This window comes from Scleropages formosus, chromosome 8, assembly GCF_900964775.1.
Source record: "Scleropages formosus chromosome 8, fSclFor1.1, whole genome shotgun sequence".
NCBI classification, from domain to species: domain Eukaryota; kingdom Metazoa; phylum Chordata; class Actinopteri; order Osteoglossiformes; family Osteoglossidae; genus Scleropages; species Scleropages formosus.
Window position 1 is genome coordinate 9,738,177 of NC_041813.1, and position 72,089 is coordinate 9,810,265.

Here is a 72,089-nt window from a genome sequence, read left to right on the forward strand (position 1 = left end):
GCTAATCACAAGACTTAAGTCACCCAGTAAATGGGGTGAAAGTGCAAGGTGTGAGTGGAATTTTGTGCACACAAAGATTGTTTTATTTCACATTAAAGGGTGGTGTGTGTGTGTGTGCGTGTGCGCAAGGTTCTGGACTTGTGTGATGGCACAGTTGTGCTATGATGTTCTCCCTGCTGAATGGATTTAATGGGAGCTTCTGTGGCAGCACAGAATAACAGGGCACTATGGCTTCCAGCGATTAGGCCTTAACTAAATATAAATACACTTCGGGAGCTGCCCGGGCTTCTCTCCACGTCAGGCTTGTGGCTGCTGTTCGCAAGTGCCACATATTTCCTCCCCCTGGAGAGGGCATTATTTCGATACGTGGAAATAATCATGGCAAAGCTAATTGCAGGTTACTTTTTAATCTTTGTCAGTCTTGTTTACACAACTTTTAGCAGCACAGTTAATGAAATAGATGCGAATGATGAACAAAGCAGTTGCTTGGTACTTTATGAGCATTGTGCTCCATGTCACAACTCAGTTGGTACCGTGTTACTAGATGAGCAGTGCGAAAATCTACGGTAGTATTTTAATCACGTAGCTGTTTTTCATACTTGGTCGTTGTGCCTTTCGCAGACCTCTCTGTCCTTCAGAGCACCACATGAAAAAGATTAAGGTTTCAACAAAATGTAATAAATGTCGTGAATCTCCACCATTTGTTTAAATTCATGGCAGCTTTCTTTCCGTGGTTTTACTTTAGTGTTTTTTTTGTCTGTTTAAACAGGTCCTTTAATAATATTCTTTGTGTCACATTTAGAAACTGTTTGATGTTTCTTTGTTGCTCGAATTTCGTAAGAAATTTCTCTAGAAATTTTACACGTGTATAATTTTAAGTATGCATGTGTGTTTTTTCTTACACCTTGTGGGGTAATTTCCGAGAAAGATGTTAAATTTTTAAAAAATTTCATTTTCAGTAAGCTTTTAAAAAAACCAAAAGCCGAAGAGCTTTTTGTTTGTTGTCAAATGTTAAATATTTTGACTGTCGTTGCTCTGGGAAAGCAAATTCGTGAGTATGCCAAGACCTTGAAGCTACTTGTCAAAAATGTTTAGTTTGGAGTGAAAAGTTTGAAAAAGTGTGAAAATATATTGGGTTTAAAAACTTGTCAGCTTTTAAAAAACCAAAAGTGGAAGAGCTTTTTGTTTGTTGTCAAATGTTGATATTTTTTTTGACTGTCATTGCTCTAGGAAAGCCAATTCGTGAGTACACCAAGTCAAGACCTTGAAGCCACTCGTGAAAAATGTTTAGTTTGGAGTGAAAAGTGTGAAAACATATTGGGTTTACCAGGTGGGACAAATCTTGGGTCATACTAGAGTCAGAGTTCTTTGTCTAGACTTGGCTCTTGTCTTGCAGGATGAGCACCACTTTCGTGACCCTGGCAGAGGTACTGGAAATGAGGGGTGGACCCTTGGAGGAAGATGAGATTTGGTCTCTCCTGATGGGGAGTCTGGAGTCGTTGGTCGACTTGTCCTGTAAAGGTATGTACATTTAGCTGTCTCTAAGCTGTCTTTGCTGTCAAACAAGACTGCTTCCTTTTTACGGTTGGCTCTTTCCTTTTATTTGTTTGCTTTCATTCTAAGGAGACAATTCAGAAAAACACGTGTAGCTGTGGAACAATAACAGCTCTGTCTTCTCTGTCGCCCACACATTTCTAGAAAGCTTATGATGCTATATGTTTGCTTAAAGTTGAATCATCATTTTTATGAAAACGAAACAAAGACGGGTTTGACATTTCACTTTCTACACCCACACAACAGGGTTAATTTGATCAATTAAATCACCCAGTTATGCAAATTTCCACTGTGAAGGGGTGAAATTATTATAGTTCATGGAAAAATCACCCATAAAATGTCCCATGAAATCAAATACCAAAATATAACATGTATTTCTGCATGACAATGATAAGACCAACATATTTTATAAAATATATAAATTAAAAGGATTTTTTGTAGGTTCTTTTTATCTTATATTTTCATACATTAATTCATTATCAATAATGACTTTTCCAGTGCAGGGTCACAGATGTTCCAAGAATATTCAGGTGGCATTGGGCAGAGTACACCCAGGACAGAGACATTGTAATAATAAACTGTAGCTCACAGATGTTTGTGGTATAAAGAAATAAAGTTCACAAAATCACTGCTTATGTCTTTCTCTCTGCAAAGCACATGGACACTGTGACATTAGAGATGCTGAATAGTGCATAGGTACTGTGCAGCATTACTAACAAATGGTTTTTCCCACTGTAGTAATAAACATAACAGCTAATTTAATAATAATAGTAGTACTATTTGTAGTGGTCAATGTGCTGCTTTTGCTCATTTCCACTCACTAACCTCTTGTGTTGGTGTGGGTCACAGCAATCTGGAGCCTATCCCAGAATCACTGGGTCCCAGGCTTGGGGGTACATCCTGGATGGGACACCAGCCCATTGCAGTTGTGATGCTGCATTTATTCTGAAACTTACCAAGATAACTGAGACCAGATGTCTGTTTGTCATATGTTTTGTTCATAAGTCCAAGGTAACTTTTACCACACCATAACCAATAAAAGGCAAATAAGACATACCTCTGTAAACTTTTTAATGGATTGGGTTCTGTAAGAAACCTCAGACACGGCTACAATAAATAAAGAAATACTCTGTAACACTTCTTCTGTTTCCCAAAAGCACAGGGTGTCAAACAGGGCATAAACCCCAGAAAAACGTGTAAGGATTTTTTTAATATTTTAGCAACACCAATCAAAATTAAAATGAAAACTTTGCAGAAAAAATGAACCTCTCGTTGGTGTTGACTGACTCATCGTATACTCATGTCAAGTCCAATATTTGTCAGCTTTGGGCCACTTTGAACTTTCTTTATATCCATACAATCAGTGAAAGCTCAATAGAACAGATATGGCCTTGATTTATTCAATTGTAAGGTTATGTACAACTCTTGAAAATAGCAACAGTGAATATAAGTACATGCTTCACATGGTACAGTCAGCAAGTTCTAACAATGATTCCTGTGTGATGCTACTATGGTTGCAAGCCATCAGTAATAAGAGCTTAGCAGTGTCACACACTGGCCAGTCTTAGAACCTATTGACTGTACCATCTATTCATCTCGAACACAGGTGAGTATCAGACTGGGGCTGTGGAATGGCCCCTATTCTGTTTCTACTCGGTATGTGTGTGTTTTGCTCTTAACTAACATCTGAATACAGAAATTCAGTTCAAAGTGACTGCACAACACATTTTTTAGAAATTTTAGAAAATAAAATGGGGAAGAAAATACAATTTAAAATAAACTGGAAAATATTTGTATCGTCACATGAGGAACAAGTCACTTTAAATCGATGGTTGTGACTTGTTGAGACTGTTGACGTGGCTGTAAGTAGAAAGTAGGAAGTATATACCGTAGTTTGTTTTTTAAGGAAGAAGCAAACTGTTTTCACATTTACATTTATTTATTTAGCAAACGCTTTCTCCAAAGCAACATACATCTCAGAAAATACAGTTTGTACATTACCTTAAGAGAAAGAGACATAGCTGCAGATGTGATTCTTAAGTACAGTTATCTTTTAATTTTATATTTTCATACATTAATTCATTATCAATAATGACTTTTCCTTCACCGTGTGCACTGGTGTTCATCACACAAGTAGCTGCATAAAAATTTACCAGAATACCTGTTGTGGAGATAAAATTGCTGCATTTTACAGTACAAAAACTCTAATAAACCTGTTGTATAAACATTTTCATTTATATTCATTCATTCAGCAGATGATTTTCTTCAAAGTGACGTACATCTCGAAGAAAAATGCAGTCCACCAACAAACAGATCTACTATATGTATGCAGCTACTCATGTGATCTGGATTGGATCATATGGTGGAAAGTAACAAACTGTACTTTAGAAATCATGCATCTGCATCTAAGTCTCTCTTTCCCTAATGTAATGTACACATTGTGTTTTCTATGAGATATACGTCACTTTGGAGAAAAGCATCTGCTAAATGAAAAAATGTAATGCAAATGTAGTGCAGGTTAATAAGTAGATTCTTTGGTTTAAATGTGCGGTATATATTTAAGGGCTTGTTTTAATGTGTGTAACTTCAGAAGGAAAGTATAAACTTCTAGGGCTGTAACCTTGAAATTTAATCTCCTTTTACGAGAGTTATTCAGTTTTTTTAAAAACAAAACTGCGTAAATACCGCATATGTCTTGTGTTTGTAGTCAGTTTACAAGAACGTGAAAGTAGGAGTCAATGTGAAATTCCCGCAATGACATCAAGACAAGTGTGCAGTTATGTTTTCAGAACATGTGTGCTGTAAAAGTGATGATTTGGTATCGGTGTATCTCATCCTTTTCTGCTGTCCGTTTATAATTGCACACAATCTTGGAGATACTGCCCTGACCTCTGAGCATCAGTGAGCATGAAATATTTTCCTTGATTTCTCTTTCTTGGTCAGGCCAAAATATCGGCAACATCACCTTAATCAGCCCCTGGTCTCTCCTGCTATCTGCCAATGGTCAGCTTGCATTTAAAAGCTGTGGGGTCTCCAGTGAAGTCTCCTCATTCACAGCTCCTGAGATGCTCCAGGGCCGCTCCGTCACCACCAGGCTGGCTATGGAGAAGGTGAACAGTCAACAATGTCTGGGTTGCACATGACGTAGTACCTTAGAGACTGGAGGAAGGCTTAAATTGCCTTGAACCGAACACACAGATTACATCAGTTTAAATGCCTGCCTGCTTTATTCTGGATGGATGGGTTATTTATATTATTTTTATTATTGGTAACATGACTTTTGCACTTTGGAAAGCACACAATAATCCCTTGCACCTTGAAAGACCTCTCATGAACACATAAACCGATTACCCTTTAGAAGAAAATACCACCATCTAGTGGTATCAGATCACAAAGCTTGTTAATCTTCAAGCTCTAGTTCATACAAGAAATTCCCTTGATACATAGTGATAAAATGAAGGCTCATCAACCAAAGACAAGATTTGGTCACAATTAACATTATCCTTGAAATTGCACATTATGGTATCTTGGTTGGAACCGTGTTTTCAATTTATTTTCGGAATTTTGTGATGTCTTAGATATGCCAGTATTTATATGCAGTTTCATTTGTTTTACTTTCAATGACATCAGAAATCTTTTGTGTTCAGGTGATTGTGTACTCTTTGGGGATGACTCTGTACTGGTCTGTAGACTATCAGCTTCCCCAGAACCAGGTATGGCTGCGTTTAATGACATAGCTTCTCTTCTGACCGCAGATCCCATTTGTGGCCCAGTTGTAAGCGATTGTGTCTCTTCTTCCAGCCTGTCCAGCTGAGTGACCATCTGAACTGCCTTCTTCTAAGCATGTGTGAGGACATGGCTCACAGACGGGTCAGCCTGACAGCCATTCTGGAGACGTGTGAGAAGCACCACAATGCAGCTGCCCTTCCTCCTGCCAGCCAAGTCATCAAACAGTTGGCAGAAGATGTTTTTCACCATTCTGTAAGTCTCAGAGTCAGAATTATATCAGAAATCTGTACTGTGAAAGGAAGTAGGCCATGCCTTGATTGACAGTATTTGCATATTAATAGTTTTTGTAAAGTTCTATTGTAAACTCTTCACTATTTTGCGCTCTCAGATTAATTAAGATACTTTCCCCCCTCCACTCTAAAGTAAAAAATAATAAGTTCCAACCAAAAGTTTACTATATTTAGAAAGTAAAATATAGAAAAACTGAGATTTGCAGATTTTGTAAACTTCAGGGCCACAAGAACAACGCAATTATTGTGGCATAGCAAGTAGCACTGGTGTCTCAAAGGCAAACAGAGTTATGGGTGCTAAATATACATAGTATTGTCAAGTTAAGTTCATTACTTCTTTTAAAGCTGTCTTCTGTTCGTAAGACTGTGCAGCGAGGAAGATGTGGCACGAAAATGAGCACCACTCAGTTGGCTGAAATCACACTGAACCTGTATGTCTGTCTTAACATAATTGTGTATTTGTTATAGTTTAAAGTAAATCATGTTAAGCAAATTTTTAAGAATATGTTTATGACTGATTGATTTAAGGGGGTGCGGTGGTGAAGCGGGTTTGGCTGGGTCCTGCTCCCTAGTGGGTCTGGGGTTCAGGTCCTACTTGGGGTCCCTTGCAATGGACTGGCGTTCCGTCCTGTGTGTGTCCCCTCCAGCCTTGTGCCCTGTGTTGCTGGGTTAGGCTCCGGCTTGCCGCAACCCTGCTCTGGACAAGCTGTTTCAGATGCTGTGTGTGTGTGTGTGTGTGTGTGTGTGTGTGTGTGTGTGTGTGTGTGTGTGTCCGTGTGTGCATTTATGATTGAGAGGGTTTCAATATTTAAGTATACTGTAGCTTGTTTTTTGATCTACCTCTGCACATTATATTGTATTGGGTGTCAGATTTAATTCTTTAAAAGGTATTTACTTTACATATGATACTGTACTTTTCCTTGTGCTGTTTATGACCATTTGGATCTGGATTGCACAATTCACTGTATGATTTATTAGTGACTCTAAGCACTGGCTAAGAACACAACTCATAATAAAGGTTTGTGTATGTAACACAAAAACAGTACTTAGCTTGCAGCTTGAAAGGAAATTCGTTGCAAATTTGTAGTAACTTAATGGTATTAATGATAGCTGATCTCCCCATAAAATATTGTCTTTAATATTATATTAAACCTGATTGTTTCACGCAATGTAGTAAAGTGCTGTATTTTCAATATTGCAATACCTTATAGAAGTAGCTGGCTATTTTTAGAATTAATGTATTTTAATTTCATATTCTAATTTAAAGCAGTTCTCTACTGTTGTAAACTTTAAATCAGTTTTATCACATAGATAATAAGATGTGACTTTTAAACAGTAACAAAAAACCCTATTATTGGCCTGTAGAGTTGAAACTGTACCGGACTGTAAGAACTATAAATCTTTATTATATGGTTAATAAAATGGCTTTTAAAAGCATATAAAACAGTTGGAGACAACAGAGTCAGAATTATTATAGCATTTCAGTCCACGAGGAGACTCAGTCAGGCTCGATAGTAGCCTGAGGTTGTAAAATAGTTGGTTTTATAATTTCAGCCTCGGAGAAATCACAAAGGAAAATTGCTGGAGAGCGTAGTTATGTAACCTTGTAAATGGAAATCAGTCTGATTTACGAGTCCCACCATAACACAAACTGTAAAACTGTCTTTATGAAATGTCACATTTGTAGCCCCATTTTCACACACTGTGAAGTAAGCTGGCCAAAACTTATGTCTCACATCATCTGTTAAAAGTACAATTAAGTAGCTTGGTAAAGAAGATAATTCATTTAAAATAGGAACATGTTTTGGCTTTTTCATTATGTTGAGTTGCCAGGCATATTAACTTTGTGGCACAAACGGTCAGATGGGTCTTAAACTCCAGTACAGTATCTGTGCAGAAAAGAGTGAAAGTACCACATTTGTTCCACTTCACCTTTGTGCATGGAAATGTACATCCTACTCATATCACACAGAAATATTAAGAAATTGTCAGACATTGTCATTCGAACTGTTCTTTTTTGTCACCCACCATTACTGCAGAAACTGTTTATTCTTATATTAGTGACAATGCAGAGGGGGATGTAGTGGCGTGGTGGCGCAGTGGGTTGGACTGGGTCCTACTCTCCTCTGCGTCTGGGGTTCGAGTGCCACTTGGGGTGCCTTGCGATAGATTGGTGTCCCATCCTGGGTGTGTCCCCTCCCCCTCTGGCCTTATGCCCTGTGTTGCCGGGTTAGGCTCCAGCTCCCTGTTACCCTGTATGGGACAAGCAGTTCAGATTGTGTGTGTGTAGTGACAATGCAGTGTGTCCTTTTCTAAGCCTTCTGTTACTGTTTGTACTATTACAGTAAATATGCAGTACACCTACTTACACTCTAGCGTATCTTCTTGTGTTATGTAAAAACATGATTTACAGTATATTACACATTATTTTACTTGACCCCAGAAACTGTTTTCAAGTGTTATCGTGACCCACTATAAACTCTGATAGGATTCTCTGAGTTACTTTGAATAACAGAGTAATATAAAAAGTGTTATGAATATGAAAAGAGCAAGTAGTATATGCTGAGAACTGATCACTAAAGATTCTTGCTTTTCTATGCAATTAGTTGTAAAGATGATCCAATTTTGGGAAGAGCTTTCTTTGCTAAATGGTAACAGTTTAAAGGGTTTAAAAAGCACAATACTGACTGCAGTGTCCTGCATTTTAGCATTTGTACACAGGGACATGACCTCACACACCACAATGGTGTTGGTTCTACATAGGGAACAGTCACAGTGTGGCGCCAAAACACCAGTACTGTACATCAGCAAATAGATAGTCACTTATCTTTAAGACGTTAACATTTAGAATCAGAGGGTGCGGTGGCGCAGTGGGTTGGCCTGGGTCCTGCTCTCCGGTGGGTCTGGGGTTCGAGTCCTGCTTGGGGTGCCTTGCGACAGACTGGCATCCTGTCCCCCTCCAGCCTTACACCCTGTGTTGCCAGGTTAGGCTCTGGCTCCCCGTGACCCCCGAACAGGAGAAGCGGTTCAGAAAATGTGTGTGCGTTTGAAGTCGTTTTTTGTGAATTAGTGCCCTAATATTAACTCTGAAGGTATGTGTGTTTCAGGAAGGTATTGCCAAGATTGTTTAACTTTGCCGGAGAGCAGCGACATTCCAGTCAAGCTGAAGCTCAAGTTTAGGGTGCTTTGTAGTAACTCAGTTTGAGCGAGTAAGTGGTTGAGACCTAGTTGCACCTGACCCAGCTGAGTGGTCGAGGCCCAGCTGCCACAGGACAGGCCCCTGTGTGTAGTGGCTCAGGTGTGCTCAACTGCAGCGATCATTGTGGAAGTGGCCAGGCCATGGCCTAACACACATAAAGCACTGGGCCCTCCACAGTCTCTAATAACATAAGCGACATCACTGCTGGAGCAGAACGTAAAATGAGCCCGATGCCGACATGTCCCCAGTGAACTGTTTGACTTGCTTTCTAGGCCACTGTTTCTTTTTATGAACCGCTGTTGTTATTTTATTGAACTGCTGGCTCACAGAGTGGCTGTATACCACAGGGATTCACACGCAAAAGAGCTGTGTGTGGGTTGGGGGTGCCTGAGATGCAGACGAGATGGGGGCTGCAGGTGTAGAGTTATGAAAGCTGAAACATTATTGAGTGAGCAGGACATCCATACAAACCAATGAACAGACACAGATGCATTCCACATTTAGTATCAGCATTGTATGGAAATAGACCAAAGCAGTGAAAACAGCTTTTTTTGTCATTTTAAATCCCGATGGAAGCTTTTTTTATAGTATGCAGTATGTCATTGGAAAAAAAATATGATTGTCACCACTTGTATTGTTAATATTGGGGATCCTCATCCAAGTGTAATCCCACATGGTGACATTCCATTGAACGTGTGCTGAAGTCCCTCTTTTCTGTCGTGTCGTGCAGATGGACCCTGCGCCCCTGACAGAAGATGTGGCCATCCTGAGTGGCCGGAGCCACGTGATTAGGGAGAGACTACATGGTAAGTTCTAACAGTGAGCAGTGTAGGTCTGCTGATATAGAAGTGGACACTTGGAGTGGTAAATCAGTAAAGAACAGGGTCTACTGGTGTTGTATTCTCTGATAGTGACAGCAGCTGGTAGCACACTAGAGTTATTGTCTTATGAATTCCGCATTCTGGTGTAGTACTCAGGTACTTATACTCAATTGCTTCAGTAAAATTTACCCAAATGTATAAGTGGGTAAATAATTCTCAGTATTTTAGAATACAAAAAATCACATTGTAAGTCACTTTGGAGAAAGGGTTGATGGGAATGAATAAATAATAATACAGTGAGGACAACTGAGTGGTAAGTGTAGTGGGGACACACAGAGTGGGATGGACCACTTGACAACTCCAGAAGCCAGTAGGGTGGAGTGTTACACATAGCTGAACCCCTCCTAGATCCTCTCACTGCTTCTTCAAGTTGGGCCTGTGCACATGGCTAAACAATAAATTCTGGCTTCTTGTTCTTTTGTACTGGAAATTGTACAGGTTCTGTGAACACATGTGACTGAGCAGTTTATATGTATACAACTGTGCAATTTCTCACATTACTCTGTCTTACGTGAAATCCCAGGTTCAAATGATAGCTATAGATTAAACAAAACAAACTGCACTGCAGACCAAGTTATCCACAGGTATAATGCACTCAATACACAATAGGATTAAAGGTTTATCCTAAACCGAACACAAGATTAAGATTCCTGATAGCTTGTAATCAGGCGTAAGCATGGATGCTTATGTCAAACCGCCAGGTGTGTTGATGTGCTTAGTGCTGGCCACCTTTTCCTGCGCTACCATGGAGTTGAAGGTGCTTCTCCCATCCTCTCTCGTCTTTTTTTGTTGTCCTTCTCCGGGCACAGGTCGCCAGGGACCTCACGCTGACTGCTCTGAGACTAATGTCACATCAGGAGAAAGTTCCACCTTCCCCATGGACACAGAAACAAAGGAAGGTCAGCTGTTTTCCTGTTATTAACTCAAGTTTGCCTTTGAAATGACTTGCTGAGCTCACTGATTCTTAATATTCCAGGTGTATTACTGTACATAGTTCTAAATGCAGTTTTATTAATTATTCAAAATTAGCTGTGCCATATGATAGAGACAGTAGTTCAGCATAACCTTTATCATATACTAATGTTAAAATATTTAATGTATGCAATGCTCAAATCCATAATTAAATATTTGAACTTATTTTTATTTTATATGTGTTGTAACCGGAAAGCAATCATCAAGATTGTTTAATTCTGGTGACTTTTAAAGCATAAGATTTTCCTTTTGTCTGAACATAGGTAAAACACTTTTGTTTATTGTACATTTTATCTTTCTTTGCCTTAGCTTTAGTGTTTAATAGCATGATTCTTTACCAGCCTTTCACTCACTTAAGAAACACACGTATAATATCTTACTTTGTTCGCCTTGTAAATGACTCTGGATATGAGCATCTGCAAAATGAACAAATAAACTAAAAATGGCTGCACCAAGGGAGTAGAAGTGAGCCATGTTCTAATATGCTCACTGATCTGAAACTGATGAGCTCTTGACTGCATTGGCATAAACTGTAAAACAACAATACAACTCTAAATGTATAGTTAAGATATTTCACAGGTGTGACATGAGGCAAGTTAACCCTTTTCTCATAGACAGTATTAGGAAAACACGGGTGAGCCAAGGGCAAGCATACTATGAAATATGTCTGGTTTAAGCAGCTCTTGTCTTGCTGTAGGGTCAAATTCATTCATTCATCTATAACTTTTCTCCCGAATGTTTTGGCTTGAGTGATTAGTTTTCCCCATTGGTTCTACAGGAGACTCATGTTATCAAGCAGCATGGTCCAAGTCTAACAAGGGCTCACCCTCAAACAGAGCGAACCTTGGCAGGTAAACAGGTGTCTCACTCTGCCTCTGCTCCCTCACCAAAGAGGTTACTGGTGGTTATCAGAAAGGTAGCTTCCTCTTCCTTACTCCTTTGGCCTCTCCCAGCGAACTCATCAGTGGTAAGCAGTGGCTGGCATGAAAGTGTAAAAGTGAGAATGAGAGATAATCCTCAGTAAGCCAATGTTTCTACTATTGTAGTCATCCTCTGAGCAAAAGTTCCTAATTGGGTGGCTTGTTGTCCTCCTAGGATTCCAAGAGGCTTCAGTCTCAGGGTTTGTGACACCAGCTGTATGGCCCAGAGCACATATCATCTAGACATTCCCCACCAGGTTGACCCCCAGCCTCCGAACCCCCTCTTTGCCATCAGCGAGTATTCGCTCAATCTCACCCAGAAGAAGGCAAAGGTACAGCTCTCCTTCATGACTACACAAGCATGTGTGCTCAGTGTCAAGGTTCTCATAAATCATAGTTGTGAAAATTATAAAAGATGTTTGACTTAATGGTAAAGCACAACGTGTTACTAACCTTATGATCACTCCTAAACTACATCTGCTCTTGGATTACGTTAATCTTATGGAATTATGGAGCTTTCCCTCTAACTTTCACGTTGCACTCCTACTCCGTTCTAATTTAATGATTAAATGGTCAAAAAGTAATTGATAAACCAGGGTGAACTCTGGAGGAGTAGCCTATTGGTAGAACTTTGTGTTTCTAACCATTCAAAATATCTACATGTCTAAATGGATGCGTAAAACAATAACCTAAACAAGTTGCTCTGCCTAAGGGTGTCTATACAAGAATGCTCTAGAATAAGAACAGTAACAAGATGCACGCAGTGCAAGTGCCACAACAAGCTTATGTAACAGGGCATTTTCGTTAGAACGCACAGCTCCTGTTCGCTGGCACAGGAGAGGTCACACGTCAGGTCGCCGCAGCAGTCACATGTTTACCCAGGGGCAGGGTGTGCTGCAACTCACTGAGAACTCAGATGTGCCCTGGTACATCCCTTTAACATTCATCTCACATCAGCCAGCGGCGGTGTGTGCATCTCCTTGCAGGGTCTGGGACCAGAATTCGTCAGGATGCTGGAGGAGCCACAGATCGTGCTGGAGCTGCCTGGGTCTATTGTGGTAAATATGTGTCCCGCACTTTCCACATGCAGTGATCATGAGTATCAGTCTTGCGTTTGCTAGCCACAAGCATCCCCCTCATTTCTCCTCTTGTATTCCTTCTACTTTTCTGTCACCCACCGAGCACAGTCCAAGAAGGGGAAGCTTGGTGCCTCCCAGCGGGAGCTCAGCGTAACCATGCCCAGTGGACAGTGCATCCTTGTCAGGTGTGACGTGGGCTCCAGAGGCAGAGATGTTTTCGACATGGTGGTGGCCCATGCCAACCTGGTGGAACACTTCTACTTTGGCCTTGCATTCCTTGATGGTAATGTAACTGTGATGGCTAATATTTTCTATGTTTTCATCACCCTTTTTTAACCCAAAGGAGAATTTTACAAAATATGTACCTAGGAATTAAGTAAAATTTCCTGGAGCCCTTCCTGTTTACTTCCTTCTCTGGTGCTGAGACATGGTATTCAATCCACAGATTTTTAATCCATTTGTATAAATAATTTTTAAGATGTGTAAGGATATTTAGGGGGGCGCGGTGGCACAGTGGGTTGGACCACAGTCCTGCTCTCCGGTGGGTCTGGGGTTCAAGTCCCGCTTGGGGTGCCTTGCGACGGACTGGCGTCCCGTCCTGGGTGTGTCCCCTCTCCCTCTGGCCTTACGCCCTGTGTTACCGGGTAGGCTCTGGTTCCCCGTGACCCCGTATGGGAGAAGCAGTTCTGAAAATGTGTGTGTGTATGTGTGTAAGGATATTTGTATGTAACACAGTGGTGTGCAGTTTTTTAAAATTATTATTGTTTTTGCCTTATAATTAGTGTTACCTTTCGTTGTTTTCCTTGGCGATGGCTAGACGATGAGTTTTTCTTTCTGGACCATGAGACAAAAATCTCCAAAGTGGCTCCAGACTGCTGGAAGAAGACACCTTCTGCTAGTTTTGCCCTTTTTCTCCGAGTGAAGTTTTTCGTTGATGACATTGGGTTTATTTTGTAAGTAAAATCACTGTTTCTTTCCTGTGAATGATAAATGGGTTTTGTACTAAGGGAGAAGATACGTTGAAAAGACACTTAGAAGAATGGTAAATGTCAGTCTGTTGGGGTCTCCTTCTTCTAAGAGTAAAACCAGTTTGGGATTTCACAGGCACAAGCTCACACGTCACCAGTACTACCTGCAGCTGCGGAAGGATATTTTGGAGGACCGGTTACGCTGCAGTGAAGAGACTGGCCTTCTGCTTGGGGCCCTTGCTCTGCAAGCTGAATTTGGGGATTACATGCCAGAGGTGTGTGCATTCACCTGTTCGTCACAAGTTACACACAGTCTCTTTCCACAATACCAGATATAAAAGAATGAATTAAAGCTGTCCATTGTAGCAATAATTCCACGTGCATTTTTATGCTTTCTACACTGCTGGATGAATGTGAGACAAATTAAACAACTAATATTGATGAAAGAAATACATTTAACTGAAATATAGGGTATGTGTAACCTATTTAAGGTCTACGGGAAGAATTACTACCAGCCTGAGCAGTACGTCAGCAGAAGACTGATGGAAAAGATGGCCTTACCCTGTTTAAAAGAAGAATTGCCACGATTACATGCCAGTAATGCCCATATGCTTCCTGATGAAGCTGAGATAGAGTTCTTAAAGGTATGGAGGCTCCTAGTTAAGACTGTGTGCTTGTGTGCCAATGTGTGTGATGTGCTTGGTGAGCTACTGCTATTAACCTTCGCATCTCTAGCTTACCCAGCAACTCCCAGAGTATGGAGTACTGTTTCACCGCATGGCGCACGTGGAAAAGAAGCCACTCACGGGGGATGTGGTTCTTGGAATATGTGCCAAAGGGATTATAGTCTATGAAGTGAAGAGCAACATGCGCACTGCTACCTTAAGGCTGCTCTGGAGGGAAATAGAGAGTATCTCTGCCACCGTGAGTGCATCCTACCCCAGCTCCTACCTGCCTTCCACATACACTCTGACTTTCTAATTCTGGGCTGGAGAACTAACTAGATGTGGTTTTTATTGTCTTTGTGCTAGCTTGGTGACGTTTCGTGGTTTATTTGTGTCTGTGCATTTGTGAGACTTGTTATAAGTAAAGAAAAAGTGCTTTTGTAATGTAAAGACTGCATGTGAAGCTTTGTGCTGTTCATGCTGGCGTGTACCTTCCCCAGCGGCGGAAGTTCACTGTGGAGAGCAGCACCACTGGGAAGAAGCACTGCTTCCTGACGGAAAGCTCCAAGATTGCTCAGTACCTTCTGAACCTCTGCTCTTCGCAGCACAAGTTCCACAACGAAATGAGCTCTCGACAGCTGAGCCAGAGACTGGCCTCAGGTGTGCAGCAGTGTGGTCTCACTTTGGGCTCATCATCGGTGCTATGATGGTTTAGTTGCTTTCTGGCAACTGCAGATGAGACAGACGAGCTATTAGTACTGCTTGATGTCGACAGTGTAATTTGTGTGCACAGGTCTGTTCTTATCCATATATACGGTAATTCTTGTCCAAAATACTTGTTCATTAAAACAGAAGACTATCAAAGGAAATAAAATTTGAGCTTCCGTTTCTCAAAAAAGGGGACAGCGTGTCATGCCACCTATATAAAGAATGGTGAGATAACAAAGCTTTTCTGTTTCAGAGGAGAATATAGCAAAGTATGCAACAACAGTGGCAACTCGCCAGAACCAGCTGAAAAGGCTGTCGTGTTCAGAGATGGTGCTCAATACTCCTGGCCTGAACGTCACACCCAGCAACTCCATCAGCAAATCCTGCGATGACATCTCTGCCAAGATGGAGATGCAGGTCCAGCTGCAGACAGTGTCACAGGGGCAGCGCTTGGGCTGGAGGTACCTTCACTCTGACCACTCTAAGGGTTCTTACTTAAGGTCACAAGTCAGAGGTGATACCGCAGTGGCTACTGTGTCAGCTTCAAGGGACAGGATGTTACCCTAATTCCAAAAGTGCAAAACTACCATTATGAAACATGCAATTGAAAGGCCTATTGGAACTAATAAATCCTTACTCATAATACTTATAAAATCAAGAACAGCTGTGATAGTGTGTAGATATCATCCTGACACTTTATAAAAATGCTCTGCTTCATGCAGCACTCCGGACCAGATGAGTCGAGTGCTGTCCAGCGTTTCCTTGCAGAAGCAGGACTCTGAGGCTCTCTCCACCTCCTCTTCCATCAGGGGTATAGTTGAGTTCCATGACCTCAAAAAAGCATGTTGTTTGTTATTGTTATGGTTATTACTACAAAGAGTTCAGCCATCAGTATTATTTCCACACTTTTCGCTTCATAAGAGCTAGCTTTCAGCTTCACGTTGGGAAATTAATCTTAAAACTGTAACAAAAAACAGGTTAGATCAGCAGTCAATCTGGCCACTGATCAGATATTGAGTCATTGTGTTTAATTAAAAGACATTAATTTTAATTCAGAGATGATGTTGTCTGCCTTGCACAGTGGACACCCCAACTAGAACTCCTCCAGAGAGGGAAATCATCTGTGTGACTCTCAGAAAGGACCCCAAACTTGGCTTTGGTGAGTTAAGCAGACATTTAAAAAAATACTTGCTGTTTTTCAACTGGCATTGCTGCAATATCAGAAAGTGTCTGAAATGTTTATATTTTCATTTCCAGGCATTATCATTATGGGGGAAGACAACACTGGGAAGTTAGATCTTGGAATTTTCATTGCATCTATTGTCCCAGATGGGCCAGCAGAGAGAGATGGCAGAATCAGACCAGGTGACATGCAGTGTTTCAGCACCACCATCAAGATTTGACAGTAGTTTCCCAGATTTGAGCTGGGTTGCATTATTCTATGTCTCCACCCCACTAAGGTGGAAGGCTCATCTCTCTCAATAAGACCAGCTTGGAGGGTGTAACCTTCAACACTGCTGCCACCATCCTACAGAACAGCCCCGAGGAGGTGGAACTCATTGTGTCTCAGCCCAAACGTACGTTCCCTTTCCTTTTGTATTCGGTGCATGATTAAGTGAAGTATTAGCTCACAGTGTCAACTCTTACTGAAAGTTGATAGGCATTTTAATTTTTTTTCTTACCTTGCTCTGGCACATTCAGAGAGTCTAAGAGACAGTAAGACCTCTCTGGCCCAAAGCAACCTGGCTCTCATGTTGGAGAGAAGCTATGATTCCCAGAATACCATCACAGCTGAGTACCGGCCTGCTATGGAGGAGCTGGAGGAGGTTCTAACCAGCGTCATGACTCCAAGGTCAGGGAACAGGCTACCCATACCTGTGGTCCGGATCTTGGATACTTGGGTATGTATCCTCCTTGTCCCTGCGCTTGGACTTACCTTAACCCACGTAGTGATAATAATGCTCTGACTGTGATGTTACACATATTCTTTACACAGGAAAGCTTCTCAAGTGAAAAGCAAGGAGAGCTGCTTGCACTAGAAGTGAAGAAGATCAATGGCAGCTTGGGAATCAGTGTCAGTGTAAGTGATCAAGGTCCACATCCATCTCTAATGGCCATGTTTTAATGTGCTTCACATGGGCAACTATATGTTTTTGCAATTCATTGTAAAAGTAATCCAAATAACATTAAAAATATTAATATAGGGAAAACCCAGATACAAACAGCACCTCTTGTAGGTATGGTGTCTGTGGCAGTCATACTGTAAGTAACTAGAGAGAGTTGAGCATCCCCTCTATGTGAAGGGGTCAGGTGAGCTGCCCTTTCTCTAATCCCAGATCCACCATAAGGGGTTGAGTCTGATCTGCTTAAGCAACAATGGGTGTCTTCCAGATGGTGGAGTGCTCGGGCCTTTGGATAGCCAAGTGCTCTGGAGGGGGAGGGAGAGTTGGGAAGGATTTAACAGGGTCTGAGAGTTCCGATCAGTAAGAGCCAATGCAAACCTTCTCAGCCTTACTTAGTCAGATGACACTGCATTTTTTTTACATTTTCATCTGAGTGGCTAGACTGAGATCCCTGAATTATATTGCCCCAATAAAATGCAAGCAAGCCATACATTATATGTGTCACGCCCACAACTGCATCCCCCACTCCCGCACCTGGAGCTGATCAAGGAGGCACGGGATAAAAAGACGGCTCAGATTTTCCTGCATGCGGAACCTCGTCCAGAGTGTGTTTCCTCCTGTTCGGTTCCTCAACTCTTTGCTTTTGTTTTCTCAGTTCTGACTTCTGCCTACTCCTCTGTACAACGTTTTGCTGATCAACTGACCTGTGCCTGCCCCTGATGATTCTCTTGTCTACCCCAACCGAATAAACACGCTATCGCATCTGAATCCGTCGGCTGGATTCTCGAGTTCAAGCATGACAATATGTATGTTTTTGTCTGTTTTCAGGGAGGCATCAACACAGGGGCACAGCACAGCGCAATCTACATCAAAAGTCTAGTCCCAGAAGGAGCTGCTGAACAAGATGGGCGTATTCAGATAGGTGCCATACGCTGTACTGTCATGGTCTTTCCATATCCTGTAACTCTTATGTGTGTAGCATTGCTCTGTAACATTATTACTAGGTCCTGTCATGGTGTAATACTGCAGCTGTTGGACAGGTGGTTAGTGTAGTGGTTAGAGTTGCTGCCTTTAGACCCAAAGGTTGTGGGTTTGAATGTCACCTTCAGCTGTAGTACCCTTCAGCAAGGTACTTACCCTAAATTTCTCCAGTAAAAATTACCCAGCTGTACAAATGGGTAAGTAACTGTAGGTAGATTAATATTCTAAGTTGCTTTGGAGAAAAGTGTCAGCTAAATGAGTAAATGCAGTTTCTCAGTGTTCTCATTTCATTCACAGCAAGGTGCCCTCTGCAAGGGTACAAGCAGCAGCGGTTGTGCCGTGATGCACTGTGACAGGGCGATGATGTGGGGGTGTGGCTTCTCCCGCAGGTGACAAGCTGCTGGAGGTGGATGGGGGGAGCCTGCGGGGTGCTACACACAAGCAGGCAGTGGAGTGCCTGAAGAAGACAGGAGAGGTAGGTGCTCGGTGTTCATTTAACAGAGCAGTGCAGGCCCACTGAGAAACCTCATGGTGATGCCATTTTACCTGAGCTCCTCCAGTAGAATCATAATCGTGAGCATTCCCCTGTTTTAATTGCCTACTTGTGTCAGCTGTCAAAGACCATTCTTTTTAAAGCCACATCTGTCATGATGTCCGCCAAGACTTGCTCAGTTCTTAGCCACTACTCAAGGGGCTTTCTACGGGTCAGTACCTCCCAACTGGGCAGCCCCTAGCTCGACAGCGCCAGGTTGATTTCATTTACAAGTTTGCTTCTGCCGGGAGGTATTGTGCTTGGAGCTGTGGTAGTCACGAGAGGAGCAGCACTGCTATGCAGAGTGACACACAGCAGAAAGAACATATGTTTGCATTTGTTGTTATTTTTACTTGCACTAATTAGATTTCAGGGATGAAACTGGGTAACATCCACTCATGTGTGCAGTCAGATTGACAAGCAGTTCTGCAATGAATCTTAGTCCTCCTCACACCTCCTTTTCATTAGGTAACAGCTCTGAGAGAAGCTGTTTTCCAGCTGATGGTTTGGAACGCTTAAGACATTCCTTAAAATGCCCAAAGTTCAAACATTTGGTGTGTTCACTTCTTGCTCCTGGGCTTTGTGGCCAGGCACTTAAACAGCCGTTCTGGTCCTTGTTCTAGGTGGTGAGCTTGCTGCTGGAGAGAGAGTCTGGCAGGCCAGAGAGGCACTCCACCCCCACAGGCCACAACATCACCATGCCACAGCACAGCCTTGCTGTTACTATGGAAACACCCTTGTCTGTCAAGACCAAGGACTACAGCTTTGTGTCAGTCGGTAAGATGAGATGGTGGAGGAAAGAGCTGTATCTCAACTGGATGTGACAGCAACATTGCTGTCACCATCCAGCAGTGAGAATACCAAAGCACCGCCCCCTGGAAAAACAGAGTGACAAGATGGCACAGAGGCCTCCATATTTATCTTTGACAAACCAAGACGAATTTCTTTCACTTGGTCACTTTTTAACTTATCTTTTACTTTTACGCTTTGTAAAACACTTTTTTACTGAAATGTGAAATGAAAATCCAGTACCAAATATCTAATATATAACCAGGTACTTTTTAAATCTAGTGCCATTTGTCAGGAAGAAACATTGAGCATTATAACAACATAGCAACAATTAGTTGTAGCACTGATTCTTGCTGATTTATAGATGGCTGGGCCCTGCTTTATTGCTTTTTTTTTTCCACTCTCTCCTGCAGACAACACCATGGAGGTGACAGTGAGGAAGTACTTGGGCAGCCTGGGATTCAGCTTCCTCCTTTGTCCAGCAGGACTGTTGCCAAACTGTGGAAGTGTTGTCCGTGTATGGAGAATTGTTCCTGGGCAGTCAGCTCAACATTGTGGACAGCTGCGGGAGGGTGACGTCATCCTAGCTGTGAACGGGCAGTCTGTGAAAGGCCTTTCCTATCAGGTGAAATGAGTTCACTTTGCTCCATGCAAGATAAAGATTCACACCTGAACTTTCCAATGAGCACTTTTTTTTAACTGGAGAAAAGGAAATCTAAAAATTCATCATTGCTCCCAATGTGCAGTTTCATTGTCAAAATGCAATTTATAATAATTCATTTGAATAACATACAATACTCACTTTTTGTCTGAACAGATGGATAATAATTATGCTGAATAAACTGCCTCTTGCCCTGTCCTGTGTTCTTCTGTCTTTGTAGAAAGTTGTACACCTTATGCAGAGCACGCCAGATGAAGTCAGGTTGTCTGTGTGTCGCCCAGCTCCAGGTGATCTTCCAGAGATGGATGCCAGCATATTGGTAAGATCTCCCTGACAGGGTTCCTTGCTGCCCCTGGCTGTGTCAAATGAACAGATTTCTTCATTGTGTCAAGCTTTGATAGGAATTTTCTGACTTCTAATTATCTTTTGTACCCCATTTGACTTGTACATATTTTGCACTTTCATGAACTTTTATCATTAATCATATTGTATGGAAGACACCAGCACAGGTCTTTGACTAGTGTAAGCAGAGAAAGTTCTTGAGCAAAGAGGATATTCTTAGCCTAGTTTCATCTCTAATCTTAGCTCTTGTGCCTGAAGAAAGGGGCTGGATCTGTAAACTGAATAAAAGAATAACGAATAAGAGGGGTTTCTTCTTCAGCTAAGGCATGTATTGACTGAATTTTAGGTAATCCAAAATAAAAGGATGTTCTCTGCCTTTGGCAGAGTCCCTCTCCTTTGCCTACCAGAGAGGTCAGATCCAAGTCCCTAGACATCCGCATGAGTGAAGTCACACATGAGTTTAGCCAAATACTGCTACAAAAGGCACAGGAGAAAGCTCTGCGACGGGCCAGTGTCCCAGGTCAACCTCAGGATGTCCCAGAAGTCAAGGCCGTTCGGGACAGTAAGGTCCAAGAAGAAGCCAGCCTGCTGTTGCCATCCAGTAGTGACCCTGGACAGCAGGAGAGCTCACTGACACCAGAGGATGTGACATCAGCACAAAAGGAGGGACCAGCATTAGTAGAACTCACGTCTAAACAGGAGGATGAGCATGGGGAGCAGCCCTGCCTCAAGGAAAACCTAGTCCAAGTCACACAGAGGTATGGGTTCCTAGGATTCTTTTGAGCACTGGGTCTCATCTGAGTATGAGTCTATATGTTTATATGTGTAAATTATGGAGGTGATACCATGCATTACAGATTAACAGCAATATCTGGATCTGGGAATTTATTCCTCTTTTGCAGAGAGAGTGATAATGAGCCATTACTGTAAGATTCACTGTAAATAAACCTATGAATTTGATCACTGCTAATGTGTACAGAGTCAACCAGATTTGCTTGAGCGGGAAAGGGGACTGTAATGTGTGATGACATGTGTGTGCAGTGGCCTTGGAAAGGAAGGAAGACCCATGACTCACTGCTTGGTGCGGAATGGTCTGTCCATCCTGGCTGACGAGGAGTACCTGACCATTAGCTGTACCCCAGACACTACAGGAAACTCCAGTTCTGGGCCTTTAAATGACCACCATACCCTCCAAAAATCCACTGAAACCACACATGATGCTAAAGACAACAATGACAGTGGGGGTGTAGAGGAAGAGGAGGAACAGGATGACGAAGACCCCAGCAGGGTGAGAAATAATATTTGTAAGTTCACTTGGCCATTAGTTTAGAATAATAGTTGCAATGTATAACACAAATAATTACACTACCCAGTTAGTGGTGATTAGGGCATATGGAGCAGTTTCATTCAAGGCTGTATGAATTTGCTGTGCTGCTGTGGAAACAAAGCCACAGGTGCAGGGTTTCTTTCTATCATACAGGGAAGGACCCAGGAGTTTGAGCTGACCGTGACACTAAGCAAGTCCTGGAGTGGCAGTTTTGGCTTTACCGTCACCCGCAGCAAGCTAGACAGCTGCTATTATATCCAGGACATCCTGGATAACCCCGCAAAAGCAGATGGCAGATTAAGACCAGGGGACAGACTCATTATGGTACGAAAGGTCAATGTAGACTGGTTCCCTGTTTCATGTTACTGCTATTCTGGCTTTTAGAGATTCCTTTATTACTTGGTTTAGATACTGTAAATTTGGGTTGAATTTTGCTTTATCTAGTCAGTATGTGTATTTTTACATTATTTTATATGAGTTCAAATTCAAATCATGCTGTTGTAGGTCAATGGTCACAATGTGACCAATGTCCAAGAGGAGTTTGCTTTGGCCATACTGCGATCATCACCCAAGCGCCTCCTGATGATCTTGGGGCGAGCTGTGCAGAACCTTCGAGCGCCACCACCTCCAGATAGTCTTCCTGACATTGTGCTCTACAAAAGGCCAAATGGACAGTTGGGTGAGTTCACATCCTGGTTGATGCACATAAATCAGTAAAAACAAAATGCTTAAAACCAAACCAGTCCACTGAGAGATGTGCATACACACACACACACATTTTCGGAACCGCTTCTCCCATACGGGGTCGCGGGGAACCGGAGCCTACCCGGCAACACGGGGCGTAAGGCCGGAGGGGGAGGGGACACACCCAGGACGGGACGCCAGTCCGTCGCAAGGCACCCCAAGCGGGACTCGAACCCCAGACCCACTGGAGAGCAGGACCCGGTCCAACCCACTGCGCCACCGCGCCCCCCTCGAGAGATGTGCAATAGAATTTCATTTTGAAGAAAAGTATCTGTTATATTAGTAAATGTAAATGTAGTTGTGGATTTAGATCTTTTACATGTGTAGAAAAACACTTATAACATGCTGCCTTGGTAATGTGGTAAATTCTTTTCTTAACATGATGAAAGTGACCATGTTACTGTGAGTCACCCACATTCCTGATGGCGCCATGTCTGAATACAACTTTCATGGGTTCAAGATTGACATGAAAGGACTGAGTCTACAATTACTTCTCACCGTTGTGGGTCTGCAGGAATCAAGCTGACAGGTGGCATTGGCAGCCGGTGGCAAGGCATCTACGTTTTGGAAGTGGTGCCCCATTCCCCTGCTAGTGAGGACGGCAGCATCCAGCCTAGAGACAAGATCCTCTATATTTGCGGAAAGTGCACTATGGGCATGACCTTGGAGGATGCAGTCAAGGCCTGTGAATCTGCCCCACGCAAGGTCAAGCTGAAGGCCACCAGGTAAGCTCTTGTGTCGCCAAACCTGGAGCTCCAAACTCAAATGCTTCCTTGTGGCCAGAACATCACTGGTAATGGTCACTGTCTTTGGCATAGAGAGGACCAGCCCGTGATGCCCAAAGGGAAGAGGAATGGTGAGTTTTTATTTTGCTTTCCTACAGCTACAACCTTTGAAAGAGTAGAAGAAAGGAAGAAAAACATCTTCATGCTAAATACTAAGAACAACATATATGTAGATTTGGTGATGATCATGTGTGAGGAGCAGCAAGTTTCCTTGTTCCTTGTTATGTTTAAAGAAATGAATAAATGCACAAGGAAGCAAAATCCTGTGAATTTCCTCGTCCACCACCCTCACTGCTGCCGAGGAGCTTACCCTTTCCATTCATCTGCATCAGATTCTCTATAGGGCATCAGCATGCGTGTCTCGTTAACCTTCCCCTGGGCTAATTAAGCACTAGGCCTGTCAGAAGTACCTTCCATCTTGCTTGGCAAGAGGGGGGCAGCCGGTCGACAGATTGAGCTCTAGTCAGAAGTGACATGGGCGAGACCCAGAGCTGCTCCGCTGCCTGCCGCACAGGAGAGTCGTCAGTGAACGCTCGGCTGGCTGTGCTGGCTTGCCGAGCACAGTGTCAGCTTCCATTAGGATGGGCCTTCCCACTCCTTTCCTGCAGTGGCGACTCTGCTGCACTAGCCAAACAGCCTCCTCCCCTGCAGGTCTGCCAACACACACACCCTCAGCTGGATAGGCCACTCTAAATGTTTATCCAGAGGTGTGCTCAGTGAGTGGCGGTCTAGTGTCCAGTGCTATCTGCATGGTAAAGACACAAGTGACAATTAATGCAGGAAAGATTTTTATCTTTTTCTTTCAATTCTGAAACTCCTCTTTAAAACTCCACGCAAAGAGCAGTGTTCCCTAGACTCAAATCTTTTTCTGCCAAATATATTTGGAGTGCACGTTTGCCTTCTAAGTATAGCAACACACCTGCATACGTAGTATTTGATTCTTGCTGAGAAGAGACCACTTGTTCTTTTATTCATGAGTCTGGCTAAAGTATGTTCTGCAACCATACCCACATCCAGGACTATTTGAATGGAAGAAAGACATTAAGCTGTTCCCTCGGTTTGAAGAGCCAAGCACTTCGGAGCAGGACGTGGCCAGTGAGGACAGTAAGGACTCTTGGTTTCCTCATGCTACACCACAAAACTGCTCTCCACTGACAGACCGACCTATGTTGGAAAGAAGTTGCCTGGGATTAATTATTAGCAAGGCTGCAGACCTCCACTGGGGTATTGGCGCTCACTGCTGCCCACAGAGGACGCAACCATGTTGGCCATGTCACTGGTTGCCGGGAGACGGCTAGGCAGGGGGTAGCCCTTGAGACAGTCATGCTCTTATTTGGTGGGGACGAGGTCCACGCAGCAAGGAGATGGCTGTAGAGAAGAGATGGCACTGTAAGTGACTTGTTCAATGCATTCACTTGCCATTTAATTTGGGTTTGGAATTAGCGGGGTTCAAAGCAGCATGTTGCTTTTAGGTGGTTCTTGGCTGCCTGTGATGTTTTTTCAGTTGCCTTGTAGCCTTGAAGATATATGCATCCGCGTTTTGTAGGTGGTTAATGTTTTGTAGAATAATTTATTTTGCTGTGTTAGTTGTCATAATAGGGCAGTACAGTGGTGCAGCGAGTAGCGCTGCCACCTCACAGCGCCTGGGTGGTGCGAGAGAAGATGGTTTGATCCCTGCTTAGCCTGCATGGAGTTTGCATTTTCTCTGCATGGGTTTCCTGGGGTGCTCTGGTTTTCTCACACAGTCCAAAGACATGCAGCGCAGGTGGACTAGTGACTCTAAATTGTGTTTAATGTGTCATTGGGTGACTGACCGTGTGTGTGTGGCTACCCTGCGATGGACTGGCGCCCCATCCAGGGTGTCCCTGTACATCTTGCGCTGCAGAATCGTCTCCGATTCACTGTGACTCTGCTCAGGACAAGCGGTTAGTGAAACTGAATGGAAGGATGCATAGTTCTTGTAAAAACTGCTGGATCTTGGAATTGTGCTATTGTTTTCATTTCTCCTGAGCATTGAAAGTTTGAATAGTGTTCTTCAAGCATGCAAGAAATATACAAAGATGAAAATGGCAAGTTTTAGTGTGAACTTCACCTAAGAAAGTAACTCAGGGTTATGAGATGTCATTGCTTGTCTTTTCACAGTAAAACCACTGCCTGACAGTGGAGGGAGCCTGAGAAACAAGCTCTCAGTGTCCTCAGAAGAGCAGGTAATTCTTCCTAATGCTTTTGTCTAGAAGAAGCTGTAGGCTTCAGTCTGAATTTGCTTTGTGTTTGCTATAATAGTATTGAAAAATTCATCTTCACCCCCTTTATATATCAATGTTTCATGGAATTCTTCTTTAAAAAGATGATCATCTCATGATCAGTAGGTTTCCGTTGGCCCTTGGAGATTACTGTGCAATTTGATCTTTCCATTAGAACAATTTGTTGACTCTTGCTGAAAAAATGACCAGCCCTTTCCCCATGTGCATAGAGCCGCATATTCCAGTTAGAATTCCAGAAGCCAGAAAATGGGGGCCTTGGCTTTGCCCTAATGGGAGGTGTTAATGGGAGCGCTCTCAGAGTGAAGGACATCTGCTCAGGGAGTGTGGCATCACTGGATGGCAGGATGAGAGTGGGGGATATCCTACTGGAGGTACCCATCAATCATTTAGCCAAACTGTGAAAAAATCTGTACAGCTTTTTTAACAACTTCGCCACAAATTAAAGACATAAGATCAGTACTTATGTTAAGACGTAAGTCATTTTTAGACCATTAATTATTACACGTTTAAGTATTTAGAAATGTGCTCTCCCTGATTGCTTGCTTACTTTTAAACTGTTTTGTGCACAGGCCTCTATGTATGTACTTCTGTGCACATTTTTGTCTGCGTGTGTTCGATCACCCCAGGTGAATGACATCATTGTGTCAGGCCTCAGCTACAGCAAGGTGGTGGAGATCCTGCGGGGGGCAGAGGGAAAAGTACAGCTGACGCTGTACAGGCAGAGCCAGCTCCCTCCAAACATCAAAACAAGCACCGCCCTTGAACAATACCGCCCAGGTCAAGTCCTCATACAGATCAGATGTTCTGTAGCTTTACGTGTGGAAAACGTCCTCACATGTAGAAAGTAACTAATGGTCACAGATTTGACTTTTACTTTGTTGTGTTCACTGCAGAAACTGAAGCAGAAGAGGGCATTACAAGTTTACCTCCTCCAAGAAGAAAGTCAATGAGAAGACATTCTGGGAGCTCAGAGAAGGTAGCACTGACACTCTCCTACTGTATACTCCTAGTGTATGAAACCACCTTTTCTGTCTAGTGCCTCTGCTTTAGGATGGAGTGGTTCACAGTGTCATGATGCAATGGCAATTACCATAGAGAATCAAGATTACCTGGAAGAGTGAGTCAGTTTGTGGAGGCTTACCTTATTAGAAGGATTCAATCAGATTAATGGGATTCCATGAAATGAGCATGGCAGCTTGTTTGTCCTCTACATAAAAGCTGGACAAAGGTGAGAGCAGAAGCCGCTCGGGTCACGGTTCTAACATTTGCTTTGCTTACATTTCACCTCTCTCATCTGCAGGACAGCCAGAAATGTGTCCTTCATCAGCAGGGCTGCTATCCTTCTCTCTGCATCCCAGACACTTGTGTCAGGTGCGACAACGGTAGTAAATACTATTTCAGTGGTTCTGTCACAACTGTTCGTGCTACATGTTGTGTAGGGAACGATTATCATGTGAATAAGAAAACAGTGTGAAAATGAGTGACTGTGTGAGCGTAATTTTCAAGTATTCTCAGCATCCGTTCAACAGACAGAATATGTTCTACAACATTTGTCTTTTTGGCAAATCTCGATTAAGCGAACGTCCTGTTTCTATTAGATTAGATAGGGAAAAAATGTGCACTCCTAGACTGCCAACAAGTAAATTTTTCATTCCAAATGCACAAAAATAAGAAATACCACAACGCAGAAATACTACTGTCTAATACCTGTACTGTTATGCATATCACAGTTTCCGACGGTCGCCAATTTCATGAACAGTGTGAAAGATATGTTTTTTGTCTTATAAACATTTAAAACCCGATAAATAGAAAGAAAAAACAAGTAATTCAGGAAGAATATCAAAGAAGAGTGTTCAGTTTGGTGGAGAGGTGGGAGAGTAGAGAGTGTAATGCGAAAGCTGAAAATCTATTCTTTTTTCACTGAGTTTGGATCATCTTTTGTTGAGTCAGAAGTACTTCCAGCATGCTTTTTTTCTCAGTTTTTGCCACATTTTTTGCTCCTTAGAACTTGATAAATGTGCCACTTCTTTCAGATTCATACTCACTGGAATAGATTTTATTTTTGCATTTTGGCTTTTTACTTTCAGTGATAGCTGTATTCATCTTCATGGTGCATATACAACAAAAGAACAACAAACATATAATAAATGGTAATAAAAAAGCAAAAAAAAATTTTAACCAATAGATCAAGGAACAGATGCATGTGCCATCCAAGTATGAAAGTGCAACGATGGACTATATGAGCAATGGCTCATTTTTTTTATTACTAAGACACGTTGTAGGGGTACAGAACAGAGGCAGTACACTGAGAAATTGCAGAAACATCCACACCATTTTATTCATTTATTTTTTATCTGACCCCGTATGGGACAAGCGGTTCTGAAAAAATATTTTTTATCTAGCTGACCCCTTTATTCAAGGCAATTTACAATGATAGGTTTCTACAAGCTGCTTACAATTATTTGTACTCCACCAGTTCAAGGTAAGTACCTTGCTCAAGTGTACTGCAGTAGGAGGGGGATTCAAATGAGAACCTACAGATTGCAGAGCAATAGCTGTAACCACTATACTGTCTGCCATCCTATTATGTGTGTGTATTCATATGTGGTGGTTGCCAAATGCTTGCAGGGCTGCTTAACAAACAACTTGTCTGCTAAATCAGACATGTAGGCTCTTATACACTATTGTCTATTCTAAACTGCATGATCGAATAAAGCAAATTTGTGTTAAGCTCTGAAGTCTGTTAGATGAATGCTGAGGTGTAGCACAATATATGGAGTGAAAAGAGGTAGAAGTTTGTCAGTGACTGTGTCCACAAGGAGGCAATAGAGAGCCGTTCAAGAAATTCACATCTCTGTTGTGCTTGATGAGAATGTAATCTCAGATGAAGCAGTTGTTAATTATCAGGTACAAAGCTGGTACAATTAGCAGCTTTTCTACATTTTAGGTGGAAAAAACGCAGGAAAAAGAGCCTTGCATGATTGCTCCACGGAACAGTAGCAATGTGGTCAAGCTCTCTCCTCACACTGCCCCATCCTCCTTCAGGGATGCATCCCAGCCGTTGCACCAAGACAAAACCAAGAAGAGAAGGGGCAAAGGTCATTCTGATGGCTGGAGCAGTGAGGATGAGGATGATGATGGTGATGATGATGGTGATGATGAGGATGATAATGATGAAGACTCATCTCACACTAACTCCCAGGAGTCACTGCCTTTCACAGGTGGAGTGCAGTGATGAATGAATTTAGTCGCAGGCTTGTCAGATGCCACATCGTACAACCGAACATCTCTATATAAATAGAAATGTGTCCATGTTATTTCTGGATATCAAAGTAGTATACACAGGATATTTAAGGCAACATCTTTAAATACACATTAATGTGAAGGATGCAATATTAGAACATTTTTAATTTTTAAAATGCATTTAATAATAATGCCTTTCATGCTTTGATGTTTTTTTTCCAAGAAGCAAGGTCAAAGTTAAATAGTTGGACGATAATCTGCAGACTTGGTTTTTATGGGTACCTGGCAGTGCGTTTATACTCTTCTTCTTCTTCTTATGCCTTCCACCCCTCCTGGGACATAGGTAGCCAGCAAGGGATCTCCAGGCATCTCTGTCAAGAGCTGAGATGTCTTGAAGTTTCCTCGTTGGCGTTTCTGTAGCTGGCAAGGTTTTTACAGTGTGGGGTAGCCATCCCCATGCCCGCCCACCCTCCTTTCTCAGCCGGGCTTGGGAGCATCCATGGCGCAGTTGCATTTATACTCAGCTCTCGTATATTCTGGTCCCATGCCACGAAAACTGATATAATGACTTATGAAAATATTAACCCTTTTAATAGAAAGTAATTAAGCACAACCACATTCTTACCCAGTACATGTTCATTTTATTTTTACAATGACTGGAAAAAAGTTAATATAACGATGGCAGTTGCCTTTGCTGTAGTGTATGTTCAACCGGTGTCCGGTTTTTAAACGGAACAATTTATTCCTGGCGGGACTTTCAGGCTATCTTGCACGCTGCTGTAGAACAATTCAATAGAGGAAACAGTCATAAAAACTTTGGGAAAAAATTATTAAGAAGAAAGTAGTTTTTAGAGACAAACACCTCCTTCATCTTGATGGCTGCTGTTACAGCAAGTTAAAAACTCCTGTTGAATTGTGTAAAAAAAGAGTACGTTCACTGCAGAAAAGGGGCTATTTAGTTGCTGTCTGTTTTCAATTAAAAGAAGGAAAATAGAACACTCACAGGTGAAGCACTTAATCAAAATGAGAACTGAGCAGTTTAAAACAATCTGTCCAGGAATATGCTTAAACAGCAGCTATCATAAAAGCATATAATAAAAAGCTTAAAAGCAGACAATAAAAAAACTGTAAAGAACACAACTTTCCTCTGTTCTTAGTGCAGGGTTTCACCAGATCAAACCTCTCCAAGTGTTTTTTCAACTTGTGGTCAAACTATGTTTAAAATATTAAAATCCAAACATTCCTGACTCTGCATTAGTCAAATTTTTATTCATTATAAATACATAAAGATAAAACATACAATTTTTCTTAGGACTGTCGTGAATAAAAATACCTTTATTTTTCTATTTTTACAAATTTTAAATGACATTTTTCCACTGTCGAGTAATTTTTTTCTTAATTAATAATGGTAATTTTGACCCACCTTAACAATGACAATAGGAATGTTTGATTTTACTGAGCAAATTAACCCCAGTAATTTAGTAATAGGTGCACTTCTGTTACTTCAAGTAATTAAATTGTTGAAGGGTCCCATATTCCCATAATTCCCTTCTTTGTACTTTGTTCACTTCAATGCAGGTCATCCAATAGTGTCTGAAGAGGAGTTGACAAAACTAGCCTTGATAAGCCCTAGCAAGCATGGTCAATACTCTGGGTCAAGGGTCAAAGCCCTCATTCAAATCTTGCAGCACCAGCTGGACCAGCAGGAGCTGGTGAAGGAATTCATGGTACAGTTCTTGGTTAAGCATACACCAAGCCGCTAGGCTTTACGTACAGGCTCACAGACACAAACTCCAGTCAGAAAACATAGGATTATTTCTATCAGCCCAGTAGGTGCCCATTTTGCCAAGACCCTTAACTGGGGGTAACTGGTAAATGCTAGCCATCCAATGCCATCTAATGGGACTGTGCACATAGGGATATGTGGTAGAAATGGATAAAGAACAATGAGGACTATGTAATGTATGGCTCGACTTTAATGTCTCTGCTGCATACATGCTTTTGTTGGCTGCTTTTGTATGTCGAGAGAGAAAGACAACAAAACACTTCTCTACTATTATGAGAACAAGCATGTCAAAGTTCTCCGTGTTTCTCATTAGTTTACAATGCAGCATGATGCAAAGTTGAGGAATTTTCTGTTGTTCTTATCAGGCCTTAGAGCACCTGAAGCCTGCTGACAACTGCCTCGTGGGAAAAGCTCCAGAGAACAGGGAGAAGAACCGCTACCGGGACATCCTGCCTTGTGAGTGGCTACAGGAGGTCGTTGTTCTGGGAGTGGTGAATGTTACGGAGATCCTCAAAATTTTGCATCAGTCCTCCATTTGATAATGATAACATCACTCTATATATCTTACTACATGTTAGCCAGGTGTAGAAGTTGTCCACCCATCAGTCTGCCCATCATCAATAATCATCAAGTTATCCAATGCAGAGGTCCAAAATTGTCTTGGAAGCATAGGATATGAGGCAGAGTACATCATAAATGGGACACCAGTCCAATCAAGGGCAATGATACACACACACACACCAAGGAGTCACCAATTCACCTGAAACAAATGCCTTGGACTATGGAATGAAACCACATAAGCATGAAGAGAACATGCAAACTGCACACAGACTGACTCAATATCAAATCCACAGCTCAGGAATTGTGAAGCACCAGCTCTACCAGCAACACCAATTTGCTGCCCTGTAGTAGTACTGATACTCATAAAAGCTTTATGTCTGTGAATATTGTCTCCTTCTATGTTGACAAGTTTTGAGGTGAAACAGTTTTGCTATTTAAAGAAACAGAAGCATCAATGTGCGTGTAAAAGTGCTCTGTGCTCTACACAAGACTATGTGATCTCCACTGAGCTTCTTCCAGTTCTGTTTAGACCCAAAGATTGTCCTTTGCACATGACCCGGTTAGCACTCAGTCCTATGCAGTTTTATTGAGGAAGAGGTAAGGGAAAGGTCACCATCACCAGCGTTATCACACTTCATCCTGCTTCATCAAATGTTTTTTTTTTTGCTCTAGAAAAATGTTTGGAAACATGAAGCGAAAGAAGAAAGATAATGTGTTTATTTTGCTCTATTGTTATGAGAGACAAGGGCCAAGCTGGAGGCTCATTAGTCTCTATTTGCTGTGTTTGCTGTGCAATTTTGCCCACACATCAGCAAAAGTGAGCCGCATCCAATCCAGGAAAGGAGCCAACCCACAAGCATGCTGGGGGTCTGTGGAGATGTTTGTTTACAGTTGCAGTCAGGGGGCCCCTCCGTTCTGGATAGACTGCCTGAGTAGAGTGTTGAAGCCCAGGCGTGAGATGCTGTTGTTGCTGGAAGCAACTCAAGCAGCACCACGCTGGGCAGGAAGTGTGATACCACCCATGATGGAGGGGGCCTGGCACACACTACATCCCCTCCACCTCAACCATCATGAGCAGAATGGTCAAACTTAGTTAAACACATTTCCATACATTTTGTTGTGGAGGTCTGGTCATAAGTTCTGGTTATACTCCTGGGGACACTATGTCTATTAGGCTCTACTGGGGGAACAACCAGAAGTCTGCATCTTTGACTAATTAATGAATAATGCTTCTGGCTTGTAAAGGATGTGCTGCCCAACTCATAAAACATAACACCAGTCAGAATAAAGACCGAGTCTGTAGCTCAGATCCTGTACCGTTCCATTTTCAAACAGCAATATGCACATAGTGTAATCAGATTTTCATGGGACAGCTGGTAGTGTAGTGGTTAGTGCTGCTGCTGTTGGACCCAAAGGCTATGGGTTCAAATCACACCTCTGTCTGTAGTACCCTCAAGCTAGGTACTTATCCTTAAAAACTGTTCTGGTGAAAATTACCTTGCTGTATAAATGGATAAGTAAATTTAAGGTAGATCAGCATTGTAAGTCACTTTAGAGAAAGGTGTCTAGTAAATGAATAAATGTGAAGGGGACTCTTCTTTTCCTGAAGAACAAATGAGTTTTAACATTGTTTTATAATCCAGATTAAACAAAGCAGAATATTAATGACATACATATCCTAAATTTTCATGTATTTATAATAGTGTAGTTAGTGAGGTGTGGTTGTAAGGTGATCCTCTCTCAATGTCTTTAACTTACTTTAGTGAATTTTTCAGAGCTGTGTATGCATGTGGCATGGAATAAAGTTGCTTCTTTTCCATTTGTGTTTGTTCTGTAATGAGACATGTAATGAACTTCCTTTTCTTGGTAAGAATTACACTAATTAGAGTGCCCCCCTTGTGTCCTCAACAGATGACAAAACTCGGGTCCCAGTTGGGGAGCAGCAGGAGTACATTAATGCCAGCTACATCCGCATGGGTGTAGGCCCAGAGGAGGACTTCAGCTACATTTGCTCCCAGGGCCCACTGCCTTGTACCCAGACATGCTTCTGGCAAATGGTGTGGGAGAACCGCTCAGACGTCATTGCTATGGTGACGCAGGAGGTGGAGCGTGGCCGTGTCAAGTGCCACAAGTACTGGCCTGAGAAGCTCCATGAGCCCATAGATGTTGGCTGCTACCAGCTCATCCTGGACAACTGCCAGATACAGGACTATTTTCACATCCGGATCATCAGGATGGTGGAAAAAAAAGTAAGTCACAAAACTGCAAAGCATTTATGACTTGCAGCAAACCAGAGGGTTGGCTTCCATCTTTTAAATGGAAATAATTTTCTGTTGCAGAGCGGAGACACACACGTGGTGAAGCACCTGAAGTTTACCACCTGGCCAGACCATGGCACACCACACTCCTGTGAGCATCTGGTTCGTTTTGTTCGCTACATGCGGGCAGTGCACTCAGAGGGGCCCGTCACCGTGCACTGCAGCGCTGGAATTGGCAGAGCAGGTGTTCTCATCTGCACCGACATCATCCTCACCCTCATCGAGAAGGACCTGAGCGTGAGATATCCCTCAGTGACACATTCAGGCGCTGTGTGCATCCATACCCCTTTGCTGCCCACACCCGTATTCCTAGGAGTTTGACCCTCTCTGGAAATTTGTATTTTGTATGCCCAAACCTGAGCTTAATGTATCCACTGCTTTGTTTCAACAGATTAACATCAGCAATATAGTGAAGGAGATGAGACTACAGCGGTATGGGATGATACAGACAAAGGTACATTTCCTGTTTATTGTTTTTTGGTAAGGGGGTGCGGTGGCACAGTGGGTTCGACCACAGTCCTGCTCTCGGGTGGGTCTGGGGTTCAAGTCTCGCTTGGGGTGCCTTGCGACGGACTGGTGTCCTGTCCTGGGTGTGTCCCCTCCCCCTCCAGCCTTACACCCTGTGTTACTGGGTAGGCTCCCGAGACCCCGTATGGGACAAGCAGTTCTGAAAGTGTGTGTGTGTGTGTGTGTGTGTGTGTGTGTGTGTGTGTGTGTGTGTGTGTGTGTTTTTTGGTAGGGGGCATGGTGGCGCAGTGGGTTGGCCCAGGTCCTCCTCTCGGGTGGGTCTGGGGTTTGAGTCCTGCTTAGGGTGCCTTGCGATGGGCTGGCGTCCCGTTCTGGGTGTGTCCCCTCCCCCTCCAGCCTTATGCCCTGTGTTGCTGGGTTAGGCTCCGGCTCCCCCTGACCCTGTATGGGACAAGTGGTTCAGACAGTGTGTGTATGTTTTTTGGTAATACAGAAAAAGCTCCAAGCAGGTTGATTTTGAAATGACTGTGGAAGGTGAGCTGGACAAAGCTGTTTCTCCAATCCCAAGGCCTCAATTTACAGTACATGAAGGCCCACAAGCAGCCAAAAGCTGCTCCCACAGCCATTTCCTGCCAAGCTGCTAACAAAACTCCAATAGACATTTTATTAACTGTCCAAGGACAGCTGCTTACATCATCTCACAGCAAATTTGATTTTCCCTCTTCCAAATGAGGTGCTGGAGCCCAATAAATCCAGCAGACAGTGCTATTTAATAATGGTCATGGCCTTCCCTGTGATTCCAGGAACAGTACCTCTTCTGTTACAAAGTCTGGCTGGACGCCCTTCAGAGCATCCTGCGACTTCATGACAGCCAGCAACAGGAGAATCCCTTGTGAATACCATAGGTTTTCCATTAGAACATCTCCTAAATTTTTCTAAAGATGAAACCTTGTACATTTTGGTAGAAACATACAATGTGTTTCTATATTTATGCTTTTATCCTTAAATGTATTTCTGAAATGATTTCTCTGAAATGTATTTTTTATTAAGTGAATTACTATTGTATTTGACATTTCTATGCCTATCTTTACAAAGCTTTCTGGAGGACATAGACCCCAGTGTGATACTTTATTGTGGTAAGGTGATGTGACTCTTCTGTCACCATACAGCACTCTTAATTCATAGCCTTTTTGAGCAAGTTTGCCTTTAAGGGTTAGGTGAAACAAAATGTCAAAACTATTCCCACAGGCACTCATATATTGTTCCTTTTTCATCTATTTCCATACTTACATTGATAACCTTTAGATATGCTTTAGATATTACATTTACATTTATTCATTTAGCAGACGCTTTTGTCCAAAACGACGTACATCTCAGCAAAAGTACAATTTATGCATTACATTAAGAGAAGAGACTTGGCTGCAGACATGTGACTCTCAAGTAAACCTAGTTTGTTACCTCCCACTTGCTGCACCGATGGTCATTATTCAAGTAGGTGCATAAAACAAAGGGTAGACAAATCCTGATACCCTCCTACCAATTTTTTTTTTTTTTTTTTTTTAGTAATATTATAAGATACACAAGCAAACAAAAACAATGCCGGAGTAGTGGCTGAATAAAGGCTTTATCTGGTGATGCTCATGAAGTTACGGTGCATGAACATTTACACCATGCATGAGCTGGAGAGATCTTGGGCGAAATGAGTGCGGAAAAGGTGAGTTTTCAGACCCTTCTCGAATGTAGACAGAGTTTCTGTAGGTCTGAGTGAGAGGGAAGGTCGTTCCACCACAACGGAGCCAGAACCGAGAACCTCCGTGCTTTACCTTTCGTGAGATATAGATATCCATACTATATATAGTATCCTTTATCTTTGCTGGCTGTGAAGGAAGTGTACCTGTGGTGTGTATAGTACAAGTATATTTATTTAGTTAGTTATGATACTGTACTTAAAAGGTGCTTTGTGTTCAGGTTATAATTGAGACTGAGGAGTAGAGAAAATTCTTTATAGAAATTTGTTTGGAATATGTTCATAAATTATCTGCATATAAAACAGAAGACATAGAGGGACAAAGTGTGCCTTACATATTACTGCTCAGCTTGTCTGGTCAGTGGTGTTTGATTCCTGGGTCACAGGAGTTGTTCACTGTGTATGTGATCCACAGGCGCAGCAGAAGTCTCTGCTCAGTATTCCTGTTTATTATTATTATCATCATTATTGCTATTATTATTATTATTATTATTATTATTATACTGTATGTTTATTCAGGAAACATTGTTATCCAGAGAATGTATCTCTACAAAGTCAGAGTAAAATGATCTGGAGCCTTTTCAGAATGGTGTGTATTCAGTACTAAGTACTTTAACACCAGTCACAAATTCTGAGTTGCACCTTAAACACTACTGACAAATTTAACTGTGTACATTAATAAAGTGACCACAGCCTGCTTAAAATTTTAAGAACAAATGCTATCCTGTTGTTGCATATCAAGGTCACACAATATGTTTGTAACCCATTACCTGATGAATTTATTTCAGCTTTAATTTGCTATTTATTAGACTTCGACAAATCCTGTTCATGTTTTAATTCGTTAAATGCATACACAGTTCAAATGATGTTCGAGTAGAATGATACTGTGTTTAAATACGATTGAAATATTTGAAATCACCTTGCATGCATTAAATATGTGATACTCTAGACTATGCATTTATACTTGTATATTAAAAATAAATTGCCTTCTCTAGAATGTTTCACTGTGACACGTTTTCATACTGGTATTTGAGTTCATTTTCTTCATGTGCATATAGAACCTTAATGTAGTATTCATTTCTTGAATTCATTGTGTCCATTTGTACCGTGTGCCCTCTACCTCTTCGTCCACTTACCATCATAATCATCCTCAACATGTCCTTTTATTCCTGTGATGAAATAAAGTTATCCATCCTTTCATTTCGTTGTCTCTCTGGCTGCTTCTGTCTAGTTTTACTTGATAAATTGCCAACATAAAAACATGATTTGAATAAGCATTTTCAGTGGTTTAGATTAAGCTTTTTGAGAGTATTACTTGAGAAACTATAGTGATCCTTGCAAGTTTTGCTGTTACTGAAACAGGTTTGGGGGACACGGTGGTGCAGCGGGCTTGGCCGGGTCCTCCTTGCTGGCAGGTCTGGGGTTCGAGTCCTTCTTGGGGTGCCTTGTGGTGGACTGGCATCCTGTCCTGGGTGTGTCCCCTTCCCCTCCAGCCTTACGTCCTGTGTTGCCGGGTTAGGCTATGGCTCACCGCGACCCCGCTTGGGACAAGCGGTTTCAGCCAATGTGTGTGTGAAACTGGTTCACCCACCTTGTTTTGAGTTTCCAACCCAGAGAGCTGGGGTGTGGTACTGTGGTGATACAGCGATATAGCTACAAGGGTGAAGTACATGAGTGAAATACTGGGGTGTGGTACTCTTCTGAGATAATGAGTCTGATCCCAGCTGAAGTACTCTTTGAAGTACTCTGGCATGATATTGCTGTAATAAGGTGAACTACTGTTTGGGGTAATGGGGTTAGGTACTATGAGAGGTACTGGAATGTGGAATTGTGATGAGAGTGGTAGTATGGTTGAAGTACTGTGGTTCACATCTACAGCGACTTAATGACAGAATAGATAAGGTGTCGGTATGAGATAGCTGGTGAGGTTTTTGGCATTGTTGTGAGCTACTGAGTATCATATTGCAGCATTATATTGTGGAGAAGTACAGGAACGACCGGAGTAAAGCATTTAAGGTGCTACAGTGACTGGTGACATTGCAAGTAAGGCTCTGTTTCCTGTTCGGCGGCTAACATAGCCTATGCCATCCAGCATCCACCCAGCTTCACATCCTACCTGGTTTGTGGCCCCACAGTGGTTCTGTCAGCACCTGCCCCAGGACTCTGACGCACTTGTGTGGGAGAGCTAAGTGACGCCACTGTCATGACCCCCACCAACTTGTCCCACTCTAGTTTTACTGCAGAGTAAACACAGAGCCTCAGAGGGCCCATTGTGAAAGCACATCCTGGAAAGTGCCGGACTTGCTGACGGAGAGTATGAAAGTGCAGAAGCCTGGAGCCAGAGGAAACCACATCACCATAAGGTAAGGGTATAGTGCCTTCTTGGCATCAGGTTCATCCTGAGATACAGTGCCTCCATGATTTACAGTACTTGTGGCCTCAGACATCAGGTTTTACTGAGAACTAGGAAAGACTAAACCCTCTTGTGAAAAGGTCTTGTCCAGTATGAGTTAAAGTCTAATGACCCACCTGGTCTCCATTTTCTCTTGAAAACAAGAACAAATGTCAAAGTCAAAGTTCAAGATGTCTGTAGCCTCAACACACCCCTTTATGCTTCTGTTTATTTTTTAAAGACAATGCAGTCTTGGTGAAAGGTGTATATAATATAGTGAGGTCTCACGACATTATCTGGGGTCACAGTCTAAGGTTCCCATCTACTGCTTTGTCAGGATTTCTGTCACTGAACCAAGGCTTCAGCAGCACAATGAAAAATAAGAACAAATAATGAAACCAACCAATCGCCCACCCATGTCTATAACCGCCTGTCTCAAGCGGGGTCATAGCGAGCCGGAGCCTACCTGGCAACGCAGGACGCAAGGCCAAAGGGGGAGGGGACACACCCTGGACGGGATGACAGTCCACCACATGGCACCCCGAACAGGGCTCAAACCCCAGACCCACCACACAGCAGGCACTGGCCAAACCCACCACGCCACCGCACCTCCTGGATAGTGAAACACAAAGGTTAAATTTAAAGTAATTGGGAGGACCAGTAGCTTCCAGGTTCCATCAGTTATGAGCCCAGGGAAAGTAGAGGAATGACCTCATGGCCTCCTCATAAATCTGGCTACTACTGGGCTCATGTCACATGGAAGGTTTGCTGCTTTTCAAGGCATAGAGGTAAAAACAGTCCACAGTGCACTGTTACTGGCCAATTCAAAAAAAGACACAAGAGAACTCACTTCAAATTGCAGCCCAGCAGCTGCAACAAGTTCCCTCATTAAAAGAAATGCAAAATATTAATTCCTTCCACAACCATATGATCTAGAAGTACAGGTGTTTTCAAAAGCTCAGGGACATTAATTCTCTCTGAATCAGAATGAGTTTTATTGGCCAAGTGTGCTGACGTACACAAGGAATTTGTTGTGGTTCTAGATGACTGCAGTATTTACAGACCACACACAGCTGACACAGAATTACAGAATAAATAAATAACATATTTACAGAGAATACAAGCACGAGAGTATAAATAGTAGTATAAATACAAGAAAGTAAATAAATAAGAAGTAAATCACAAAAAATGGTTGGATATTGTTGCAATGACAGGAGACCTATAGGGGAGTGTTAACTGTTCGTGACAGTGATGCCTGAGGGAAAAAACTTTCTTATATCTGGTTGTTTTGGTAGGCAGTACTCTTTAACACCTGCCAGAGGGGAGAAGCGTAAAGAGTTTGTGCCTGGGGTGTGTGGGATCAGTGATGATTTTGCCCGCCCGCTTGCTCATTCTGGACTTGAATTGCAGCAACTGTGTTAATGTGGGAAGTGACTGCTGCAGGTCAAAGTAGACTCTGTTATAATTACTGAGATAAAAGCTTAGAATTGCATTTACATTTACATTTACATTTATTCATTTAGCAGACGCTTTTGTCCAAAGCGTCGTACATCTCAGCAAAAGTACAATCTTTGTGGAATTAATCTTTGTGGAGTTGATGCATCAAGGCAGTTTATCAAGGAGACCAGCATCCACTAGCAAAATCGTCACGAACACTGGTAGCCTTTTGAATAAGACCCCTCCATAACAGAAAACTTCATTTTCAGTTGAGCTTCCTCTACAGCACTCCAGCATTTGACTGAGTTTGACTGAGTTAATGTTCAGTGATTTAGCCTTTTGTCTCAGCCACATGGTTGCTGAAAGAAAATTGGACAACTTGCACACATTGTGGTTTGGCAGCTGGAGTTTTACTTATGTAGGAAGAACTGCTGCACCTCCAGGGGGCACTCTGGAACAGATGTGTGTTTCAGCAGGTTGGGTGTTGAGTGGCACTGACTGTGGTGGGGCTAGACTCCCAGGGTGCTCATGGGGGTTTTGCTTTGGTTTCCTCATAAAGTCCCAGTGCCTGCATTTCTCTTTGTCAACAACAAGACAATGACTCGTAAGAGCAATCTATCTCCAGACCTGTCCTGAAAATGCCGCTATATATTACCTGTGCTGTTGCCCACATCTCTGCTGTTCATGGCCTTTTCAGCTGATCATCTGGCAAGGATGTGGGTGAAGTTATTTTAACATTTGGGATGCTGTTTGTGCTTTCTTTCTTTTCAGCTTTCTACCTCGCTGAGTCACTTCTGAATCCATTTCATAATTCGGGAAGGGTCTCAAAACCCATCTCTTTCTTTTTGCCAGCAGCAACATAAATTTGTACCACAACATCTGTCACAATCACCTTAATATTTCCCATCAGACTCATTTCTATAGGCAGCTACTCGTGTAACGAGCGCTAGCAAAAAATTTGATATTTAACAAACTAAATGTGCTTCAATAATTACACGTCTGCATGTAAAATTTTTTGCCTGTTAGTTCTTGAGTTGTAGGTCATTTTTTGGGAAAAATGTATGCTAAATGAATAAATTTAAGTGTACATGTGTAAATGGTTGGTGAAGGGGTGCGGTGGCACAGTGGGTTGGACCAGGTCCTGCTTTCCAGTGGTTCTGGGGTTTGAGTCCCACTTGGGGTGCCTTGCGGCGGACTGGCGTCCCGTCCTAGGTGTGTCCCCTCCCCCTCCAGCCTTATGCCCTGAGTTGCCGGGTTAGGCTCCAGTTCCCCGCGACCCTATATGGGACAAGCGGTTCAGAAAGTGTGTGTGTAAATGTTTGTGGTGGTTTCTGTTGAAATGACAAAACGTATTAGTATGGGTATACCTTTACTCTATGGAAAATTATGAATTTTTTTATTTAAATTTCTTCCTGGAATCAAAGTAATTAAGAGAAAATTTTTAAAATTCTTAAATGGAAAGAAAAAAACTGATATCGCATTATGAAAAAGACTCAAGACTCTGGTTATGGCCTACAGAAACCTCAAAGGATCTGCTGCCCAATATCTACAAGACCTGATCATTCGCTACACCCCAACCAGACTGCTAGAATCTTCCACCTCTGTCTCCTTGGTGATCTCACACACACAAAAGGTCCAAAATCAAAGGCACAAAGGTTTTCGTTTCAGGCTCCTATGTGATGGAATGACCTCCCTCTCTCATTCAGAAGTGCTGAGTCTCTTTACATTTAAGAAGGGTCTTAAAATCACCTCTTCTGGACTGACTTCCCATGATCTCTTGAGTGCATGATAAACATGTAAATGTTTATGTTCAGAGGGTGCAGTGGAGCAGTGGGTTGGACTGCAGTCCTGCTCTCTGGTGGGTCTGGGGTTCAAGTCCTGCTTGGGGTGCCTTGTGATGGACTGGTGTCCTGTCCTGGGTGTGTCCCTTACGCCCTGTGTTACTGGGTAGGCTCTGTGACCCCATATGGGACGAGTGGTTCTGAAGGTGTGTGTGTGTGTCTGTGTGTGTGTGTGTTTATGTTCAATAATTTTATTATAACTGTTGAATAATGGAGTGGGGGCGCGGTGGAGCAGTGGGTTGGACCAGGTCCTGCTCTCCGGTGGGTCTGGGGTTCGAATCCCGCTTGGGGTGCCTTGCGACGGACTGGCGTCCCGTCCTGGGTGTGTCCCCTCCCCCTTCGGCCTTACGCCCTGTGTTACCGGGTAGGCTCCGGTTCCCCACAACCCCGTATGGGACAAGCAGTTCTGAAAATGTGTGTGTGTGTTGAATAATGGATAAAATTTTATACAACTACTCATGTGATGTCCTTTGGTTTATATGCTGGAGTGTGACAAATTAACTGTTCTTTGGAATTACGTATGCATTCAAGTATCTCCTTTTGCTGATGTATTGTACTCATTGTATTTTTCTCTGAGATGTATGTTGCTTTGGAGAAAAGCAACTACTAAATGAATGAATATAAGTGTAAATGTATAAGAAATCCATATCCATTAGAGAAAGTATTTCAAATATAAGAACTCAGATAATGAAGCTCACTTTTCTTCCTTTGGCTCAAACAATAGAAGTGCTTCCATTTTAAAGTCTATCCACAGAATTTATCCAATTCCACTACATTGTCGTAGGATATTTCACTGCACTTTTCATTATCTTTCATACCAGCAAAATAACATAAAAACAATACTGGTGTCACATGTTTTCTTTCAGGCTTCATTCATATACTATTAGAAATGAGAAAAAGCTATCTAATTTACTGTCAAAAGCTGCAAAAATAGAGAATATGAGAAACTGGACAAATGCTTTTTTACAGCACTTTGTGTTAACTGAACTATTCAGAAGTTCTTTGACAAAAAGTTTGTCCGCTCTGCTCCACACAGAAGCTCTTTTCACAAATATTGGTTGAATCAAGTGTCCACTAGAAAAGTCAGATGAATTTTGGAAGATCTGGTCACCTGTTTTGGAACTTCTTACATGGCTCAATACGTCTACCTTTAAATATTTAAGATTTTGCCTTGGGTTGTATTAGGTACCTGTATGTGTGCTCTTTGTAAAGATTATAGGGGACTGGCAGTCAGAGGACACAGAGGGCCGCACTCACCTCTCAGTGGGGTTGGATCAATTAGATCTAGCGCACAGGGGGAAAACAGCTGGCGGCAGTGTTTGTGTGTTTATTTTGCCATTGTTGCTTGTGTGAAGCATCACTGTGGTGACAGCACAGTAACATACAGAAGCACTATTCATCTCAAGCTGAACAGAATGCCAGTTACTGGGCTTCAACGTTTCTGCAGAAAAAAGGTGGAAAGTCAAGAAAGGCCAGTTATAATAAGTCTTCCTTGTAGGTTTCATTTCTGATTAACTTGTTTGTGTTTAGTGGGGTTAGATTGAACATTGGTCAGCAATGTATTTGTAATACTGACTGACAACTTTTTCTGAGGGGGCTTACTTTTCTTTACCATGTTAGCCAGAGTTGGTTACCACCAGTTACACCAAAGAACCAGCTAAGTGAACATTGACTTTGACATGATTTATAGTTAATCCTCTTGAAACTAAACTGAATCCTCAATCCAGAGGAAAAACCTGCACTTTCCTTACAGTAGTGACTCTACACCATGGGGTAAACAACCTTGAGGTATGTGAGTTCCTTTGGGAAGTCTATCTTCTCCTTCTACTGTTCCTTATGAAGAGATGTTGCTCATCTGTGACTGCCTCTGTCTGAATGAGAATGTGTGAGCGACATCAGTCTCCAACCTGAATGATTGATGACTAGGCTGCATTTGCATCATTGCAATTAGTGGGGATGACAAGGATGTAATTGGATCCTGATGGATCTTAATGCTATCAACTTGTAGGATTAGCATCAATCCATATTTCAGCCAGCATGAGATTGTGGGCTCAATAAGGAATATAAAACCCAGAAAAATGGCATAATAGCCAGAGTCACAAGAGGGGAGGAAGGAATTACCAGCGCTGCTGTAGTATGTGATTCTAACTAGTGTCTATATCTGAAAGCCGGGGCTTTTCTTTTCTCTCTTACAGAGCTTAATTTTTCTCCGAGGGCACATAAAGTCAGAGAAACAACCAATTTGTTTGAAAGCACATGGGGATCCCATATTCTCTTGATTACATCTTTTATTAGATTTTTTGTCCGTCTGTGTTTTTTGAAGCAAAGAACACCATTCGCTGGTTGAGTAGAATCGGCCCAGAGACTCTAGCTACATTTCAGGATGAGTTAGATAGCAAAGAAATTCCCAGCTTTTGGGAAATGAGTTTTGGTGTTTCAATGGGAATAAGTGGATGTTCAAACCAGGCTGAACTGACATAAGTCTTGCTTGATTTTTTACTCTGCTAAAGCGACTATGTCGAGGGTATGACAGTATAGGCCTTCCTCAAACAGCAGCTGTTGCCAGATCTTCAGTTGTAGCCACTGCTCCATAGTAAACCCTGGAAAAGAAAAATCTGTTTGGCAATGACCACAACCAGTGATTTCAATAGACAGCATGCCAGGTAAAAACACTAAAGCAAGGTAAGCTAGAAAAGACTGTAAAAACCATACTAAAACAAGTTCTCTGTGACCTATAGTAAACATTTCATACAAAACATTAAATAATAAGACAAAGAAATCAAGGTACCTTGATTTCATAATGCACTAGTTGTGTAGTCATGTGGCTGCTTCTAAAGTGTATGCTTGTCTTCTCCCATTTTTTCTTTGAGGTTTTCCCTGTACTGTGACAAAATGAGCCCTGAGAAACATAAACGTTTCAGGACAAGGTAGGGAAATGTGAATGAGCTAAAGATATAGCGGCATTGCTGAACAATACATACCTGTCACAGCAAGGGCGGTTGACTGTCACATAATACATAGCAGTGTGCACTACTTTGGTAAATAGTGATAAAATAAAGATATCAAACAACAACTGGCTCAGCAAAACAAAAGATACAAGAACACGATATCATGTTGTCATGTCCACACCCCCACCACAATCAACAGCACCTGACACCGATCAAGCACCTGATGACAATCAGAGCACTCAGCTTTCAAAGACCCTCTTCAGCCCCTTCACCACTTGTGGAATCTCATTGAGGCAATGGTTCCCCTTTGTGCCTATGGTCCAGTAGGGTGGGTTCCTGGTCTTCGTTCCCAGGCTTCTGACCATTTGCCCCTCCCCCTAACTTCATCTACGGATCTTCGCTCCCACTCTGGCAGCCGATCAACCGACTCTTCGCCCAACAACGAGAACTCGCCTGACCCCTCAGTTCCAAATAAGTGATCCTGCACTTAGGTCCAGCCTTCCCCACAGCTTCGGTTCTGTGTGACACATGTAACGGAAACACTTTAAATATACCTGGTTCAGGGGATGAAGAGAAAAACAGAGCTCTGATAACCACCTACTACCTCTGCCTTATAATATGCTGATGACTAACAGCCATTCTCTACCTCTTCCTCTCTTCAACATTGAAAATTTCACCATGTTTGGTGAATACTGTTAGCATTAGGAAATTTGTTAATCAGGAATTTATTTTTTCTTCAGAAGGTAAAAAGGCTAAACTACAGACAAGCCAGGTGGGCTTTATTTTTCACCCTCTTAAACTTCACTGTCACTTATCATCCAGGTTCCAAAAATAGCAAGGCTGATACCCTCTCTACACTGTATGAGGTCTTCCCAAGACTTGAGGTCGAGAAAACAGTACTTCCATCAACACAATTCGTTGCACTAATCTGGTGGGCTCTCCTGGATGAAATAAGAGCAGTACAGAAGGAAGAACTGGGATCATGGGAGCAGCCTGTAAAAGAAGAGCATGTGCCTTCCAAGCTCCATTTGAAGCTCTACCACTGAGTCCATGACTCCCCTAGTACAGGACATCCAGGGGTTAGCTGTACACTGAAATTGGTCTCAGAGAGGTTTTGGAGGCCATCCATCGGGCAGGATGTGAAGGACTTTGTGCTGATCTGTACCACAGGTGCACAGGCTAAGGTGCCACACCAATTGCCTGCTGGGCTTCACAAACTTCTGCCTATCCCTAATATTGACTTCATCACAAATGTGCCCTGTTCAGAAGAGAATACTGGTGGTGAAGGACCAGTTTTCCAAAGCATGCCTGCTGGAGTCAATTAAAAAACTGCCCTTGGTGATGGAAATGGCAGAGACCGTATTCTAGCAGGTCTTCTGTCTATATGGCATCCCCAAAGACGTTGTGCTGGACAGAGGTCCTCAGTTCACGTCCTGGGTTTAGAAGATGTTCTGCTCCTGGTTAGGGGTGTTGTTCAGCCTTACCTCAGGATCATCCCCAATAGAATGGACAGATGGAGAGACTGAACCAGGAGCTAGACTATTTTCTTTGATGCTATTGTGCCCCAAAAACAGACAGATTTGTGTCAATACTTCCCCTAAGCACAATATGGGCAGAATTCCCTGATCCACTCTTCCGCTCACTTGATTCTCTTCTAGGGTGTTCTAGGGTACTAGCCACCTCTCTTTCCCTGGACCACCAACTCCAGTGATATCCTGACACTGGATGAGTGGTACAAGCGGAGCGAGGCAGTTTGGGAGACTGCCTATGTTCAACTCCAACAAGCCACCCAGTCTCTAAAGGCCTAAGTGGATAGAAGACAACAGATGGTACTGTACCAAGTCAGGCAGATGGTATTGGTTTCTACACGGGACCTTAAACTTTTCCTCCCTGCAAAAAAAATGTCTCCAAAATACATAGGACCTTTCAAAATTGTGAAGTGCTTCAACCCTGTCACATACCATTTGCAGTTACCTGCCCACTACAGAATGTCCCACCTTTCATGTATCCATGCTCAAACCTTATGCTACTTCAACTTTACAGGCTCAACCTCCTATTAATATCTCTTTGCCCCTGGATGTCGTTGTGGAATCTCATTGAGAAACCTCACGCTCAGCATTGTTTTTTTACTCCTTGTCAATGGCCCTTCGGGTAGTGACCCTTGCTATTCGAACCACGACCACAACTCCTCGGACTATGATCTTCACCTGTGAACTGCAACTCTTCGGATCAGGACTACAACATTTCACAGCGATCTCTGTGCTTGCATTCTGACCGACATCTCGCTAGAAACATGACAGTCACCTGCACCTCATTAAAACACTCTTTAGAAGGAGACCTACCTGCAGCAATTGTGGAATCTTCACTTCTGCTTTGTTCCTCATTACTTGCCCTTCAGATCTCGACCCTCGTTTTTCGAACTGCGACTCTTTGGACTGTGGCCCTGTCTTTCAAACCACAAACTTTTGGATCACGCGCTGGACTCGACTACACTCCTTGGACGCACACCTACCTCCTGTGTGTCATTCCCTGGTCATTTCTCCCAAGTCTCATCCCAGATCCTTCTCCGTTTCCTTTCAAACATCTTCAGTTTCTTGGTGTCCATCAGCGCAGCTTCTCAAAAGAGCTCCACATTTGCATACCAAGAAATAACTTACAGGAAACATGAGAATTATTTTTAAAGCGGCCTGTTTGAGTGTGGTACTGTCCTCTTTGTGTTGTGTTCATGAATTGTAAAGATTAAAGATCTGAAATATGATATTGTAACAGGCAGTGGTGTTCCCTGGTGTTTGATTTTGTTTGCATGGGCTTGGTAACAGTTTAAGGAGATTAGTGTTGCTTGACCCTTTTTAATAATGACAGCCTGGAGCATGTCAAGAATGGCCCATAGATGCTGTACTGGGAGAGAATGCCAGCAACAGTTGTTACAACTAAAATCATAAATTCCATTATTCCATATCGCTCATCGCTGTAGTTATTAAAGTAGATTTTCTCAGACTGCTTTCACAGGACCACAGCAATACGTCTGTTTCTGAAAATTCACTGAATTATAATGCCTATCTTTGAATGAACTATTGTGTAGATATCAGGAAAATCAGATTAAGCCAGAATTTAGAGTTTCATGGATTAAGGTTTCATTCAGATTTTCTTATTGTTCCCTATTACACACACACACTTTCTGAACCGCTTGTCCCATACGGGGTCGCGGGGAACTGGAGCCTAACCCAGCAACTCAGGGCGTAAGGCTGGAGGGGACACACCCAGGACGGGACACAAGTCCGTTGCAAGGCACCTCAAGCGGGACTCGAACCCCAGACCCACCAGAGAGCAGGACCTGGACCAACCCACTGCGCCACCACGCCACCACACCACCACACCACCACACCCCCCATTCCCTATTATTCAGGAAAAATGAATATTTAACATTCCTTACCTTATGGTCTTTTACACCTTTCTTAAGATTTTAAGTTATTTGAAGGCAATTAGAAAACATTCATTTCCATTTGTGCAGAACATAAGAGGTAGCTGTAAGTGATAGCAACCAATAGGGAATTCATATAGTCCCCTATTCTGCCCAAGGCTCAGTGTCAGTCAAACTTCTCCAGCTTTCGACATTCAGCACTGAAGCACAGAATAACGCAAATGACAGAAGTGGTTTAAACTGACATTAAGGACAGCTCTCCCTTTGTTAACTTTTCCTCCCAAATTAGATTTTTCATCAGATGTGTAATTAGCACCTGCTCGTAATTACATAACTGGTGTCAGACTTTTAAAAAAAATGAATTGCTGCATTTATCAACGTAGATATGCCCAAATTAGAAAACTATTAAAGCAGACTGCCAGACACTCTGCCTTGCCTGCGAGATCATTTGTCTTCATCAAAGAGGGCTATCCTTGAACAACTCTGCAGGGGCGGGTAATTGAAAAATGCTAAGAAATGTGATTGTTGGGAGCGATAATAATTTATTACACAGGGCCTGAGGAGCCAAGGGAGCCATTTGTATTCATTAATGTAAATCCAAATTACATTTGTGATTAACATGTGACGTTGACAAGCAGCAGGGCCTGGCCCCTAATTCAGGTCACTTGCTTACTGCACATTAACAGTTAGCTCAGTGCAAGAGGCCTGCTGTCTGCAGCTAATCCGCTTGCACAGTCATTTCCAGCACATGCTGTGGGGGGCAGGCCTGAACTAAGTGGCACCAAAGCGTGTGGCTGAAAGGCCTGGTGACCGACAGGGACCGCGTGTCTTCGTTGCTCACAAGGCTGCATCATCCCTTTGACATGCGAGAATGGGAGGCAAGGAACTAGGTCACTGTCATGACAATAATGTCAAAGCAGGCGGGTTCTTCCGCTCACCCGCCTGTCATTAACGGATGGAAAAGCCACATTACTCAGAGCTCTGATAGGCTTGGGGTTTTCAAATTACCCACTAACACACTCTGTCACTGTGGAAAGTGAGTAACTTTATCAGATGTGCGCTGCCAAAGGTCGTTTGTCATCCCACTGACAAGCGAGAGGCCTGCTATTAAATGCCATGACTGGAGGCAGGGTGATGGGGGTGGGGGTTGATGAAAACACACTATCATCATGGATTACAATTATTCCAACAATGTGGGCAGACACGCTGCATTTAAAAATAATTTTACAGTGTTTGTATAAACGTCACAAACCAATCAATGCAAACAAGTTATCAGCAATGAAAGGTAAGATAAATAAAGGCTGCGATCATTCATTCCTTATTCTTGGGAAAAACATATATTGGCTTTCACCATATTCAAGTTATGCATGTAGATTTCAATATCCTCATTAGATATCCTAAGGAAATTCTTGTAATGTAATGTATCTAGAGTCTGTAGTCACCAAAACACATTTGACATGTTGCAAACTGTGAGTGTAATATCACAGCCTGCCTCCAGCAGTGAAGTTCAAGTGCAGTCTCACGCTAAGTGTGAGGGTATCCTGCCAGCACAAACTGGAAACGGGACTTTCATAAAGTGTGGACCCTGCATTAGCCAGCTGCACATAACCAGCCAAACGAAGGGATCAGGAGAGTTACAGTCTTGTGTGGCTCATTTCTTAATGTTGCTTGTTCTTCAAGGCTCTGTTAGTGTGAGGGAAGCAGACATTTGTGCACTAAGGCTGAGACTAGGGATGATGGAAGGATGATGCCACAATGTGATTCATTTTACCAGTAGATGGCGCAGATATGCCTTATGGAAAATTCTACCCTTGTTTTCATAGAAATAATTGTCACTCTTAGAGGGACTGACTAGTCTAGAGGCCAGTGCTTCCATGATTGGCTCTGGACCACAGTGCATATGGGAAAGACTATGGTGGAGGACTCTCTCTTCTCCTATCACATGACAACAAGCCCACTGGTTAAGATTACCACTTTCTACTCGGTCCTTGTCTTCAGACACTCATAGGCTCATGGAAAACATTGTGAAGGCAAAATATTATTTTTTTTTACATTGTGCATAGATTTCAGGGACTCTTACTAGAAAGAAAATACCAAAAAAACATGTTGGGGAAGAAAACATAGCATATAGAATACAGAACAAATGAAGAGTCGGGGGGGGGGGGGTTGCGGTGGCTGGTCTGGAGTGCCTTGTGATGGACTGGCATCCTGTCCTGGCTATGTTCCCTCCTTCTTTGGTCTTGTGCCCTGTGTTGCTGGGTGGGTTCCAGCTTGTCGCGACCCTGCTCGGGACAAGCGGTTGTTGACAGTGTGTGTCTGTGAGAAGAGTCAGATGTTAGATGGGTTAGATGCAGTGCCAAACAAGTTGCAGGCATGAGCAGCATGGACCTTGATGGACTGGACCTTAGCAATGGAAAATGGCTCTGGGAATATGGAATATCACCTAACTGGAAAGGAAGGGATGGTGCAGGATGTGGAAAGTACCAGCTGGATGAAGTTGGTCACACAGACTTTCCATAACAAACATCATGTTCAAACACAGTTTGGTTTATGAGTTTACCTGGTATTGGAGTGCCTTGGCACAAAATTTAATTATCAACTCTGTGGTCATATCATCCTACCTGAGGACATACGTGCTTGACACTTGGGTGAAGAGCACAGCAAACTTGTCACTTAAATACTATTTCATGATGTGTTGAATTCAATGTATGGGGATCTTGTCAAACAGACTTGGTAGACCCAGATGTTCTGTGTTTTGAAAAACGAATATTGGGCAGCCCAGTGCAAGATCAATTTAATTCCCATTACTAAGAGAACTTTTCACTTTTTCAAAGAACTTCACTCCTCAGCCTCCCTAACAACATTTACTGGAAAGGACACTCCACCTGAATGTTAAGTCAAATGATCCATGTTCAAGACCTCAGCCAGGAATGCATGCAGTTCTTAAAAGCAGTGACCTGACAGCAGTTAGTGCCTCTCAATGTGGCATACTTAGGACCTGCTGGTGAACAGGAGCAGTGCAAGAAATTCTCAAGACTATGGAAACCCTCTGGAAAATTACTTTTGGCTACTTTTGATTTCCTGATTTGGCTGAGAGGTGCCAGCAGGCCAATAGCGTCACAGCAAAGATGTGAAGCAAAAAGCAAACACTAAAGCGAAAGCTTGAGCATGAGAAGAGTTTGGTGAGGCAATGGATGAAGACTCTCAGGTGGACTCAAAATTTCATGAAAGGCTGGCAAGGTACCTCTGGATTGTCAAACGGAGGTGGTGGTCCCTACTCCTCAATCTCCCTGCCACTCGAAAGGAAATTCCACCCAACAACCAAGCCTCAGATTCAGGAACAACAATACAGATTTTATCCTAGTCATGGAACAGAAAAGACCTCTTTTCCTTGAACTAGTTTTTTAAAAGATATGAGAATATACTAATCCAGTCTTCATGTGTTTTGTGGACATGAAGCAAACATATGACCATGTGTTTCAGCATATGCAGTGGGATGTACTGCTTGAATATGGATTTCCTAGGCTGCTGACTTGTGCTATTGGATACGAGAGCAGTGGTAGTTGTGTCTGTATTCTCCGCATTAAGTCAAATTTATTTGACACAAGGCTGTGTTTTTGTCTCCACTCCTATTTCTGATTTTGATGAACAGGATATCAAGACGCAGCAGGATATGACATGACCATGTGGCTAATCAGGCAAGTAAGATGCTGCCAGGCAATTTAATGCTTTGTAGTTGAGGAGAAAAAAATTTGTTCTGGATACAAAACTAAAGGGCGAGTCAATGAAACTTCTTGAATTTCCATTATGTGCGGCCAAGACATGCTATGTGTAAGCAGCAAAGCTGCTGAGCTGTGAACACAATATAACTTATTTGGGAGACTGGAGGGAAACCCATCAAGCAAGGTTTTTAGAGTAGTCCAGCCTAACTGAAGCACAGACATTAGTCAAACTTTTAGCATAAACCCCTAGAAAGGCAAGGCTTGAGTTTTGCAGTATTGCACATTTGAGCAATGACTTTATTGGCATCTTAAAAATGATTGACTTTAAGAAAAAAGAAGTGCCTGATATCTCTCAAATTGTAAATACCTTTAGAAGCTTTGATGACATTATCTCCAGTCTCCAAGTCAAAGGCAATAGTTTTGGTCAGGTGGGCTCTACGCGCACCTTTCAGATCCTCAGTTTTCTCGCTACTTAATTTCAGGAAATTAAAGGTTATCCAGAGCTGAAACCCAAACGGGCTTTTTCTGAGGAGGCCCTTGACTGACAACATAAATTTGGATGTCAACTACACAAAAGTGGAAATCGAGGTCATAGAACTGAACTTCAACCCCCAGATAACATTTCCACACACTGAGATTTGATGGACTGTGTGTGCAAGAGACAGGGTGACCAGGGTGGTACAGAATTTATTTTCACCAACTGTATTAAATTGCTGCCAGTCTGAGTGTGAAAAAGAAAACACTCAACAGCAGTATCATGAACACGTACGAAGAGATGTGAAAGTGTCAAGAAGGAATGTAGAGGAAATACAGGTACAGCTTGTAGTGTAGTGGTCAAAACTATTGCCTTGGACCCAAAAGTTGCAGGTTGGATTCCCACCTTCAGCTGTAGTACCCTTGAGGTACATACCCTAAAATTGCTCCAGTAAAAATTACCCAGCTGTATGAATGGGTAAATAATTGTAAGAAACTCAACATTGTAAGTTGCTTTTGATACAACACACAGACTGAAACCTCTTGTCCCCAGTGGGGTTGCGGTGAACTGGAGCCTAACCCAGCAACACAGGGTGTAAGGTTGGAGAGGGAGGGGACACACCCAGGACAGGATGTTAGTCCATCACAAGGCACCCCAACCAGGACTTGAACCCCAGACCCACCAGAGAGCAGGATTTGGCTAAACCTGCTGTGTCACTACACCCCCTGCTGCTTTGGAGACAAGTGTCAGCTAAATGAATAAATGTCTTACAGTGTTGAAAGAAAGTAACAATTTTAGAAATTCCAGCCTGTGGCAGGTCACAGCTTCAATGAAGATGTTATAGAGACATGCATGACATGAAAATTAAGTTGTTCCAAGTTACAGTATACTGAAGGTAAATTTTGTAAAGGTACAAATTATCAAATTCCATTTTTCTGATCTTATCTGTAGATCTGTAGAGTCTGACATGAGTCGCATAGGACAAAGAAGTAGCCACTGGATTCTCCATGGATGAGAGCTGCCTGTTGCATACATGCTACAAGACAGCTTAGTCAGGTCACAGGTTCAAAGTGATGCTTTTCCATTCTGTTTACAGTTAGAAGAGAAAGTCTGTCTTTAATATGGGTCTCCTTGTTTTAATATACTCTCCAGAGTTACATATTTATAAGACAACATTGCTCCATTGTACTCGAACTTAAGTACATTTCTGGGGAAATTTTACTTTTCGAAGTAGTTTTTGGCATGAATCCTTTTTACATGTGTACTTGAGTAACATTTGCATTTATATTTTTTCATTTAGCAGATGATTTTCTCCCAAGTGATGCTCATCTCAGAAAACATGGGTTTCACCAACAGATGGCAAGATCTAGATGCAGACACATGATTCTTAAGTACACTGATTTTTTTTTTGCCTCATAAACCTGTAGAAACCCACACACACTGGCTGAAGCCATTTGTCCCAAGTGGGGTTCTGGCAAACCAAAGCCTAATCCACAAACACAGGATGCAAGGTCGGAGAGGACACACTCAAGACAGGACATCAGTCTGTCGTAAGGCACCCCAAGCAGGACTCGAACCTCAGACCCGCCAGAGAGCAGGACCTGGCCAAGCCTGCTGTGCCACCACACGCCCTTTCCTGTACAAACCAATATACATTACAGGAGTAGCTGGAAATAGTTTTTTTTTTTAAAAGGCAACACAGTACATGTTTATGGAGCCCATGAAAGATCCTGGGAAAAGTAGGTCCTAAAGAGATGTGTTTTGAAACTCTTCTTGAATGCTGAGAGAGATTCAGCAGTTCTGAGTGGGGAAGAGTGTTCATTCCACCATACTGCAGCCAGAACCAAAAACCTTTTGGCTTGAGTAAATGTGTAAAAAAAACAAAATCTACTTTCACTCGGTTACATTTTTGTTATTCTTTTTACATTTTGAACTTTTGGTGTTTTAATTTTTAGGCTTACCTCAAAACTTATCAAGTTGACTGCAAAACAACAGTAACACCTCCTCACTGTCAGCCATCCATAAAAATTTTCTCCTAAAGCCTTTCAGTTTCTTATATTGTAGCTGTCCATCACAGTTTTCCCCTGGACAGCACACCATGGAGAACTTGCTGAGCAGCTTCATTTGGGGTGACTGTGTTTCTGAAAAATTGAACTAGAAGACTTTTTAATATTTATTCATTCAGCCAATGCATTTCCAAAGTGACTTACAATGTTAAGGTTACAATTATTTACCCCTTTATACAGCCAGGCAATTTTTACTGGAGCAACCCAGGGTAAGTATATTGCTCAAGGGTACTACAGCAGGAGGTAAGGCTTGAACCTGGGACCTTTAGGTCCAAAGGCAGTTCCTCCAACCAATACACTACCAGCTATCCCTTTTTGCTTTTACAAAGCAGCTGTTTTAAAAAAGCAACAGTTCTTTTATTTGAATATTGTTTTGCCTACTCTTCCCACTTGTGGATGCATCCATGTCATTCGCTGAAACAGAGTTCACTGCGTTTAATGTCACTGGGATGGGGGCGCACATAGAATATTATTCTGTCATTTAATGACTCATTAAGCACTGTCTTTATTAAATGAGTATATGTGGCTCCGTGATCTGCGTGGCTTTGTGTGTATTACAGATTTATAACTGTGCTCAGTATGTGTGAGTCTGTGTGTTTGTGGTTCAGTGTATATGTGTAAATGATTATTTACATCTACAACATATCCATGTGCACGTGTGTACCTATCTGTGTGTATAAATAAGAATGTGGGTGCGTTTACATTTGCGCGTGGTGGGACCACAGTTTGGATGTAAGGCATGTTCTGGAGATGTTTTGACTTAGAATGGTGAAAGAAGAAAGACATGGTGTGTTTCTCACTCAGCTCGCAGTGCCACCAACCCCTCATTAGTAACTGACACGCACTTGCATGCAGAGCGCAGGAAAGCATCTAGATGTGCTGTAATCATATCTATGCGTGTGGAAGCCGCTGAAAGGGACACAGTGAAATACGAACGTCTCCGTTACCTCGCCGGACATAAGAGCCCATCCTGTATTTCCACATTGAGGACAGCTCTGGTTGCAAACCCTTGTCGTTCATCATCGACCTAATAAAAAGGCAGACCTGTCGCCTCAGTCTACCACTAGAATTTCATACAAATATCAGCCAGTTATCAAGCAAATGGGAGACAATGAGAAGATCGTGGTTTTGTCATCGAACATGAAAAAGATCAACAACAAGAAAAGGTGCCATTGGGCTATGCATGGATTCTGAAAGCGTATTATGCTTTATCTGAACAACTTCAGATATAAGGCAATTTCTGTAAGCCTTTTCACATGTTGTTTTGTGCGAAAAAGCCTAAATTACCTGGTTGAAAGAGCAAGACTGAGGGAAGCCCAGATGGTTTGTTTTTTCATATGGAATCCCCCTAGATCTCCTGCCAGCTTGTTACATTTTCCGAACTCTCTGAGCAATGTTGTTTTTTTAAACACACTGCTTGCATTTGTCTAGCTCCAGTCGTTTGAGGCAAGCCTTTGAAATCACACCCCGCTTCTGTTTTCATTCTACATCCTCTCGTCTTTCCCTCTGAACAATTTGTTTTTCTTCATTCAGTGTGATTTCAAACTCGTGTCACTATTTGCTCATTCACAGCAGCTCTGCCTTCACAGAAAAATAAAGCACCCCCAAATATCAACAAAATGTAACTGTAGCCAGTGTACATATCTCAGTTACATTTCTCCGAACCACTGAGCAGACATTGAATTCACCTGGATGTGTGAAGGTGGTGTGAAAGTGTTCTGATAAACTTGTCATGGTACTCCTTTGTATGGTCAAAGCTCTTTTCAAATGACAAGAACCTCTGCTGAGAAGTTTTCCTCACTGGAAGTATGAAGAAAAGAATTTTTAACAAATGAATTTAATTTATGTTAAAAAATGCCCCTTTGAAACATGTGGAACGCTACTAAAGAGAAGGTCTGAGCAGACGTCATCCAGAAGCTGCCTCTATATCTACATCTTGATACTCATATTTGCAAAGAGAGAAAATGCAACAGAGTGACAGCCTGTGACAATGACAAGGTTTTTATGTCAGTGTGTGTCCATTCTTCAACCCAGAACTCAAGGCAGGTCCTCACCATGTCCCCAGCTAAGATTTCAGTCTTTTATCACTCTTTCTCGTCGAGTTACACCTGCACCTATGGTGGTATGAACTTGACATTAAAAAGGTGAGAGTTTCACCCTCAACTCTCACAAAAGCTCACCTTTTGGCACAACCTCGTGTGCATCTTTGTTTTAAACTCTTTTCAAGTCCTTGATCCTTTCAAGCTACAGTGTCACATCTGTGGTCTGTGAAACTCTATCCCAGAAATAGTCTAACAGCATGATGATACTGGAAGAATAATGACTGTGATATGATAGATAACCTTGTGGTTGCTGTCTTCCTCCACAGACAGATGTATAAAGATAAGAAACATATGTACCTCTTCGCCTCTTAGAAGAGATTGATATCTTTTAAAGAGCAAGAAAATGCCAGGTGTCAGTATGAGGTCATTCCTCTGCACACAGAAGTCTTGGATTGTCTTCCTTAATACAAACACAAACATACACACATGCATACTCACACTATAACCCTTTCCCTTTCATCATCTTATAACAGACCTTTGCATTTTAATCCCGTTCCACTAGATATGAAAGGGGCAGGTTATCTCTGTTATCTGCAATCCATGAGACAACAAGCAAAACAGCGCTTCCAATAATCGCATCTGTTCCTGTCACCTGCACATCAGTAGGAGTGGGCCAGTGAGATAGTAATTCTCACAGGATTCATTTTAATTATAACCAAAGAAGCCCAGGATTACAGTTTCCCCTAGGAATGGAAACACTTCTGGAAACAGCACTGGAAACAGTTACGGTTGCTAATTTATCCCAAGGCCTTACAATGCTTTCCCTGTAGCAAGGGCATACCCCCCTCTAAGGGTGTGGGCTAAGGAAGTGGAGAGTACAGTAATAGTGGGAGTCTGGGTGGCAGAGATAGTAACTGACTCACGCTGGGACCAAGCTGCAAGCCAAAGGACTGCGGCCTGTTCACATAGAAGGATTATGAGATCAAGAAAATTGTAGTCGTTGCCAACAGGGTAAAAACCACAACAGTCACCCCATGACTAAAGCTTTTCAGATGCGGCAGCCATCCCCTGGGCCATGTCCGGGTGCAGTCTCAGCACTTCACCTTGGCCAGCGTGATGTGGGACACTCAATGCCTTCAGTCACGTTTCTCTATACTAAGACAGGTGGACAAGGAGGCAAGTGGACACAATACGTATGCCGTGTGTGTACTACTCATAAAACGATCTTCACAGTTTTGCCAAGACCCAATCAATTCCCCTATCTAGCCTCTGAAAGATCTCAGTTTACAACGAGCAATAATTGTACACACTGGAGACCTGAACTTCTTACTACATGATGAATTCATTTGGACACAAGGTCATTGTCGCAAACCAAGGGTGCATAAAATGCATGTAAAAGCAACACAAAAAAACAAGACCAGATGTATATTATGCTGCAACTTTACGGTTATTATTTGGAGAGCGCCCACTGAATGTCTCATGAATTTATATTTTGTCTGACTTTGCGCCATAGGGCATGAGATGAATGCAAGGCTTACAGTCCAAAGGAGGTGAAGACAAGCAACATGGGAGCTGTGGCAGGGCAGAGAATGGTTGTATCTGGAAATGTGCAAAAATATCTCCCAGCTGTCTAATTAAATTATTGATGATTACTATCGGTGTTCTCCAAGCACTATTTTAAGCATACTGAACAAGAGGGCAATGATGAAGTATCTCACAAGACATTCCCTAATATCACAGCTAGCACAGTCATTCCGTCTGAAACCTCCATACCACACTCTGCTTGCACTGAAGTGTACTCCCAACAAATATTGTAAAGTGTTTTAGCTGCAAAGGATAAAGAGATGTGCATCCATAACATAAGTAATTTGTTCTGTACTCTTAGAGCTAATGTTTCTCAGATATGCCTGGTGGGGTTCCTACAACGAGAAGGGTCTGAAAACTCACCTTTTCCGGACCCATTTCGCCCAAGATCTCTCCAGCTCGTGTGTGGTGTAAAAGTTCATGCACCGTAACTTCATAATCATCCCCAGATAGGCCTTTACACAGCCGCTACTCCGGCATCGTATGCAATTATTTGTTTGTGTACCTTATTCTTACAAAAAAAAGAAAAATTTGGTAGGAGGTGATCAGGATCTATCTATCCGTCGTTTTATGCACCTACTCGAGCGATGAACATCAGTGCATCAAGTGGAAAGTAACAAACTAGGTTTACTTAAGAGTCACAAGTCTGCAGCCATGTCTCTTTCTTCTAATGCACAAATTGTATTTTTGCTGAGATGTAAGTCGCTTTGGAGAAAAGCATCTGCTAAATGAATAAATGTAAATGTACAACGTAAGAGCTCAAAAAAGGAATAAAAATGCAATAAAAAGACTATTTACAGCATTAAATGAGAGATTACTAAGGAGAAAACATCCACATGTAAATTACATACGCTTGTAACTTCACATGGGATTTTGACAAAAAGATCAATATTTCAGCCAGTCACTACCGTTGCTTGGCATGCAAATTTCATTTCACTCGGAGAGGAAAAACAGAAGGCAACCTCACTGATCCATAGAAAAGTTATGGAGTACATTTTGTTGTCTTTGCTTCCTCAGCAAGTCAACCAGTGTGTACAATGGGCAGTGATTTCAATGGAAGGTGCCATGCTTGTCAGCTATGTGTTCAAACATTAGGCTCTGGGTCTTGCAAAGAACGCCCATATGGAGGAAACCAATAAATATGCCCATGCTGAAACTCCACCGCTTGTTGCTAGATCTGCATGACATTTTGGGGCTTAATTTATGAGGATTTTATTTCCAATTTAAAACTGATTTATTTACTTTTAATTCCTCAGTACCAGCAGTACCACACCAGGGCTCCCTTGTGACATTAAACGGATTTTCCAGTAATTTAGATGTCTCTGGATCTTCGAGGTTTTGTTTACCAGGCTCATGGCTGGGGAAAACTGAAGCGGAAATTTTAAACAAAAAGGGGTTTTAACAACAAACGGGCTTACTGTTTATATAATGGCAACAGCACAATAAATTTAAAACTTTTCCTTAGCCTGTTTTTATGTAAAGAACTTGGGAAAAGCCAGGCAGGTGTTCAACTTTACATTACATATACATTACATCACATCTGTGGTTTGTTATGTGCATAAAATGTATCAACATTAGAACTGGATTGTGTAAGTGTACACTTTCATATACTGCAACATACAAGATCTACCTCTCATCAGTGTTTAAATCTACAGGCATATACAATATAAATATCAAGAAGAGATGACTGGAATAAGACCTACATGTACAAGGACGTTTGTATTATTGTATATATGCCAAGGTTCAAGAGATAGTTCAGAATTCGGAACAAATGCAAGTACATGGTTGCTAAAACGGGTGAAAGTGAAGAAAGGGGAGCAAGTTCTTCTGGATGTCAGCCTCAAGAGCCACAAAAAATTTTTGATGCGAGCCTCAGTCATCCATCTGCTGCACATGTCCAAGAAATGTTCAACTAGCATGGCCAACCATCACACCTGTCCTCAAAACCTGAACTGTGACTGGTTCACTTTCCCACACCTGACATTATCAAATTCCTGTTAAAAAAAGGCTTCGCTCTTAACAAGATGCAGATGTCCAGCAAAAATTGTTGGTCTACCACTGCTCACTGATAGACCTTGTGCTGGCTGCACAGCCTACGTCTGGGGCAGATTCATCACGCCTTGCCCTGACATGTTATACATTCTTTTATCTTTAAATAATGCATAAGCCACTTTTACATTTTCACATTCATTCCGTTTGTTTGTTTTGCTTTGAGATGTGGAGACTCGAGTTACATAAGTCTGTCAAATCTCAAACCAAAGCGGGACACACTAGTCCTGGTGTATTTATTTAGCCCCCCTCCCACCCCCACCCCCGCTTAGGGCTGCTGGTTCTACCACCGACTGGGAGAGACTGCAGCAGCCCGTAAGGTTACGACATTAGCATAGCGGCTTCCATTGTTCCTAGGGACTGTCACTTGGACAGCATCCTGACAAAACTGAATATGGCTCTGGTGCGCTGGCATGGCTCCGACTGCACTGTTTTCACAGAGGCCTTCCCTTTCCCAGCTCCTTGCCCCAGGGGTGTGTTTTCAGCGTGCCCAGCGGGTCCCCCCTCGTTCACAAAGGCTTCTTCATTCAGAGGCTGAGAATGCCAGCTGGTGCAAGTGTTAAGAAAATAATGGCTGTATCTGCTCTGATGCACTGACCTGTAGCGGTGACACACGTGACACTCAATAACCAGAGCAAAGGTTTGTGGGAAAAATGTAGCAGCAGTAAAGGAACTATAAAAGAGCTTTATAAGTTGGGGAGTCTAGAGAGCAAATAGAAAGGAAGAGAAGCAATTTATGGGGCTGGATGACCACGGTAACATGGGTGTGTGAACAAAGCCAGTATGTTTCAATTTAACTCTCAGTTTCCCGAGAACAGCTGTAATTTTACTGAAAATTAAAGTCATTATGGCATTGGTCAGTATGTTGTACACAATGACAGCACAGTTAACTAAGTGATTGTTCACAAAAGAAATAGAGAAAACCTCAGTAATGTTACCTTCGAATAATACTGTTTTTTATAGGTTTACCTACATTAGTGGGTCACCCTTTAAAGGAATGTCCAATGGAGCTTCACAAAAGATTTTATTCAATACTGTTTCAATAAGCTATGAAACTTTTATAGCTTTCTCAGCTTTGATTATATTCTTACTTGACAAAAATGACAACTATGAAGGGTCCCGTTATTGTGGCCCACTACAAGGGCATATTGCAAACCCCCCTACTTGCTTTGTTTTCCACTTTAATTTTTTAAAAAAGCATGCGTGGATGTGTTAATCAGTGGGCCAAAAATTGATTTATTTTTCAAAACAATTTGTTTATATATGAAATATGATATAAAAGGATTCTTAACTTTTAATTTTGGAGTTTGAACTGACAACATAATTTTTCTCTCTCTCTCAACTTGCTTAAATGTTGATAATACTGAAAGAAATGGGTTTAAAATTGAGTTTAATGTGGGACAGTATCTGGAAAATACTCTCTCAGTCATTCAAAACCTTTGCTAGTGCTGACTGTGAAATCCACTGTGAAGGTCTTTGATAGACTAAGTGGATGAAGGAAGACAAAAGTCCAAAATCAATATTTTAAAAAAAGAAGGAAAGGGTGAAATATATATAGTGTAGAACACATACCAAACCAGAAAAAATGTGACTTTGGTGAACAAAGAGAAGCATCTGTGGAGATATATCAGGGATTTTTAGGAAACCTTAGTGTTTTCACAAAGTCATAGTGCAGCCAGCTGTTATAGCCCAAAACAAGCTCCTGGTTTTGCAAAGACCAATATTTTTCCTCTGCACCTGGTAATACACTGTTTTACTGGATTTCCACTCAAACTACTTTTAAATCAATATGTTTTCACTCCATTGTTTAAAATCAGCGATTTACACTTGTTGTCTATCAACAGGCATCAGATATCCTTAATTTCACCTCATTAAGAATTTACTTCAATATCAATTATTAATTATCTGAAATTATAAACTAAAGAACAAAAAATCTTTTCATCATTATTCTATGAATACTAATTCAGTTCTAATTATCATTTTCATCATTGCAGTTAGACTTACTCAGTTTAAAAAAAAAAATGTTTATTTAATAGAAGAGTTCTGCTCTCAGCCAATAAATTCAGCTGAATGGCATTTGATTTACATTTAACAAATTGCTTATTCAAAATTCATCAATTAATTAAGAACTCAGCTGGAATGAAAAGCGGCACAGACAGTATGTTAGCAAAAACCTGGGTTTAGAATCACTGGCCAGACAGGGCAGATATGGAGCTTCTCAGCTATACTGTCCAGATAGGGCATAGCAGAATCAAAACATCACTCAGTTTGGACACTGAATGGTGTTCTGATTCTGCTATGTGTATAGAAGTCTCTGCATTAATTGTTGCATATTAACACTAACTAGTGTAGCTATTATTGCCTTTTGTGTTGGGCTTCTTTCTAAAATGCTGTTTATTAAATGTTACAGAACACACACACACACACACTTTCAGAACCACTTGTCCCTTACGGGGTCACGGGGAACCGGAGCCTACCCGGCAACACAGGGCGTAAGGCCGGAGGGGGAAGGGGACACACCCAGGACGGGACGCCAGTCCGCCGCAAGGCACCCCAAGCGGGACTTGAACCCCAGACCCACCGGAGAGCAGGACTGCGGTCCAACCCACTGCGCCACCGCACCCCCTTGTTACAGAACATTTAAAATTAAATGCTTAAAACTGTAGAATCATGATTATGATGTCATTGTTACATTTGATAGTAAGACATATTGCAAACCATTTATGTCTCCTTTCAAACAATATGTATAATGCATATATCAGTTTCATTTGTGATGTTTGTATAAATTGTTTTATAAAACATGAAATATGAAATGTGAAATACCTAAATATTTACCTGACTTACGCCCGGAGTTGCTGGGTTAGGCTTCGGCTCGCCCCGACCCCGTATGGGACAAGCGGTTCAGAAAGTGTGTGTGTGTGTGTGTGTGTGTGTGTGTGTGTGTGTGTGTGTGTGTGTGTGTGTGTGTGTGTGTGTGTGTGTGTGTGTGTGTGTGTGTGTGTGCCTGACAAAATTTAAGAACTCAAAAACTGTTAAAAAAAAATGGTTTCTACAGTTTTTGACTGAAAATATTTCATTCGCTGTCTTGGTGTTACCCCTGTTTCTAGCTGTATTCTTCATCCATCTTTCTGTCTTCATCTGTTTCTTCCATGGCAGGATAGCTCTCCAGAGTAGCAACTGGGCATCACAGGTCAAGATGAAAAACTAGCAAGTGAAAGAACTGGAATGACAAATCGTCAGCTCAGTGTGGTGCATGCAAACCCTCAAGAGTTGTGTAAAACACATCCCTATCCTTCACACCGGCACGTCGATGTGACAGGGTGACTTGGGAGAGGGATCGAGGGAGGGGGAGCTCCACCAGTGGCTAGAATGAGGAGCAGTCTTGTTCAGCAGTCCTGGACATGAAGTCTCGGCAGATTGGGGAACAAGGAGGCGGTCAGAGGTTCTCAAGGATATTGTCCCGTCCCGTGATCACAGACCTTGGGGACACACTCAAGTGAAGCCACCTTTGCGTTGAACTTCAATAATTCAAGTCATGTTTGAAACAATCTGTTAACCTGCGCATATCACCTCCGAATTAAAATAAATATCAGCATTCTTTAAGTTGCAATATTACTTGAGCTTTGCATTCTGTGTTAAATATACAGTGTGATGTGACTGATCTACCTGTTATGTGTTCTATTGACTAAGGAAGCTACTATTTTAGTATGAAACCGCATTGCTGTCCCTGCTGTTATTCTACTGTATACATAGTGTCTTAAGTTTACTTTATATATAAAACCAGATGCATTTAACGTGTTGGAAAGCAGCAGGTCACGCGGCCATCTGTATTCATTTGACGCTACACCCTAGAGGCTCCGTGGACTGTGGTCTGGCACAATGCTGTGTGTCACCAGTATGAGTGTAAACATGCGGAGCAATGTAGCACACCACAGCGTATTTGTGTGGCAAGTGCCACTTTCTCACCCTGTTCTCAGGGTTAATAAAAAACCTGTCGTGGGTAGGAATACAAGTGCATGGCCTGTTTGTCCTTGATGCTCAGGAGCCTGTTTGGACCCCCACAGACTGCCATTCTGTGAGCTAACAAAGAGCCCCTGTTTGTCAGCGTCTCCAAGCCTACATTGGCTCCCCACGCTGCCTTCCACATAGCGCATTGAGTGTTTACCTTCCACTTATGAATGTGGGCGCCTGTAAACAGGTGGCGACCACATTCCCACCTCTTAAAGCCCGTGGGGAGAACAACATTGAGCCAGATGGGCTAAAACTGGCTTCATTCTCTGCTGCTACTGCCTGTGTGACAGGCTTCAGTTGTGTCATAACAGAAGTGTAGCAGTCCTCTTTGCTGTTTTTTCTAGCTTCCATTTGACATATAAAATTTTGTTTTACTTAAGTTCCACCTTAACGATCACCAAAATGACAACAAGGTTTCCTTTTATGCATTTGGTCTTAAGAGGAATTGAGGCAGTTTCCATAGAAGTTCTTTTGATGGAGGCATATAGAAGGCACTAGGCTTAAACCTCTTGGCACAGGAAGCGATTTGGGAAAATAATTGGTAGGCTCTGAAATATTTCAGCAAAATTGATGCCTTTTCACGTGTCTGACATTTGGCCTTTGTTCTGGCCTTTTCATCTCTCAATAGCTACTTTATGTGGTGGAAAAACGTCAATGTTTGGATTAGTGCTTGCCTGATGGTCTGTGTTCAAACTGTTTCCCAGTGGTTCTGAGAGCTCCGTCTCCCTGCCATGGGGTAGAGGCCAGATGACTAAGAAACACAAATGAAATGGCTCTGGGTGTAACAAGATACCTCTGCAACACAATCCACTGCATTTCTTGACTGTTATTTCCTAACAGTAGTACAGCCGCTGTTCCACCAAGTCACACTTCTCCAACCCCCATGTGGAATCACAACTTTCACTCATTGTTTTTCTTTCTGACTTTTTTTTTTCCCAACGCGTGATAAAAATGAAGAAAAAAACACACGCCTCCGAAGCCTGGCTTGTGTTGCTATATTTACAAGGACGCAGTTATGATCATTAAATCTAAGCTGTGTTTAGCTATTTCCTGAACATATCCCACAGGTTCCCGACCTTCACCTTCCGAGTCAGGCCTCAGCCGCATGTGGACTTCAGGGAGGAGGAAATTACACTCTAAGATTGATTGCCAAATCCTTTAATGGTTCAGACTTTACAATGGCCATACATAGCCTGTGATCCTCGTTAGTGTTTTGCAAACAAAGGAAAAAATGTTCTGCTACTAGTTATTCTGTGAAACTGCTTCAACCAAATTGTTTGGTTGTCATTGTTTAAGGAATTAACTGAAACATAAATAGATTTTGTTCAGTTATCTGACTTCCAGGGTAGTCCAAACAACTCCATTTAGTTTAAGTACCCTACATAGGGCTCTGAATCGGAGGAAGTCAACTTTATGTTATGAATTCCCATCCTTATTTAAAAAGCAATTATAAGTTAAGAGCCACACATAAGACCCAAAATAAACTCCCTCTTGCCACTTGTGTAAACTTGCCACTTGCACATTTTTCGGAGCCTTGTTTTAGTAGCACCTTCTGTTCCATACATTTCCAACAATAACCATGTATCTCCAGTTACAGACCTTACAGATTTGCACTGCGTGATGCATTTTTCAGTTCAAATCTGCTTTAATAAATAGTGACATATAAACACCTTTTTTAAATTATTAAATAATACTATTAATTTATACTGTTCTGTTCATTGATATTATTTAATTGTTTTTTCTTCTACAAATATTAGACTTGTAAAGTGTTATTATACTATACATTATGCTTTGAATGTTTACCCATATCTACTCATGTGTTAGCTACCATCTTCATTCTTTAATAACACAACCCAACAAAAATGTTCAGATTTCTTGGTTATGTCGATTATTGTGTTGATTGTGAATAAACTTTACTGATTACGAAAATGTACTACTTCTTCTAGAGTATCAGTTTTGAGTTTGGTACTTTACAGCCTTTGGAAAATTCTAGAAGGTACCAGATCATCCTACAAAGTACCAAAAATTCGAGAGAGAAACAGACCCTAAAAGGTACTGGAATATTTGGTGCTTGGAACCCAGTGTTAAAATTTGCCAAAATTTGCTCACTTCAAGAATGTGAAATATTTTTTTCTAAAAAGTAACATATCGTATGGACTATTGCCAAAAGTATGCTTAATCTAACAAAATTGAATGGAAATTTAAAAAAATTCAACATAATAAAATTTTTGCTACATTCTGTTATTTTAACTTTTATTTAATGAAGTCTAGCAAGAGAATCATAAAAGCGTAGTATGTAAGTAACATATATGTTAAAATAAGTGTAATGAAATGTGTAATTCATAAATTCACCTTGAAGTAAAATGTGTGTAATACATAGAATCAAAATAAAACCATTTGTAACTTCCTCCCTCATGGAGACTTCCTCATTCAAGGGTTCTGCTCTGTTTAAATAGCATGTGATATGCCCACACACATTCAGTATAATATCCTGTAGAGATTTGTGTGAAGCTGTTTCTGTTCGATAGCCTTGCATATCAGCCTCATGGACTGTGAGGTCCAGTAACCCAAAAGATTTTTTCATAACAAAAGCAAATACATAATATGTGGTGGGATTTATATTTACATGCGCTTGTTAACTAAATTAAACGGGTCCTTTTAAATGGCTTTCCATGTGAATCATTTTAGTCTGAAACAGTGTATTGGACAATATATGATATTTCCAAATAAAGCTTTCCTCCTTGCAGAACAATAACTTTCCATACATTTACTTTTTCCTAGAATCATATTTGATACAAATAATATATTTATGTATAAATAAATAAAGAAATATATATATATATATATATATATATATAAAATTTTTCAGCTAAATTTACCTTCTTTGGTAATGATGCCATGCTGACTGAATGTCAGGGAGAAGTGTGATCACAGAATGGGTTCACCTTCAGTACCATGTTATGTTCACAAGCTGTATTTCAGATCCTTGAAGCTTCATTAAGGTTATTCTTCACCCACTGGCCATGGGAGCTTTGTTAGGAAATGAACTAGCATGCACTACTTTCTAATCAGCCGTATTCTTTGTTGAAAACAAAAGAATATGTACTGGTTAATGTTATACATTTATTTATTTAGCAGACACTTTTCTCCAAAGCAACTTCCAATGAACTCTATGTAGTGTTACCAGCCCACACACCTTATTCACCAAGGTGACTTACACTGGTGGATACACTACTTACAATGGGTCACTCATCCATACATCAGTGGAACACACACTCTCTGTAACTCACACACTATGGGAGAACCTGAACAGCATCGCTTTGGACTATGGGAAGAAACCAGAGCACACCCACACAGACACAGGGAGAACATGCAAACTCCATGCAGACTGAGTGGGGATCAAACTCATATTCTCTCACACCACCCAGGCACTTTCAGACAGCAGCACTACTCGCTGTGCTACTGTGCCACCCGTAAGGGCATGAAGGACAATCATATAGTGAATATCCAGTATCTGCAACATCTACACTAGAACAAACATCAATAATTAATAATAATTACTATTTGATCTTGCACTGACAAATATTAAATACCTTCAAACTTGAAACATCAGGTATTTCTTCGAGGCTGCACAGTATGATACATGTAAGAGGCTCAGACTTTTCCGGATATTTAAAGTGGATGAGATAACCATCTTCCTGTGTGAAAATGAAAACTTACAGAAGAAAAATGATACAGCATTGTGTGGAATAATCGGCTTTGCTCAGGTGAGTTACCCCACTTAGCGAATCTCATTGTCTTGTCATCGCACTGTCAGGCCTCCTTGCAGGACACACTTGTTAAAAACCCGATGCTGCCCTCCAGATCCTCATCTGTTTCCGATCTCTGCCCTCAATGCGGGAGGGCTTGTTTCCATGGATTAACTCACAAGCTACCAAGCGTTGTTTTCAGCTGATTATCCTACACTAGAAAAGACTAAAAACAGGAGTTACATTTTCCTTCCTTCACCGAGACAACTGGGTGAAATGCCACCATAGCGTTTGCCTAACCAGTTGTCCTAGCCACTGTTTTCTTGTGGTTAGCTGCCTTTTTATGCATACTACTTCTTTCACCAATTTGTTGATACAGACTTGGATATCAGGCATTTCCACCGAAGGTTCAGCTCGTACTTTTGTAATTAAATGAAACAACGTCTATCTGTTGCTCATGCTCAATGACGTCTTTCAGGAGATTGCTCGGATTACCACTGCAGGAGGGTTTTGCAAGGTCATAACAAAAGATAATCTAGCCAGCAATCAGACTGGGCCCACTATGTGGAAGGAAAGTGCCCCCTCGTTCACCTTAACCACATACTTCCTCTGAGCCACTGCTGCCAAATTCATAGGAACATTGATTTAATATCAATAAAAGCCTTTTGTTCACTTCCTTCTTTTAAACAAATGAGTTCTTGAGTTTCCATCGTGTTTTTTTCCTCTTGACTCAGAGACCAGGCAGTGCAGTGAACTTTTGTTTTGTTTTGTGAATGAGTGCTGCGCCGCTCTCCTTCATGCTGGAGACAGCACCGTAGCAATAGCTGTCCCCACACACTGTTAAACGCATCAGTCCACCAGTGGTATGACTACAGCAGTGTCCCCTACAATGAGAATGTGAAATAAGAAGTAAATACATATCACATATATACAACAATGAACAACTCTGATCTTGAAAACTGGAATAACAGCAATGAGTTTCACAGGCATTTAAATAACAAATGTTGGCCTTTGCAATGTGACCTGAAGTTCAGTGTCTCCCCTGACAGTAATAATCAGATTTATCTACAGTTCAGAATCGTTCTTCCTGAGACAGGTTGTATTTTACTGACTCAATGAATTTAAATACCCCAGGGCACCATTACCCTGGCGGTCTGTATATTTTTATTGGCTTTAGATTCAAAAGAGTCCATTGAAACACACAGGTACAAGAAATATGTGCTGAATGTGTCTAGACGCATGGGGTCAACCCAGCGAGTATGGTTGGCTGTGGAGAGGTACAGACTGCTATCAGAATATCTTGTGGCTTGTGAACTAGGGTACAGTTGTGGTTTGACTGAAAGAAGCAATGCACTTTGATGGCACAGGTCTGAGTGTTTTTTTTGTTTTGGGAACCATTTAAATTTATTGCTATTAGTCCAAATTTTTAAATGCCCTTTAGTTTGGGTCGCAGTGTTTTTGCTCTGGTAAGTTAGATGCCATTGTGACCAAAAAGGCTGAGTCTAGAGGGATGTCAGACTGTCAGATGGTTGCCTGCTTGATCACTGAATATTGAATTGTGAATAACGAATTTGAGGCCTTCCTAGGAAATAACTTCAGCACTCAGGGGTAACTATTGTAACTACTGCAAGGTACACAAAGATTGCATACCTTCGATCACAAACACATAATGATAAAGATGATGATACCTTTGAAATAAATGTTTAAGCCTGGACCATTTTACAGTGTCAGACATATCTTCTGTGATTTAATTTTTGTAAGTCATCACACGATAAGAAATAAAATCGTAAGAGGAAAAAGAGTTGCAATAGTGTATGCTGCTACTGTGATTCCTGGAACACATTCAACTCCACACCATCACATCCTGAAACCAAACACGTTCCAAGGCTTCTGTCAAGGGTTGGGCAGTGCAGTCTACACTTAACAAAGGAAATTAAACAGCTCAGAGAACCTCCACAGTGTGGGACTTTGTCTTAGACAGTAGCCTTCCCGTGGTCAGGCTTCTGAAACCTTGTGATGGTGCCTACGTGGGGCACTTGAGCCAGGGGAATGCTCAGCCCTGCCGGTCTGTGGTGTGCCACAGCGCTCACATATCTGAAGCAGACAGATGAAATTTCATTTCAAGGATGATTTGAATGCACATTCCTGCTTTCCACAACTGCATATGAAAAATAAATACTGTACGTGTCAGCGGCTAAATGTGCCTGCTACGCGCCGAAAGGCTCCGGATGACTTATAAATCAAACCCTCGGTTGCATTTAGTGCTTTACAGATTCCCTACACATGTTCCGAAGCAAATGGCTTTCCTTTGCAACAGTATTGAATGTCTATCTCAGCAACCATTTTTGGCAGCCTGCACCTAATTCTGCAGTTCACTCTTCAACAAAAGTTCTTCGTGGAAGCATGAGCCTTAGCACGAAAGCTCCAAATATATGTTTCACAAAGGAACTGCTGGGAGCTTTGACAAGTCCAGCGCTCAACCGTTCAGGCACCGTTGATGAAATGTTTCTCAGATCTGATGTCAGATGACTGAAGAAACCTCCTCATAGGAGACTGGTGATATAATTCTTGGTGTTAAAAGTAAGAATGACATTATATCCGAGCAGTCATTAACAAAATAATTTGAATGAAAGCACAAATTACCTAATTTTTTGGAACCCCTACAAAGTCAGCTTTTTCCGCTTTCAAGTTATGGGCAGCAGTTATGTCAGAATGGGAATTTTCTTATCGCTCCAGGGACTTTTCTTACGTGGAAAAATCTTTAGTGGTATCTAGCACATGTGAATTGTGTGACCAATTTGTTTTAACTCTGTTGGCCCGCTAGTTATGGATCTTTTCGAAAAATGAAATATGTCCTCCAAAACTGCAAAATTACTTTTTGGAAGGCAATTTTCAAACTCTGGGTTGCTGCCACAGGCCACAGATGTAAAGTTCTCACACTCTGCTTATAAGTTGTCAAACTGTCACAAGTTCATCAAGCTACTGGGAAGAGGGAAGCTCACAGCCAGATCACTGTCTCACTGACGCACACTCTAGCACCTGTCAAATCAACCTGAACAGACACACAAATGCTCTACTGTTATGGAGACCATCATTCTACTTGGAATGCAGCTCACAGCTGGCTCCATCTGTATGTGACAAGTCCATATTCAGTGCTAAAGACTATTAGTGCCCCTTGTGTAAATAGTACTGTTCACTTTCATTGAAACCATGGCCAGAATAACATTTTTGATAAGGTAGTCTCTGATATAAATGCTGCTTACTGAGTTCTTGTTGCTCCTCTTACAGTAACCAGGAGGAAGGTAACTTTTTCTTACACAGCATGTAGGTACTTCTGTAAATATGAGAACACTTAAAAAAAATCAAGATGTCAATAAGGTTGCGTGTAACACCCTTGCCAGGAGATGGACTTCATCTTGAGGGTGACTAATTTTTGAGTGACAGAGCTGAGTAGATGAAAGAGTGCGACACAGCTGCAGGGAGTGAAATCACGTTAATAATGAACGGATGGCACAGGGGGCTGGTCTGCCGGCCTACTTGTGCGGGCGGGGTGGGGCAGACAGAAGGTAGTTATTTCCCAGCACAAGGCCAACTGACTCATTAGACTACCTCTCTGTTAAAGGATCTCATCATCTTCTGCTGCTTGGACAGTTGATAGTCATTGTGGAATGTTCTCCAGCAGGGCTTCAATAACTGGACAGTTTTACACTCATGGAAAACAAGTCCAGAATAAGAACTGAACACCATTTATACTTGATATTGGAGAAAATGTTCTTATTTTACAATTACCTTTATTGATGGGTTTCATATACATATGTTGTGTAGTTAATACAATATATACGTGTGTTGTGTCTCATGCTGGGAAAGGGGTATCTGTTTAAAAATGGGATTTGAAGATTAAAAAAACCCACAATTCCTGAATTTAAGTAATTTTTAAAAACAGGAACACAGGTGTTTATGTTTGAAACACATATGAAAACATAACATGTCATTATGTATCCTGAAAGCTAACTTTTCAAACAGCCTACCCATATTTTGTGGCATGATTTATGGAGCCAAGCAAAACGATATGCTTGGCCTTAGAGGCTATCCTGAGATGTACGTTACCACTTTCCATTCCGTTCCACGGCAAAAATACGCAGCAAAAGGAAGAAAAAATATAAGAAAAACACGCAGTTGCCCAAGAAACACAAAACTAGAAACTAATCCTGTAGATAGACCATTGTATAGCGTATCTCTGTATCTGTACATACCTGATCCAGTCAAATGGAGTTCTTTAGTTTAAATAAAGCTCTGCTACAAACATTAATGCTGAACTTTTCTTTACACCATTTTTTTTCACATGAGGAGTAGCACTAAGAGATATATTGAGCCTAAGGTGAACAGCAGCCTTTGCTCCATTGGAAGACAACATGACCCAAACATGAGAGGAAGGACAGAATAAACTTTATGAAATGTATGAAAAAAGCAGAAAAACCCATTATATGAAAAATTAACGTTTTTCATTTTTTTTTTTTTTTTTTTTACTGAGATCACATGTACAGCAAGAGTATCACTAGGTATCAAGATGATCCAGAAATGCTTGTAGATTCATATTTTCCTTAGCTCTAAAGTTTCAAACAGAAATCATTCATACACTATAAAGTTTGTCTGTCCTTTCCTCTCACTTGGGTCATGTTGTCTTCCAGTGTCTGTCCCTTAATTTAATTGTGCTGT

At 41.9% G+C, this 72,089-nt stretch overlaps 1 protein-coding gene across 1 annotated transcript; it reads left to right on the plus strand.

Moving 5' to 3' along the window:
- Positions 1-1,397: 1,397 nt before the first annotated feature.
- Positions 1,398-34,785, plus strand: ptpn20 (protein tyrosine phosphatase non-receptor type 20). Its single transcript, XM_029254102.1, has 45 exons — positions 1,398-1,521; positions 4,498-4,664; positions 5,202-5,267; positions 5,356-5,535; positions 9,503-9,578; positions 10,463-10,552; positions 11,404-11,476; positions 11,721-11,877; positions 12,532-12,603; positions 12,733-12,907; positions 13,442-13,577; positions 13,729-13,867; positions 14,084-14,236; positions 14,328-14,516; positions 14,758-14,917; positions 15,219-15,426; positions 15,688-15,776; positions 16,047-16,124; positions 16,223-16,330; positions 16,426-16,542; positions 16,619-16,866; positions 16,962-17,045; positions 17,917-18,010; positions 18,459-18,544; positions 19,225-19,378; positions 19,804-20,015; positions 20,272-20,370; positions 20,778-21,151; positions 21,435-21,681; positions 21,874-22,044; positions 22,225-22,399; positions 22,979-23,189; positions 23,283-23,320; positions 24,267-24,353; positions 25,392-25,456; positions 25,723-25,884; positions 26,140-26,290; positions 26,407-26,489; positions 28,662-28,734; positions 30,335-30,483; positions 30,908-30,998; positions 33,015-33,352; positions 33,443-33,658; positions 33,813-33,875; positions 34,693-34,785. The coding sequence occupies exons 1-45, from the start codon at positions 1,398-1,400 to the stop codon at positions 34,783-34,785; spliced, it is 6,321 nt and encodes a 2,106-aa protein (XP_029109935.1).
- Positions 34,786-72,089: the final 37,304 nt, after the last annotated feature.

Bases quoted from the DNA above. Each gene is read 5' to 3' on its own strand.
- ptpn20 (XM_029254102.1), top strand. From the start codon at position 1,398: ATGAGCACCACTTTCGTGACCCTGGCAGAGGTACTGGAAATGAGGGGT. The intron at 12,604-12,732 runs GTAAATATGTGT...CACCGAGCACAG, and splicing joins AGCTGCCTGGGTCTATTGTG to TCCAAGAAGGGGAAGCTTGG. The intron at 14,237-14,327 runs GTATGGAGGCTC...TCGCATCTCTAG, and splicing joins CTGAGATAGAGTTCTTAAAG to CTTACCCAGCAACTCCCAGA.